The 59,866-nt window shown below is 53.5% G+C and overlaps 1 protein-coding gene across 2 annotated transcripts; it reads right to left on the minus strand.

Moving 5' to 3' along the window:
- Positions 1-279: 279 nt before the first annotated feature.
- On the minus strand, positions 280-34,591 carry ATOH8 (atonal bHLH transcription factor 8). 2 transcript variants are annotated; one of them, XM_059942924.1, is made up of 3 exons: positions 33,702-34,591; positions 24,208-24,399; positions 280-1,325 (listed from the first exon to the last, which is right to left on the minus strand). In XM_059942924.1, the coding sequence occupies exons 1-3, from the start codon at positions 34,455-34,457 to the stop codon at positions 1,320-1,322; spliced, it is 954 nt and encodes a 317-aa protein (XP_059798907.1). In that variant the 5' UTR covers positions 34,458-34,591; the 3' UTR covers positions 280-1,319. The 2 variants fall into 2 exon arrangements, with proteins under 2 accessions (XP_059798907.1, XP_059798908.1); XM_059942925.1 differs by lacking the exon at positions 280-1,325 and having other exon boundaries at positions 24,238-24,399; positions 33,665-34,591.
- Positions 34,592-59,866: the final 25,275 nt, after the last annotated feature.

The following is a 59,866-nucleotide window of genomic DNA, read 5'->3' on the forward strand; positions in this document are numbered from 1 at the left end:
GGATTAAAAATTCAGTCCCCACCTTATAAACTCACAGTATGGAGTAAATGAGGCACGAAGCCGAGAACGCTCCTCACATGTTCCTGACCTGGCCTCCTGGTCACTAGTCCAGGCCGAGGCCATGGCGAGGGCCCCACCCCCTTACACACACACACACACACACACACACACACTGCTCACTTCCTGAAGGGTTCTCAACCTCTCCCTCCCCCCACAACCCTCTCCAGCTGACCGGCCAAAGGCCTGGTCACCCACAGAGTCCATCAACACAAGCAAGTGTTTTCTTTACATGTTGGGGCTTTTACTTCAATTTGAAGCAGATGGTTGAGCACAGATGTGAACAGCTTTGGCCCTGTGAGCACAAGGAAGGAACAGGCCTTGACTTTGAACATGCCCGCCTCCCCACATACTGGCCCATTCCCCTGGTCCCTTCCTCCCCTCTGCCCCCCTGCACAACCATCACAGACCGCCGGCCCCCAGCCAGGGCGCCATCTTGTGTGCCCAGTCAGGAGGGCGGGCCCCCGGCAAGGAGTGGCTGGCTGGACCGGCTGGGGGTCACCCTGGGGCAGGTCCCTGGGGTGAGGCATGGGTGGTCGGTACTGCCCCCCACCCCCGCCACTCACTTCTCATGATGCTTAGGGCCCAAGAAGGAGCCTGGGCCCAGGGAACATGGGAAAATCGGGGTCAGAGGCCTGGGCAGCCAGCGGGAAGGAGAGGGGGGCCGGGATCTCAGATCTCACTCCCCCACAGGCGCCCCCAGCCTCCCTATCACAGCCCCCAGAAGGCTTATCTGCGTCCAGCCAGCTCGGGGCCCAGCTGTAGAAAGGGAGTTCCGGGTCAGAGGGTCAAGCGCTTCCAACAGTCACCAAACGTCCATCCTTTCCACGAGTTCCTAGTGGAACTGCTGACTCGTTCTTTGGCGTGAGATGGGACCCGGGCAACAGGAGGAGCAAACATCACAGAGCAACAGTGTGGCTTTTCACTATGGGGTCTTCTCACCCCATTTTGTTCAGTGTCTCTGTCGAATCTTTGGCAATGAATTTCTGCAGCCAGACGGTGGGCCTCAGGCCCGGGCAAGGGGAAGGCTTTGCTCTCCCCGTCCCACCAGGCAGAGAGCAAAGTGCAAAGTCACTATGGAGTGGTTGGCGGGGGGAGGGCGAGAGGGGGGCAGGCAAGCTCCTGTCCTGAGAGGTGGTGGTCTGAGCATCCGGTGGCAACTTAGAGAGGACGACAAGGCTGGACTTGGCGAGCTCACCTTCTCCTCAAGCTTGACTGGAAAGAGGGCCCACAGCAGCGTCCTTGGACGAGCCCATGGCCGGTCACTCCTGAAAGAAACAACCAATGGGAGGAGAGGGATAAATTAGGAGGTTGGGATTAACATATACACACTACTATATCTAAAACAGATAATCAACAAGGACCTACTGTAGAGCACCGGGAACTCTACTCAATACTCTGTCATAACCTATATGGGAAAAGAATCTGAAAAAGAATAGATATCTCTATATATCTATATATAAAACTGAATCACGTTGCTGTACACCTGAAACTAACACAACATTGTAAACCAAATATACTCCAATATAAAAAAATAAACTAAAAAAATAAAGAAACAGCAGCTAAGACCCGGCACAGCCAAATAAATAAATAAATAAATGTTTTTAAAAAATAAAAATAAAGAAACAAACAAAAAATAAAATAAAATAGATAAGCTAAAAGGATATATTGTATAGCACAGGGATTATAGCCAATATTTGATAATAACTTTAAATGGAATATAATCTATAAAAATTTTGAATACCTATATTATATACCTGAAACTAATATAATATTGTAAATCAACGATACCTCAATAAACTAGCAAACAAGCAAAAAGAAGGGCTTCCCCGGTGGCGCAGTGGTTACGGATCCACCTGCCAATGCAGAGGACACGGGTTCGAGCCCTGGTCCCGGAAGATCCCACATGCCGCGGAGCAGCTAAGCCCGTGTGCCACAACTACTGAAGCCCACGAGCCTAGAGCCCGTGCCCCGCAACAAGAGAAGCCACCGCAATGAGAAGCCCGCGCACTGCAACGAAGAGTAGCCCCTGCTCGCCACAACTAAAGCCCATGCGCAGCAACAAAGACCCAACGCAGCCAAAAATAAAAATTAAATAAATAAAAAATTTTTTTAAAAGCCAAAAAACAAACAAACAAAAAACAGCCAATGGTCAGAAGTAGCCCCTACTGGTCCTGACTCCAGAAGGCCGACCTGTACCAGGTGCCGGCACCCATGGCACCTCCGCTTACTCAATCCTCACAGCTGCCCGGGGAGGGACTCGGGAGGGCCTCGTAGGGCCCAGGCAGGGACTGAATCTTGAAAGGTTCAGTAAGGGATGGAGCCAGCATCTGGACCCAGGACTGGCTGCTGCCAGAGCCCACACTGTCCCCTTACTCCCCACCCCTACCTTGCTGCATTTCAGAGCCACTGCTGATTTTGTTGGTTTGGGGGATGGGCGGGGTTGTAGAGGAAACTCAGGGACCCCTGGTCCTGATACCACAATCCCCCAGGTCACACCTCTGTGGGATATCAGAGTCAGCCCTGTCCCCCACGGGAATGGCATCCTTACCTCCTTCTCCCTACACCAGGGGTCCCCAACCCCCGGGACCCCTGTACCGGTCCGGGCCGCACAGCAGGAGGTGAGCGGCAAGCGAGGGAAGCTTCATCTGCCGCTCCCCATCGCTCCCCATCGCTCACAGCACCTCCTGAACCATCCCCTCTCCCATGGTCCGTGGAAAAACTGTCTTCCACGAAACCGGGCCCTGGTGCCCAAAAGGTTGGGGACCGCTGCCCTACACCCTTCAGACAAGACACTACACCAGCAGCCAAGAGACTGACTCTAGGTGCAGCCCATCCCCCCGCCAGCTGGGCCTCAGTGTTCCCATCTATAACACGACAGTGTCTTCATCTATAAGAGGTCAGTGTCCTCAGCTGTAGTAGAAATGAAGCCTGACCTGGGAATTCTAACACAGAAAACAGGTGAACATGGTTCTACTCTATTTGGATCGGGAGAGTACAGGGGACACAGAGAGAGGGGAGCCCAGAGTCTACAGTATTCCTTCCAACGTGGAGCCTGGGATGGCGGTGAGAACCCAGGTGCTATGGGGCAAACTGGAAAACCCCTAGGTTAGACCGTCTTTCAGTTCCTTGAAGTCCTGACCTTCGGAAACTTCACTCTGGCAGCCGAACTTGGTGTTGCTCGTGAGCAAACTGACCAGAGGGCGTGATTTGCTACAGGAAGGGACAGGAGATGCGAAAAGGTCCTGGGGCTGCCGGGGCTTTAGCTTTGGGGGAGGTCAGAGCTGGTGGGGAGGCTCTTCAGGGGTTCCCAGTGCACCCAGAACACGCAGGAGAAAAACAGCCGTCCGTTACCTGGGCACAGCACACCCCTAATAACGCAGTTCCAAATCCCTCTCTCCTGTTTCCTGCAACAACCCTGAACAAACAGCTAAGCACTTATTTTTGAAGCAAAACATCTGTCAGGCACCTCTGACATGCCAGGGAGCTCCTCACATCCCCAGCTCAGAGGTAAGTGCTACGAGCTGGCAGCAGCACGACTTGAATCCAGATCGGCAGTGTTTATTCTACCACACAGAGCCCGCTCCTGCTGAAAGGGAGGCTCGGGGAGCCGGCTGGAGCCAAACCACGGGGCTGGAGGGGCTGCGAACCACAGGCCCTGGTGAGCCTCAGGCCTGGGCGGTGCTGGGCAGGCAGCCAAGGTGCGAGGCAGGGGCAAGGCTGGAAGTGGGGTCCAGGGAGGGTGAGGGAGCCCAGCCAGGAGGAGGGAGTGTCCTCCAGCTAATAGAGGCTAAGAAGGGGAAAAGGAAAAGTGAGAGGAGGGAGCATCTTGATGTGGTGAATCCAGGCTCACATTCTCCGAGCCCATGGTGCGTGGCTGGCCCCAGCAGGAATCTGCTTTTTGTTACCGAGTCTGAGGAGGAGGATTAAGAAGCGGAAAGGAAACCCGTGGGGATGGCACTGGGTCTGTGGTCCACGGGGTGATTTACAGCCGCGTCATCCCGGCGCTGGCTGCCTGGGCGGGCCCTGCCGAGGACTGGCCCGGAGTTCCTCCCTTGTTCAGTCTGCCTGCGGTCGGGGAAGGCACGGAAGGCTGGGGCAGCTGAAGCCATCCCACTGGCTGCCCTGTAAAGGCGGCCGCCTGGCCGGGCCCAGCCCCAAGCCCTCAGTCGGCTCTCAGACTCCACTGAAGCCATGGCTACCGCCCAAGAGCAAGGGAGACAGGGGTTTCTCTCGCCAAGGCCTGACCTTCAATTCTCAACCCCACCCTTTCCCTAACGTCTACACGGGACCTGCATTCCCACCACCCACCTTGGTTCAGGAATCCCAGCACATGCATCATCCGTCCAAGGAAGCCTTATGTCAACTGGAGCGTGGTGGGAGGAACACTGGGAGGCCTTAGGTGCCACGACCCTTTTTGCAATTAACCAACTGTGTGACCTTGGGGAACTGACTCTCCCTCTCTGTGCTTTAATTCCTTCACCTGTACGGCAAGTACACGTACATGGATTAGCACCCCCCAAAGGGTGCTCTTCAGAATACTAGCCAGGTGAGGTATATCCCATGAGTTTGGGAAACATCACAGACCTTGGCCCTACCTTGGAAAGTCACTGTGCATATGAACATATTAAAGTCTCTGAAAAGTCCTACAGTAAAGAAATTCGTGTGGCTTTACTTACCCAGTGTTTTCCCAACCCATTTGACTGTGTGACTGCAACTGCATTGTGAGGAGTAGAAACTCACTCTACTCTTCCCGTTACTTAAGGCTACACAAGGGCACTTCAGAGCGGCCGGGGGAAAGTCTCAGGAAAGCTTGTGAACCTCAGTAAGGGCAATCTATGGCCCTTCCCTCCAGGTGCCTGCCAACAACATCACTCAGCCACTTCCAGGCTCTGCTTCTTTCATGCCTGTCTGCCCATTGGCCCAATCTCTCAGCATCCCAACCCCAAACGCCCAGTGAAGGCAGTCAGTTGGTCCAGCCTCAGTCAGATTTCTTCCCCTAGACCAATCTGGTGTGGCTGAGAGACAGGAGACAAGCCTACCTATGCCACCCCTTCAGAAGAGGTGGGGTATGTGTGTGTGTGTGCACGCGTGCGTGTATGTAGGTGTAGGTGTGGACGTGTGTGTGTGCACGCACACATGCAAGCACAACTGCAAATACATGGAAGAGGGCTGGACATACTCCCCGCTGTGACAACCACACCACAGACCCCTTTCTCATGTAACTCCTGGCAACATCCTGCTTGGGTCCATGTGAGAAGCACAGCTTGAAAGGGCCTCTTGCGTCCCCTCTGGCTCTGGCCTTTTGTGGGTGGTGTTCCCACTGCGGCCAAGGCTCTGATTATGGCTGGGTAAGGCTCTCACCGTCCTGAGGAGCCCCCTGCAGCATGGCCCCTCCACACATCTGTGTTAAAAGATGCCCTTTAAACACAGGTCGTGCTGCTCACTAATATAAACTTTGAAAATGACTAGACAAGATGCCTCCCAGGTCCCTTTCAGCAGGTCTGACGTGCTGGGTCCGATTGAAGTGATTTGGTCAGGGTGACAAAGTGTCTGGGTTTATCACATTCAGAAATCATCTTTTTTTTTTTTTTTGGCCACAGCATGGCATTCAGGATCTTAGTTCCCCAACCAGGGATCAAACCGCACCCTCTGCAGTGAAAGTGCAGAGTCCTAACCACTGGACCGCCAAGGAATTCCCAGAAATCATCTTTTTATCTGCTCACTCATTTGTGGTCAGAATGTCAGGTCCACAATGGCAGGGACATGGTCGTTTTGTTCGCTGCTGTAGCCCCAGAGCCTAGAACAGTCTGGACACACAGTAGCATCTCAATAAATATTTGTTATTTATTGGACATGTGAATAAATATTTCCAGTTACCAGGCATTTTATTTACTGTAGCATTTAAGTGCCACCAGATATGCTTCCTATTTCAAATGTAACACTGAGCATTTTTGTAACTGTGCCTATGCTTTAGGGGAACTTTTGGTAATTGTTGTGAACCCAGGAACAATGTTGTATCTTTCTGCTTTTGTTCACTTCCAGTTTTTAAATTTCTAATTATACCTCCTCTGCTTACTAAGTTTGTCCCTGGCTTTAAGTGGATTGGTTTCCTCTCCTCATCACTTCTGTGTGCTGCAGGGTAATTTTATCACTTCGGGGGCATTTAAAAAAACGATTATTTCTGCCTATAAGTTATTTTACCTTTAAAGTTCATTTTCAGTCACTTCACCTATTTAACCATTTTTGACTGTTTTCAAATCATACATCTTTCTGTATTTAAGCAATTTGTATACAGCCTTCTAGGTGCAGAAAAAGATGTCAAATGGGATTGAAATCCTGAGTTTTTTGTTTTTTATGGTTTGTCCTAAAAGGAGCAGTCAGATTGCAATGTTACTTTAAAACTAAAATATGAAAGACAAGCAGGGAGGGCATGGGAGAAGTATTTTTCAAGACCCACACTATCAGGCATTATTTTACCTTTCACTTTTATGTACACCAATATATGGGCTAGAAAGGGTTTGGTTCTAAATGCTGACCACTAGGGTTCATCTTGGCCCCAAAGTCAGTGGGACTCTGGGGCCCTGGGCAGGCTGGTTGATCTATCAAAGCCTCAGTTTACTCATCTTTAAAATGAGCACAGGGGAGGGATAAACTGTGAGATCGGGATTGACATGTACACCTATTATATGTAAAATAGGTAACTAATAAGGACCTACTGTACAGCACAGGGAACTCTACTCAATCCTCTGTAATGACCTATATGGGAAAAGAATCTGAAAAAAAGTGGATATATGTATATGTATAACTGATTCACTTTTCTGTACACCTGAAACTAACACAACATTGCAAATCAACTATACTCCAATAAAAATTTAAAAAATAAAATTAAAAAAAATAAAATGAGCACAGAAATAGTATCCACTTTCTAGCTCAGTTCAAAAGAATCAATGGGACAAGAGAGCCACACTCCCAGCAGGGCCTGGTACACAGTGTAAGCACCAGCTCCCATTCCTGCAAAGAGCTGGGTCCTTGGTGTGATTCACTGGTGTTTGAAAACATAAAATGGCATCATAGGCTGAAAAGTTTCAAAAGAAGTAACCAGAAATCGTCATATGGAACCAACTGTCATCTTGACCAATCTGCTTTAGATGAATTTTTTTTAAAAAATAAGCACAACTTTTAAATTACTTAAGTCACATCCATGACGAATGAATAACCAAAGTGTGGTATATTCATACAATGGAATACTATTCAGCCATAAAAAGGAATGAAGTACTGACACATGACAGAACTTGGATGAACCTTGAAAACAGTATGCTAGGTGAAAGGAGCCAGACACAAAAGCCCACGTATTACATGATTCCATTCACATGAAATGTCCAGAACAGGGAAATCCATAGATTAGTGGTTGCCTAGGGCTGGGAGGGAGAAGGAGACTGCTAAAGCATATGGGGTTTCTTTGGGGGCTGATGAAAATGCTCTAAAATTGGCTGTGGTGATGGCCACATTTTAGTGAAAAAACTAAAAAATCATTGAATTGTACACTTTAAATGGGTAAACTATAATCTCAATAAAAATGTTAAAGTTTTGGGGACTTCCCTGGTGGCGCAGTGGTTAAGAATCCGCCTGCCAACGCAGGGGACAGGGGTTCAAGCCCTGGTCTGGGAAGATCCCACATGCGGCGGAGCAACTAAGCTCGTGCGCCACAACTACTGAGCCTGTGTGCCACAACTACTGAAGCCCGCGTACCTAGAGCCCGTGCTCTGCAACAAGAGAAGCCACCACAATGAGAAGCCCGCGCTCCGCAACGAAGAGTCGTCCCCACTCGCCGCAACTAGAGAAAGCCCGCGCACAGCAACAAAGACCCAACACAGCCAAAAATAAATAAATAAATATTTATAATAAAAAAAACTGTTAAAATTTTTGTAAATGCGTAAGTAGTATATGTTAATTATAGAAAAGTTTGAAAACACAGAAGAGTGAAGAGAAGAAAACCATTTAAATCACCTCCATCTCCCCACCGAGAGAAACCATGATAGTGCTAGGTGATTGCTGTTCCACATACTTTTTCTTTTTTTTTTTTTTCCTAGTTGATATACAATGCTGTGTTGGTTTCAAGTGTACAGCAGAGTGACTCCGTTATATATATACATATATATATGTACATATATATATATTCTTTTTAGATTCTTTTCGATTATAGGTTATTACAAGACATTGAATATAGTTCCCTGTGCTATACAGTAGGTCCTCGCTGTTTATCTCTTTTATATATAGTAGTGAGTATCTGTTAATTCCAAACTCCTAATTTATCCCTTCCCACCCTTTTCCCCTTCGGTAACCATAAGTTTGTTTTCTACGCCTTTGAGTCTGTTTTTGTTGTGTAAATAAATTCGTTTGTATCATTTTTAAGATTCTACCGATAAGTGACAGCATATGGTATTTGTCTTTCTCTGTCTGACTTGCTTCACTTAGTATGATCATGTCTAGGTCCATCCATCCACATGCTTTTCCTATGCGTAGGCAGACCTATGTTGGATTTCATGGGAGTGAAATCAGCTTGTGCAAACTGCACGGCAAGCTGGTGTTTGTGTTTTCTCCAACACTCCAGCCCATACATCTTTGCATCTGGCAGATCTGCTTCCACATCTCCAAGGGCCAGGCTCTGCTGAGGTTATTCTGGGCACAAGCATAGGCCTGGGCTTCTGGCCTCCAAACTTCCCAGGCAACTGGAAGCAGGTATGGACCAGCCCACCCCAGCACCTCCCGCCTCGCCTGGCCTGGGCGCCACGGGTGACAGGCAGGAAATTTATGAGCAGTTGGAGCTGGCTGCTCTTTGCTGAGGGCGGGAACATGGTGTGAATCAACGACCACACTGTGTCCAGGCTGGGAGGGCTCTCAAGGTGCCAGGACCTAAGAGTTGCGAAGTTATAGCCAGAGCCCCTTGTGAGCCAGGGGAATCCGCCTGGGGACCATGAACTGGGGGAAAAATTCATTTAGTCATCAAAGATTTATTGAGTTCCTCCTGTCAGCTCCGTGACAGGCATCGGGATTGGAGGCCCTGCCCTGCAGCAGCTTACAGTCTAACCCCAGGGCAAAGCAGAAACCACCAAAATGCTATCCTGGTAAACGCTGTCGAGTCACCTCTTCCCCCTGCCCCCCCCCCACCCCGTTGTGTCCCTCCAGGCCACTCATCAGAGAAGCGAATATGATTGCCAGGGGGCTCCCGGCTACAGGGTGCAGATAGCTGCCTGTGATGCTAGGACGACGTCCTGCCCTGCCGGCCCAGGTCAGGAGCAACGGTGGGTCCAGCAGTCTAAACCGCTCGCTGACTGAGGCCAACATTTATGTTCAAACCTCAGGGTCAGTCAAGGACATACAGAAGGACTTTCCTAGCGGTAGGAAACAACCACTGAGTAACCCTGGGGACCCCTCCTGTGCTAAGATGCTGGAGCTGGGACCCAGGCACCCGGGCCAGCACTGAGAGAGCCCCGTCCAGCCCCGGGCGCCCCCTCTGTTCCAGTACAGCCTTGCTCGGAGTTACTTCCGCCCACGGGAACGGAGGCTCCAGGAGGGCAGGGTTCTGCTGGCTGTGTCCCCAGTCCAGGACAACGGGGGCTCCGGTCCAGCTGCCTGCCCCGAGACCCACCTCACTGCAGTCTGGGGAAATGTGTTTCCCCTCCGAAGCCTCCAAGCTCTTCATACCGACTCCTCCTGTATCCCTCTGTGCTCGAGTCATGGTTGGTGCAACTGCCATCACCCACTTGCTCAGCCCACACAGCTCCACCATGAGCTCCCGAGAGAGAGGGCGCCAGGTCGTCCTCGGCTCCCTGTCCTCCCAGGCCTGGGGACAGAAGTCGGTGAATGGGCTGAGGGCGGCCTCGTCCGGAGCCCAACACACTCCTTTGCATGTGCGGTTGTACAGTCCTTGGGAGGTGTTGTCACTGCTTCCATTTTGCAGATGGGGAAATGGAGGCCCCAGGTCACACGCTGGGATGCAGCAGAGCAAGGCAGACTCCTCAGCCCCTAGAGGATTCAGCTTCTTCACGGGCACTCGGGACTAGAAAGTCCTCAAGCCACCCCCCAGCTGCCACCTCTCTCGGTTCTAAGAAAATCTCAGCCTTCATCCCCTGGGGCCTAAGGGAAGGTGGGAGGCCCGGCGGCTCGCAGAGCCGGGCCAGAGCTCAGAGGGAGAACCCGCGCCTGCAGGGGACAGGCAGGGAGACCCCAGGCGCCGCCCCGCCGACCCTTCTTGGGCTGCAGGCTGACAATCTCTGCTTCTCTCTCCGTGCTCCCGCCGCGTCTCTCTGTGCCAGCTGTCTCTTGGTCTCCCCTCTGCTTCCCTCTCCACGTCTGTCAGCCTATCTGCCTTTCTGGGTCCCCACCTCACCCCGCCCACAGTACAGGGCACAACAAGGGCCGAGCTGGCCTGGGTGAGGTCTGAGGCCCAGCTGCTGCAGCTTCCCATCTGCTCCCCATCCTGTGAGGTTGTCCAGCCAATTCCACTTCGCTGCACGCTACCCTTCCAGACCCCAGAAGCTCAAGGAGCTCCTGCCCTTGCGCCATAGCCAGAGAAGGCACCCGGGCTGGAGGGCAGCAGACAGCTGGGCAGACAGGTGGCCCAGCCAGGTGAGGAAGGCCCTGCTCCCTGGAAGCGTCCCTCGGGCCCCGACTCATGACCCTCACACACGCTCCGCCCCCCCCCCCCGCCAACACTACACATATACACACACCCCCAACCACAGTGTCGGGGGTCCCCGGGGCCCCCATCATGCTTCTGCATATCTCCGTGCCTCCCCTCTCCCCAATCCTTTTTTTTAATTTAATTTATTTTGGCTGCATCGGGTCTTAGTTGTGGCATGCAGGATCTTCGCTGCGGCATTCGGGATCTTTAGTGCAGCATGCGGGAACTTCAGCTGCAGCATGCGAACTCTTAGTTGTGGCACGTGGCATCTAGTTCCCTGACCAGGGATCGAACCTAGGCCCCCTGCATTGGGAGCGCGGAGCCTTAGCCACTGGACCACCAGGGAAGTCCCTCCCCTCCCCTCCCAATCCTTACAGCAAAGTGACAGCAGGAGTGATGGGGCACCAACCAGACAAGCCAATTCATGCTAAAGTGCTGGCCCACAAGCCTTTGCAAAGCCCGCAGCATGTCTTCAGGAGACCCCCAGTAAGAGTCTAGCTGTGGATATTTCAGGATCAGTGGGGGCAATAATGGGGTGGCTGGGAGAGGCCACGAGGCCCCTGGACAGCCCAAATAACCAAATGATTTCTGAAAAAACAGTGTGCAAACCCCTCCTCTGGCCCCTCCCATTGTCCCTAAGCCCCTCATAGCTAGATTCTGGAGCTCCCGTGGGATTCAGGAAAGGGTAGGACATCTCTGATCAGGGCTCTTTACTCATCACCACCCTGACCGTCAGTGACACCACAAAAGTACTGGGAAGAGAAACGGATCTTTCACCCACACACACACTTAAGTGCACGTACATACACTCCCTGATGCACAAGCACCCTCACTGACGCAGTGCAGCGCAGTGGTTAAATGTGCCGGCTATGGCATCAGACAGCCTCTGTTTGAATCCTGACTTCCCCGTTCCACCAGCCGTGTGACTTTGAGCAGTTACTTAACCTCTCTCTGCCTCGGTTTCTCCACCTATAAAACGGTAATAATAGTAGTCTACTGTCTGAGGTTGAAGAGAGGATTAACGATCACAAAGGCTGCGAAGCCAAGCACTCAGGGTTAGGCAGCCACGTGTCAGTACACACATGTGTGTATGTGTGTATGTGTGTGTGTGTGTGTGTGTGTGTGTGTGTGCCTCCCTCCATTTGCATGTCAGCTCGTCAAGGCAGGAACTGTGTCTCCCCATCAGGTGGCCAGGGCCCCACTGGGGACACGGCAGAGAGGCGCTAGCTGCCCATGAGATAGATAGTGTGGAAGACAGCTAGAAACACCTCACTTGCTCGGGCTTTCACGCTTCCATGCATTCGGCAAACATGTACTGAGTGTTCAGACCGTGCCGGGCTCCATTCGGAGCATGGGGGGCCCCCCGCAGTGAGCAAAACAGACAAGGACCCCGACCCGCCCAGTGCTGCCCCCGCAGGAGAACAAGCCCCTGAGCAGGAGCGAGTTTCCCTAGAGAAAGGAAGCCGTGTGTTTTCTGTGCCCAAACAGCTTGGACAGGTCCCAGTTCCCAATAATTGATGCACTTCCCTGCATTCTCCGTCAGACGCTACTGGATGTACTTCAGCTTCCTCTTGACAACTCAAGGTCAAGCCCGGGAACGTCAGTCTACAGAAGACTCCCCAGGTCCTTGAGGCTTCTGGGGCCCTTTAGCCCGACACTAAATGGCTCCAAGCCTCTTGGCTCCTCTGAGCCCCTGGTGTTGCTCTTTTTGTTCTCTGCTCCTTCCCACGCCATCAGGCCACTGGCTGCGATTCTGGGGGCTGTCACTGCACCTGCTCCAGGAGCTGGCCTCCTGGTTGCTTCTGCTCAGCTGCTCCGACCTGAGCCTCCCGGGAGTCAGGCTTGTAAGAACTGTGCGCAGAGCTAAGCACAGTGGGCTCCGAGGAAGGTCCTGCAGGGCTCTCCCGTGAGCTTTCCTGCCTGGCCTTTGTGTCGTTTAGCCTGAGTTCCAAAGGGTGGGGCCTTTGTTTTGTTCTCCAAAGTGACCCAGCACCTAAAACAATGCCTGGCACATAGTAAACACTCAAAACTGTTTATTCTTAAATAAATGTACTGCGTCCTTCAAGCTTAATTCATCTTTTTCTGCTTCTGTTGAATAAATGAAGCACCACTGCGTGGTTACGTGGAGGGGGTGGGTGGCCAAAGTGGGTCCTGACCCCTGGGGGAGAGGGGAAGTTCTGAAACCCTTGAAGGCCTCCGGGCACCTCCCCAGTGCCAGACACTCAGTCCACCATGTGGGAGGCCCTCCATCTGATCCTGGCAGACAGTGCCTACAGATGCCCCAACAAACCCATGCACATACACACACACACACACACACACAAACACACACACACACACACACACACACACACACACAGGGCAGAAGGGCAGACTCGGTGTCTGCTGCCTGGCAACAGAGTCAAGCCCACCCAGTCTAAGCCCCTGGGTGGGGAAGGGACACTCAAGGTCCCTCTGCCCACCTTCCAGATGGATAGCATTGCCCTCCAGGAGCCCCAGTGACTGCGTAGTGCACCCAGTTGACGTGGCCCTTTCATGGCCATCATTTCCTTGAACCCTCCTCACCCATGGACATTTCTATCCATGTCTCATGAGGAAAGCGAAGCTTGGAGAAGGCAAGCGCCCGAGCTGACAGAGCTCATGAGTGGCTGGGCTGAGACAGACCCGCGTCACTGCTAGACCCCCTCACCTTGGGAGAACAGAGGGCAGTGATGGTCTAGATTCAGGAGCGCTTGTTTCACGGGGCTGGATGAGCCTAGGTCCTGCCCGGCCCCACCCAGCTGTGTGGCACTGAGTGACTTCACCCCCCTGGGTCCCAGCCTCCTCATCCAGCTCCCATGGTTAGTGATGTGGATCTCAGGAGGTCACTGCAAAACTCAAGAGGACAAGAGGCATGAGAAGGCTCTGCAAACTGAAAAGCACTGTGCAGAGGGACCAGGTCACCAGTGGCCTGGCCTAGTCACCTAGGTTCTCTGAACCTCAGTGCTGTCAACTGAAAACAGGGCTGCTGGCCCTCACTTTGCGGGGCTGGGGGGAGGAGTAGGCAAGCTCGCAGAGATCGGGTTCTGACACTGTGGTTGAGGTTATGACATTGGTCAGCCCCATTGGGAAGAAAACCACTCTGTCAAAAATCAGGGTCGGGGCTTCCCTGGTGGCGCAGTGGTTGAGAATCTGCCTGCTAATGCAGGGGACACGGGTTCGAGTCCTGGTCTGGGAAGATCCCACATGCCGCGGAGCAACTAGGCCCGTGAGCCACAACTACTGAGCCTGTGCGTCTGGAGCCTGTGCTCTGCAACAAGAGAGGCCACAATAGTGAGAGGCCCGCGCACTGAGATGAAGAGTGGCCCCCGCTTGCCGCAGCTAGAGGAAGCCCTCGCACAGAAACGAAGACCCAATACAGCCAAATAAATAAATAAATAAATAAAAATTAAAAAAAAAAAAAATCAGGGTCAACTTTCCAGGGATGAGCCACGTGGCTGTTTACCCTGCTGTCCTCCCAGATGAGAGGCCCCAATGTCCTCCTCAGTTTCAGGGACAGCACCCCTTCTTTCAGGGCAGGTAGGGGATGTCTGGACAGGACTGACTGAACTGGTGAGGAGAAACGCTCTTCCCGGCGAGGCCCTGCCCTGCCTTGGATGTAGCGTGTGGATGAAGTGCTCGGTGCTGTGGCAGCCACTGTGCAGTCATGAGGTAAAGACCAAGAAAGAAGCCCGAAGCCTTAGCATCACCAGAGCCTTGGAGCCAGGCAACAGTCCCCTCACTTCACCTTTCCTAACTGTAAGAAACAGGAGCCCTGTTAGTTTAAGCTGCTGCTAGAGGGGTTTCTGTGATCTGAAATGCAACGCTTTCTGCGCTGATTCAAGGCAACAAGAGCCCAAACTCCCCAAACAGGAGCCTGGGGGAGCCCAGGGGCGCTTCTCTGTCTGTGTCCTAAAGCCCCTAGTTCACTCTTCCCTAGAGTCTTTGCCTTCAGCTCAGGAATATTCAGCCCCAGTGTGTGTGGATTTTCGTGGAAGGAATGCTGTGCATTATTTGGCAGCTTCCTCTGTGCCAGGAGCTGCGACACAAAGATGAAAGGGCTGACAGTCTAGCTAGAGAGGTGTACTAAACACACATTGTGTGACATAATGTAATGTAGTATAGAGTTTTAATATCACATAATTTATCAGGTAACATATCACCTAAAAATATAATATAATGACATAAAATGAGCTCTAAAATATCACATAATAGAGTATCACATACTATGTCTTTACTTCATACTGTATCATAGGATGCTCTCCTGAATTAGACTCTACACACCCCTATGGTAAGGGCAGGGAAGTGGCCATGCTATGGGGCCCTGAGGTGGAGGCTGGGGTAGGGGTCAGGGAGGGCTTCCAGGAGGAGCTAAGCCTTCCAGAATGAGCAGGACTTAGCCAGACAGACAGGGTAGAAGGGCATTCCAGGCAGAAGGGACGGCATGAGCACAGAGGCCAAAAATAGCCCCTCTGGGCGAGGAGTTCCGCGTTGCTGGAGTGTAAATTGGGACACCGGGAGTGACCGGCGGGAGCCAGGTCACTTAGAGGGAGGCGCAGGTGTCCTGTAGGGGAGTCTGGCCTCTACCCTTGGCCTGTGGAGAGCCCCTGAGGGGTCCTGAGCCGGGGAGTGAGGCAGTCAGAGCTGGCTTTCAGCAGAGCTGCTGGGAGCGGCTCAGGTGGGTATGAACTGAGCCAGGGAGCAGCTGGGCAGCAGGGCCAGGCCCCAGGTGGCCGTGAAGTCTGGGCAGAGAACGAAGCACCTTGAAGGCAGGTGCCTTCGCCCTCTAGAAACATTTATACTAGGAGGTCAAGAAGGCAGGGATTTATACTTTCCCCTAGAACCAGCCTCCGGTCTGCAGGGGCAGGTAGAAAAAGGACGACCAGGGCCTGCTGGCGCCCCCTGTGCCAGGCGATCCACTGTGCCAGGGGCAGGGGCTCCAGGCTGGGCCGTGGGCAGGACAGGCCTGGTCACTCCAGTGGGAGGGCAGCCCCGCCCTCCCTCCTCCTCCCACTGCTCCTCTGGAAGCCCCAGGGCTGGAAAGCAAGTTCTGGTCACTGGTCGGACCCCACATCATCACCAGGGGCCTGGGGCCAGCGGCCACTCCTCCTTCCCTAGGCCCTCCTCACCTTTGGCTCCACGGGGACCAACTTCCCAGGCAGGAGACACAGGAGGGAGGACAGAGTTCACAAAACAGTTTCACATCCTTTGTGCCACTGACCCCTGGATAGGTGGGCAGTCAGGCTGGCACCTCCCGGATACGACACTTGAGCAAGGCCACCCAGCTACGCAGCCCCCTGGGCAGAGCCTAGACCAGCCTCAGAGTCCAGACTAGGTAGCTGCCCACCAAGGCCTTAGCAGGGAGGGGGGGATCTCAGCCCATGCCCACCCCTTCAGACGGGGAGATTAATAGCCCTGAAATTGTGATAAACTTATATATATTTTGTCCTGCCAGAGCTGCCACCTCTCCAACCGAAACTGGGAAGAGAGGAGAAAGGAGTGAAGTACGGGGCCTGAGTGGAGCGCAGATGAAACGCCCTCCAAAGCCCGAGCCTCAGCTTGTGAGGACCGGCCACCCGTCGCGATGTGGACGACAGGCTTTTTCCACTGCTGGGGTGAGGGGCAGCCGAGCTTCTGGGTCTCATGGGACAGTGTTGGGGCAGGCAGTGAAAAAGGGGTGCCGGAACTGAGATAGGAAAGGGGAAGCCCCCAGTCCCCTGCCCCTGCCCCGTGACCCACCCCCCATGAGGTCGCGCCCATCTGACACTTGGGAGGTGTCCCTCTCCCCACCTCCACCTGGCAGCCCTGGGCCTGACTCTCAGCTCCCCCTCAGGGGTCCAGGGGGGTGGCCTGGACCTTGCCCTCCCCTCCCCACCCCTGCCAACGCTGGCCTCCCAGCTGCCAGCCCTGCCCCAGCACACCCCAAGGGCCCCACTCAGGCCACCCGGTGACTTCTCCCAGGAGGTGCCCAGATTCCAGGCAGACATCTCCCAGAAGTTTCTGGCGGTGGCGGCGGTTCTTAAAAAAGGCTTCCTGTCATACTGCAATCAGCTGAGGCGCCAAGCGCTGAGCGTTTCATTAATGCCACTGCTCTTCCAGAGCGGCTCCGTGCTGCCTTCTGATGAGTTGATGGCGGTCTCTGCACTCTCTCTGCCCCCGACCCTTCCCCGGGTTGACGACTTTCTGCTACCCTGCCCACACTGTGCCCTCCCGGGCACCTTCTTTCTGCCCTGTCTCCTCCAGCCCGGGGTTTTATGAAAACAGTCACTTCTAACCATCTCCCATTTTAAGAGCTTTGCGAAGAAAAAAACAGTTCGGCAGCGTCCAGGATACCTAATTAGGTGGCCTTCAGGCACCTTAGAGGAGGAAGAAAAGTCACAACTGGTGCAAGAAGGGGAAGAAACAGCATTAAAAGAAAACAAGGGGAAACCAAATAAAGAGCAGAGATAAAGAGTCGAGAGAAAACAGCGGCGCCTGAGAAACACGGATTCCAGCCGCCAACTTTTACGGCGTCCAGCCCTGTTATTCATAAGCGAGTTTCCTCTCTCACAAAGGACCTTTTGCACGGTTTTCCCTGCTGCCTCCAAACCAGCTGCTTGTGCTGTTGTATCCTGAGTGATGATGAGGCTCTGAAAGGGCTTTTTGGGAACAGATGGCCAGGGGAGAGCTGGGGAATGTGCCAGCGGAGCGCTGGGCGGGCTGCCAGGGCCTGCGGGGACTGAGTGCTCGGGCTTCCAGCTCGCGTGCTTTTCCTGCCCTCTGCCCTCCGTGGCGCCAGCAGGCCTTCCCAGCGAGCGCTCGGAACATCTGGAGTCTGGGGCTGCCAGGAGGGGGGGGGCCGCGGCGGCCGGGCGGGGGACCCTCTGTTCCAGCGGAGCTCCCAGGGCCTCGCCACCAGGCCCGCCTTGTGGAACAGCTAATCAAAACCACAGCGCCCGAATGGGAACCAGGCGCGCTCCCAGCTGCAGCCAGAGGCCGCCAGGGCGACTTAACCCGGTGTCAGGCCTCGCTGGCGGCGGCACTGGGGGCGGGGGGCTGCTGACACCCCCCCACACACACACACCGGCCCGGCCCACCCCTTGCCACCCCCAGCGGGCTGTTGGCTCCCCGCGGCTACATGGAGCCTGCAAGCGCCGCAGCCCGCCTGCTTACATAAGAGCTCCTGCTCCTGACAAGGCCCTGCACCCGCATTTGCTGGGGGTCCCCGGGCGCAGGCCACCCTGCTGGGCGGTATGTGAGCTTCAGGGCCCGGGCGCAGCTGAAGAGCTCGGAGTTTAGAACCAAAGAGACACGTGCTCAAAGCAGCTCCACCACTTCCTCGCTGCATGGCCTTGGGCAAGTTACTGCCCTTCTCTTGGCCTCAGTTTCCCCTCCGTGCAATGGGGAAGTGGTGCTAACTTGTGGGGTTAGCATAAAGGGTAGAGATAAAGTATGGGAGGTGCTCGGCACGCAATGGGCACTCCCCACTCGGTCAGCGCGATTGTTGGTGAGAGTCTGTTTATTAGCATTACTACCACGTACAACCACACGTTATGCATGTTCTTTGGTATGGATCCGTGAACTTTGAAAGCCCAGGGATTTCTGGGCTGGCTAGGTGCTCGCCCCCCTTTAAGGATGCAGGGCCAGGGGGTTTGCCCTGAATGCTGGACCAACGGGAGTCCCCCAGTCAGAACTATCTGCCCTTATCTGCCTTTTGTCTGGTCATTCACCCATTCCAGGCACTGCCCTTTCCTGAGATGATCCTTCCTGGGATTCCATATGAAGTTGTTACCTCGTGGCTGTAAATTCATGAGATTTCCCTTCTGGCACTGAGAAAAGGCCAGCCCTTTCTCATACTGGATCTCCTTTAATCCTTCCAGCAAGGTGGCAAGGAAGGTTTACAAGCTCACACTTTACACACGAGAGAATGGGGGATCAGAGAAGTTAGGTAACACACCCAAGGTCATATGGGTAGGAAGTACCAGTGCCATGATTCAAACCCAGGTCTCCAGCGCCAAAGCCTACACTTCCCCTACCTCGTGGTCTTGCCAAGGGTCTCCCTGTTGTATGTGCCTTAAAGTTAAATGACAGCACCAGAGAGAATTGAAAGGAATTGTAGGGTTCTCTCAACTCAACACCCACCTATAGCATCCTGGACCACCGAGCCTCTGAAGGGGTTTCCAGCGGGACACCCTGGCTCAAAGAGGTGCCCTGGAGGTTAGAGCATCAGAGGGGACTTTTCACGTCTCTGACTTTCTGAGCATGAGAGGTTGGTTCTTTCTCACTGTCCGAGACCCCAAGTTTTCATTCATACACAGCGTGGTGGGGAGAAGGGTGGGGTCTGGGAGTGCGTGTCAGGAGGGGAGAGGAGGAGGAGGTGAAGACAGTGTGAAAGGAGAGGGGAAAGCAGCGCCCCAGTCTCTCCCCCACCTCGGGACCACCCGGGGAACAGCAGAGGGCCAAGTTCTGCGTTCCAAGGAAGCCAGCTCCAAGCTAACCTGGGGGGCTCCCCAGCCCACGACCCCTCCATCCCAGTCCCTGCCAGCCGTGTGGACTAACGGTGTCAACTGTGAGAGGAGAAACCACAGCTGAGAGAACACTCCGTGTTAGAACAAACAGCTGGCGACAAACGTCTATGTAATTGGAATGCCAGAAAAAATAAATTGCATCCATTTTTATGACGAGAAGGGAATTTGATGGTGGTTTCCCACCCACCCCCCCTTCTTTCCCAGCATAGACGGACTCCATGGGCTTTGAAAGCACATGGTATTTAACTCAGTAACATGGCTTGGAGGATGTGGAAACAGGACCTCCTCTCACCACCCTATTTCCATGCGGGGGGCGGGACAGGGAAGTGGTAGGAGCCCCGGGCACCTCTCCTACTGGCCAGTTCCTCGGGCCTCTGAGCCTCAGAGTCATGGTTCCTGGGACAACGTCAGGATCCACCTTGAAGGGGTGGCGGGAGGAGTCAACAGGGTGATATGTCAGAAGTACTAAGCACCCAGCACCACGCCAGGCGTGGGATCCGGGCTCTAAGAACGTCAGGTAGTATCAGTATTCTCCGGGTGCACTGCACTGGGGTCCCAACAGTCTCTGTGAGCAACTTTCAGATCTGTGTGAATTGCCCGCGATGGGCAGAGGGGAAGGGAGAGTAAACGCCTTTTGTCATTTAGACAGAAAAAGGAGCTGAGGTGACCTCAGTTCGGAAAGTCTGACCAGAAGGGGCCTTAGAAGTCACTTCTGGGGTCAACTCACCTTACAGAAGTGGGAGACCAAAGCCCCAATGGGGGTGACTGTGTACGTGGCAGGTGGGGACAGAGACAGGACAGTGTCCCTCAATGGGGACTCTGGGGATGCAGGAGACCCTGCCCACGAGGGGCTGGATCCAGCCAGAGCAGGTGCTGGAGACTCTGCCTCACATACTCTGGGGCTCCGGAACAGACCACAGAAAGAGCAGGTGCCACCAGGTCCTGTCCGAGGCCTGGTTTCAGCCACCCAGACAGAACCCTCTCGGCTCCCACTGACCCCCCCAACCCAAAACCAATGTGCCACCTCAGCTGGCCCCCAGCACCAAAAATACAGAAGTCTGCACCCAAGATGTTCTTCCCAACAGGAGTCCGGCTACCCTCGAACCTGCCATCACCACGAAAAGCCTCCCCTATCCAGAAAGCAGCAGGAAGTGAGAAGACGCGGTCGAGCTACGCCAGCCTCAGTGCCTCCTCTGGCACTGGACCACCCACAGGGTGAGGAACAGCCTCTGGCCTTGCAGAGCCAGCCTTCCCTGCCCAGCTGGCACACACGGCTACAGTCACAGCTCCGGGGTCACCAATCGGTGCCCAGGCGTCTGGTAGGGCCCTTAGCTCAGCGCACCATAATGGACTTATCTCTCCCCCCTCCCCCCCGGGCAACCCGCGGCCTGTGAGAAACCTGGGGGCAGGAACTTACTGGCCATTTATCACCAGGGCTTAAGCTATGCCATCAGTGTTAGTAGCTGCTGCTGCCGTTATTATTATTATTATTATTATTATTATTCACTGGAAGGCAGTGCCCTAGATTGTGGGAAATCGGTCCTCTCCTATCCCACAGGTCTGACAATGCCCACCCTGCCCAGGTGTGGAACAGTTCTGCTGCTTTTCCTTCTCCTCCTCAGAAGCTCCCAGGAGTTGCTGCTTTAAAAACAGGAGCTGCGGAAACATGGCCCAGAGCCAGGTGCTTAATGTGCATTATCTCCGGCTGCAGCCTGAGCTCGAGCTGAGATCTGCAGAGCCCTTCCACTCCTCCCACCTGTCTCTCTGCTTGGCAGCCTCCTACGGGCCTCTCTGCACGACCAGGGCTTCCAAACGGACCCTGGACCCTCAAAGTCACTTCCTGTGAGGCCCAGATATAGAGCACTCACCCGTCAAGGGACATGGGTCCCCACCCCCAGCAAGGAAGGGCTGAGATGGGCAAAAGGATGTGCCTGGGGCCTAGAGGGTAAGTAAAGATCACTTTAAATCGCATTCTTAACACAGGTCTGGAGGGACAAGGCAGCTCATCAGGGGACACTGAGTACAATCTGTCAAGGAGGCGTTCTGGAAAAGGGTCGCCCAGCCTCTGGGGCACATGAACTGTGAGAGAGCCACGCCCTCTGGGACAGCTCAGATCGCCCTCAGTGGCATTGGTGGTGATCATTTATGGAGGACTTCCTTTCAGCTGGTCACTTACATCAGCATATTTTCTAGTTTCTTCCTTTCTTTATCCTTCATGAGAATGTAAGCCTGACTCACTCCCATCCCCAAACCCTCAGGCTGCCCTGAATGGCTGCAGGGGAGGGGCAAGAGGGGCTTGATTTGAGCCTCACATCCACCTGCCCTGTCTACAGGGACTAGGGAGGGTCAAGCCCGCCCCACCGCAAATACCCATCACAGTGCCCCTGTGCTCAGGATGGGATTGCCCAACACGGAACTCACTGCCAGTGCTCGATAAACACTGAATGAATGAATGTACGAACAAATGAAGGAATGCGTCTCCAGGGACACCAGCTCCCTTGGTTCTGGTTAACAAAATGGTGGCCTATCCCAGGCACTCAGGGCCACTGGGCGGGCCGCTGAAGACCATCCCTGAGGGCACCCTGAAACTCACCTACCTGCATGGGGACAGATGCAGGAAGGCACACACACACCAGGAGTGGGGTGGTGCTGTGATCTGCCAATCATCTACCAGGGCAGTTACAGGGCCCAAAAGGCCTCAGATGTCCCAGCAGCTCCAAGACCCTGTCCCATCCCTCCCTCTAAGTCCTCTGGGCAATGGTGGTTGTCCAGGCATGGTCCTCGGGAGATGGCAGCCTCAGGACAGCCCGCTCAGCAGGAGGGGCTACAGGATACAAGTGGCCCCTTGCCCTTCGGAGGTGGGGCAGGACCTCTGCTTGTAGAGTCAGACTAGAAAGGGCCTTGGAAATCTCTGATGTTTCCACCATCCCCGTTTATTGAGGAGAAAACTGAGGCAAGAAGAGGTTAAGAAATGGGTCCAAAATGATACAGCTAGTAGGTGGTGAGCCAGGCCTTGAACTCAGGGCTGTTTGATGCTCTTACCCACAATCTAACACCTCAGTCTCCCAATCTGGACAATGGGGAGGCTGGACCAGATGGTCTCTAAGGTGTCTTAGATTTGATGTGATTTCAGGGGAAGCCAAAAGCTCGTCTCTTCTGGGCTTCGTCACCCCACCACCCCCCTTCTTCCCTCACCTCCCAAGCATCTAGTTTCCTCCCCAGCCCAGGGCACTTGCTCCAATCAAAGAACAGGGAAGGAGGGGGGGCCCAGCACTCTGGCCTTTGGTGGCTGACGGGAGGACTTGGGGAGGGGGGGATGAGGGGCAGAGATGGGGGAAATGGTGCCTGCCCACCCTGCCCATCCACACCTCCGACCGACCACCACCGAATGCCAGGGGAAGTTCACCGAGAGTTTACAACCCTCCTTTGTCACAGAGCGCTGCATGGAGCTATCAATCACGCCCTTAATTTACCCGTGTCACTTTCCAGAGGAAAGCCGCCCTGCGAGCAGCCAGTGGCGCTTCCTCTCTCACCCACTTGATGAAGATTTCATCTAATTGGTCCACATTAAATCACTCCCAGGATCCCAACGTGCCATCACCGCAGCAGCGGCAGTGGCTGGCGGTGGGGACATGCCGGGGCCCTCCCTGCTGTGGGCAGGAGAGACCACAGAGGGCCTCCTTGGCTGGAAGCCTCTTGAAGGGGCCCCTGGGAAACCTGGAGAACCCAGAGAGGGGCCTCCTTGAAAAGGGGGGCTGGGGGAGGAATGTCAGGGACGCGGGGAGGGGCCGGCCAGGAAGGAAGGAGGAGGTGGTAGGAAGGAATGAATGGAGGATGCCAGAGTCACTTGGCTCCCCCCCCCCCGCTCCCCATCCCCGGATGCCCAAGGGAGTCAGGCATCTCTAACCACCTCTACCCTCTTCATGGATGCAGACTTGGTCCCACCCTCTGTCTCTCTCCCTCTAGCCTCGTGGGCACAGAGATCCAGAGGGTTGCCATAAGCCTTGCTCTGCACTGCCTGGCAATGACCCTCAACTGGAAATGCTGGAAGCCTAGGCCATCTGGGAAGCGTAGCTGTGCCCGACACCTCTCCTCCTGCCCGTATTTCTCCAGACACATCATGCTTTGTACAGGCTATTCCCTCTGCCTCAGATATTGTTCCTGCTTCATCTGCCCGGTGACCTCCTGGTTGTCCTGCTGATGCCAGCTCAAACACCACTTACACAAAGATGACCCTTCAGACTCCCTTGGGCAGGAGAGGTAACCTGTCCCTTCTCCGCCTGGCCTTCCCCTGCCCCAGCACAGGCCTCCGGGGCCTCCTTTCCTACACTCTTCTGCCCTTATCCACAGGCAAGAGGGTCTCTGAGCATCCTGTGAGCTGCAGGGGTGCTGCGACCACATGTTTATCATTTTTATACCCCTGCCCGGCCAGCGTGGCACATGGCTGGGGCTCAGTAAATCTCTTCAGAATGAATGAATGAATGAATGAATATCACGTGCCTTAATGCGTGGCCTCAGGTAACCCACAGGCCAAGTCACATTACCAAAACACACCGAAGGGCTCTCTTGGGCTGTTACCAGTTCAGGAGATCTCACCCTGATATGACATCAATCAGGGGTCGGGTGGGGGATTCATCCTAAGAGCATGTAAGGCCAGAAAGAGCTTCAGAGATAAGGTGTCCTCCTCATTTAAGTGATGAACAAACACAGGCCCAGGGTGACTGTCCCAGGTACCCAGCAGCCCCATTACCAGGAGTAGAGTCACACACAATCCCAGGGGCCTGAGGAGCCCTGAAGCTGGCACGAACCCCAGCAAAGCTCCTAAAGGCCAAGCTCACCGGTCCCTTTGGAAGCCTGGGGGAGTGAGGGGCTCCCCAGGTTCCTGTCCCCACCTCTCTGTCTTCCCAGGAGGCTGCTGCCTGCGTGGCTGGCACGTACCTTGCGTTTCTTGGCACGGCCCTCGGCCTGCAGGGTGCGGGTGCAGCGTTGCACACACTCGGAGAAGCTGAGGTTGCTATGGTCGGCACTGTAGTCGAGGTCGGCCAGCCGCGCCAGGGACAGGATGTAGTTACAGGCGATCCTCAGGATGGCCAGCTTGGACAGCTTCTGCCCATATGAGTAACATGGCACCTGGAGGGTGAGAAGGCGTCAGGAGGGGCTGCCAGGGTCTCTGCCGAGAACGGCCCGGGAGCACCTCAGCCAGGCAGGTGTAGGGCCCCTCACACTGACATCTGCACCGCCGGACAGGGGACTGCAGGGCGGCAGAGGTGGCCCATCTAATCCCTCAACCCGGATTTTATTCCCTGTTCTAAGCACCCGCTGTTTCCACACTCACAACCTTGGGAGGCATCCATATTCCCGCGTCACAGGCGAAGAAATCGAGACTCAGCTCTTGCCCGAATGTCAGTGAGCACGAAGCACACCGAGTTCCCCCAGGAGAGAGCTCCACCCCCCTCCCTCCGTGAGAAGGAATCTCTCAGAGAGAACAGATGTTTTTTAGCTCTGAGGGTCTATTTACTCATTCAGTGGCACTTGTCTTGCTGGGCACTTGGGGTCCGACAGCAAATAATAACTCGGGTCTGCCATCAGAGAATTTACACTCAAGAGTGACATTATAACGTCAGAGCAGAGTTAGGTGCCCGGGACTCTGGGAACAGACCAGAAGCAAAGTGCCAGTGCTCAGCTGGGGGGCGCACACCTGATTGGCTTTCTCTTGCTTTTCTCTTTTTCTTTCTGCCCTCTGGACCTGGGGTGTTGCTGGGCATTGCAACAGGACAGCCCCAACCAGACTTGACAGCCTTGACATTCATCACCAACTAGGCACTCACTAATGGCACAGGGATTTGTATGGGTGAAGCGATGGAGTCTCTAACATTGTCCACCAATGCTCCTGCTGCTTGAGCAAAAAGCTACAAAGACTGCAGCAGAGTTCTGTGTCGTAACACGGAGACATCACCACAAAGTCCACCTGACAGGTGCTAGCCAACAGAGCTGCTCTGATGCGTCGTTCACCTAAATGGCCCAAACGTGCACTGCAACTCAGGCTGCGGCATCCTCCTCTCTATGGCTCTCCAGGATCTACACGCAGCATCCGTCCCCACCACGGATACCTGGTACTAACCCTCAGCCCACAGAGAGTGGGGCGCCTTGCAGGGACCACTCAACAAGTATGCCGGGCACTGTTCTGGACCAGTGGTTCTCAACCCGGGACGATGTTGTCCCTAAGGGGCAGCTGGCAATGTCTGCAGACATTCTTGATCGTCACCACCGGGGAGCAGGCGGGGAGGGGCTACCGGCCTATAGTGGGCAGAGGCCAGAAATGCTGCCAAACATCCTACAATGCTCAGGATCCTACGATGCCTCCACAACAAAGAATGACCCAGCCCAAAACGTCAGCAGCGCTGTGCTCGAGAAAGCATAATCAAGAGAGCCGCTTCAGATGAGGACCCTAAACGCGTCAACATCTTGATCTCACGTTAAAGCTCACTTCGTCCAGGAGCTTTCCCTGACCTCCTACCCAACCCTACCCCGGGGACTAGGGCTGCCTCCCATTGACGGTGCTCTAATAGCCCGCCATCTGTCCTTAACTCCTGATTACTGTGACTCATTTAATGGTCAGTCTCTGTGTGAGCTGTCAGGGGAAGGCCTCTGTATGCAGAGCCTAGCCCAGGTCCTGCCCATCACCGGCCTCCAAAGGGTTTGTTGACTGAGGGAATGAATGAGCAAATGAATGCTCTCCCTCCATATCTATCAGGTGACTCCAGAAGGTTTAGAACTGGGTTCAAAAACTGTTCTCTCTCTCTCTCTTTTTTTTTTTGTTTTTTTGGCCATGCCGCTCAGCTTGTAGGATCTTAGTTCCTGGACCTGAGATTGAACGCGCGCCCCCTACAGTGGAAGCATGGAATCCTAACCACTGGACCGCCAGGGAATTCCCAAAATTCTCTGAGGATAAAGATTTAGTTATTTGGTGCAGAGGTGAAGCTCATACACCTTCTGGTCACCTGGGCTAACTCCTGGCTCTAGCTACAAACCCTGGGCAGGAGACATAACCGTTCTGAGCCTTGGTGTCCTTGTCATATTGCTAACAGGACTGACCGACCACACAGCGTGGTAAGGACTAAAGGAGATGGCATATGCGCTGCACAGAGTAAGGCCTGATACAAGTCAGTGACATTATTACGGTGGGTGTTGCAGAGGGTCTCCAAAGAGGGGCTCCAGAGAGGGTGAGAAGCAGGAGATCTGGAGCCAGGACATATTGCCTGCTCATTCTCCCACCCCCTGGGGGTCCTGAGACCACAGGCCCGAGGTGAGGTTTGCTGCCACCTTTCAAAATCCTCTAGCAGCCAAGGAGTTGCCCTTCACCAGGCCAGGAAACGCAGGGAGGGGCAGGGAGGTGACACAGGGACCACCAACTCCTGTGCATCCCCCTTCCCCCTCCCAGCCCTGGCCACAGCTCCAAACCCATCTGAGAAAAGCCTGCAGAACAATGCACTTTGCCTGTTCTCATCCAGAGTCCAGAGAATCCTGCTTTATCAGCCTGAACAAATAAACAAGGTCTGTGGGACAGAAAGGTTCCCTGGGGCAGGGGCAGGGGTCTCAGGGACCAGCCTAGCACCTCTGCCTCCCCTGAACCCAGGGAGGGAGTGCCCTCCTGGTGGAGGCTCTGGACACCGGGCGCGGCTCTGTGACACAGGCTCTAGTGTGCTGTTACCCAGAGGCCATGCTGGGAGTTACCCAGCTCTTTGAGCCCTGGGCCCTGAGCAGCTGGGCTTCCCTGCCAGCAGGGAGCAGGGATCTTGGAAGGGATCTGCACATGGGGATCCAGGGCCATTGTGGGACCACAGAGCAACAGATGAGGTCAAGGCCGACCTAGGGGTTCCCGTGCCAAGTTCTGAGCCAGTTTTGCCCCAGATTTGTCACTCTGTCCCACTGCTTGTGTCAAAGTCCAGGTCTAACAAGAAAACCATCTATTGAGGGGGCTTCCCTGGTGGCGCAGTGGTTAAGAATCCGCCTGCCAATGCAGGAGACATGGGTTCGAGCCCTGGTCCGGGAAGATCCCACATGCCGCAGAGCAACTAAGCCCGTGCGCCACAACTACTGAAGCCCGCGCGCCTGGAGCCCGTGCTCCGCAGCGGGAGAAGCCGCCGCAATGAGAGGCCCGTGCACCGCAGCGAAGAGTGGCCCCCGCTCGCCGCAACTAGAGAAAGCCCTACGTCACGCTGCAACGAAGACCCAGCGCAGCCAAAATTAAATAAATAAAGTAAATAAATTAAGAAGCAACTGTGGAGTTTAAAAACAAAAATACCCATCTATTGAGCTCTGGTTGTTTACCTGGCACCGTGGTCACTATTTACAGGTAGTTTTAGCCCATTGAAACTTTCCCCCAAATAAAGATTGTTACCCCATCTGCACATGAGGAAACAGAGAGGTGACATATTGGGCCCCAGGTCACTCAGCTAAGACCCGGTTGGAGTCAGAAGCTCGTGTGTTTATCGCCCAAGGAAGGCGGGCTCTCCAAGCTCCCACCAGGAGCTTGGCCACGGGGCTCTCCAAACTCCCACCACCAGCGGTGGCCTTATATGGGACACCAAGGGCGTCTTCTGCCAGCTCACTCTACCTCCTCCCGCTCCCCAGGGTGTGCTCCTCAGCTCACCTGGCTAATTCCAGATGATCCTGGTGCCCACGGCCCAGGATGCAGCAGCTGGGCCCCCGAAAGCCCAGCCCAGAGGCAACCTGGTCTATGAGGATCTGATTCTAGGAGGTCAAGGTAAGGCAGAAAGAGCTGGTCTGAATCCCAAACAGCAGGGTGACTTTGGACAGGTAGCTTCACCTCTCTGAGCCTCAGTTTTCTTATCTGGAGAGTGGGAATAATGCCTGGGTACCCTGGATGACTGCTGGAACCAGGCCATCCCCTTGCTGTTTCTTGTGATCTACTAAGGCCAGGCAGAGGGCTGGGTGTTGTGAATATAATTCATCTTTAAACAGCGCCATGAGGTAGAAATGATGACTTCCACTTTACAGAGAAGCATTTGATGCCCAGGGAGTGTAAGAACTTCCTGTATCTCTCAGCTGATGAAAGATGAGCTGGGTTTTGAACTCACACCTTAGCTGGGCTCTTTCCAATCAGCCAGAAGCAACGGCTTCGGGGGATGGATGAGCATCTATAGCCTATGGTGGGGAGGTGGGCAGCCCAAGCTTCTGAGCAGGGGATGGAGAGTTCTGGACTCCATGGGACCCCAGCCTTGGTGCATTACCTCTCTGAGCATCCACAGCGAGGCCCAGAGCCCAGCCATCCCACCACCTGCCGGGGACCACACAGCAGTCATCTGCTCAGCCTGGGCAGAGGACAGAAGCCAAAGGAGGCAGCAGGGCCACTCAGCTCCAGCTACTGACAGGCAGCAAAACTTCCTGTAAAGTAAAAGGACCTGCCTCATGCTCACCCCACAAGAATTGTTACGCTTCAGAGAAGCAGGTGCAGTATGGGGATTTTTCACCAGGTCCCACGTGCCCCTAAAAGATTCCATCCCACCTACCCCAAGCTGGACCCTCTCCTGGCTCCAGCAAGCGGGAAAAAGCAGGAAGGACACTGGCCCGGGATTCTGAGGACCTAACTCTACTCCGGGCCATCCACGTGATCTTAGGTCCACAACCTTAGGGGACCTCAGTTTCCTCACCAATAAAATGGGCATCAGAATACCTGCTACCTCAGAATGGAATCGCCATGGGCAGATGTAGGGAGGCGCTACAGAGAAGCAAAGCCAGGAGCCAACCAGCCAATGTAGAGGAGGCCTGGAAGCCCTCCACCCACTTGCCTCTGTGCCAACTCCTACCCACCCTTCAGACCCAGCCCAAGATGCCCACTGAGACTCCTGGACCCGCAGAGCTCCAACATCACTGCATCCCTGGCACACAGCCGAGCACTTGATTCCATTTGAAATTTTTCTCTAATCGGCTCCTGTCAGTGAGTGCTGGCTCCCTGGGGTGAAGCCGCTCCACACAGAGCTGTTCAAGGTCCTTGTCAAGTTCTATTTAAACAAAATCCCAACCTGCTACACAGCAACGAGGCTGGACCCTGAGAACCTGGGTCTGAGTAGTTAAGAGCCATGGCCCAGGGCCAGACGGGACAAATCCTGGTCACTCACTCCACCTCTGTAAGCATCCCCATCTGTGAAATGGGAAGGCAGCATGACAACAGGGCCAGGTAAGGCACTTCACCCCGTGCAATGAGGCTCAACAAGCTGCTGTCCTGGTGACTGTGGATGCGAGGGGGCAGGAGAGAGGCTTCTGTCACCCCTCTTCCATCTGGATGCAAGCAGGCCCGTCCCCCATTCCCTGAGGAGGGGGGTACAGGTTGCAGTGGGGCCATGGGCCCCTGGCATCCTATGGGGTCTGAGATTGAGGGAGGTGCCGGGCTGGGGGTGCCATCCTCATGCCCCCTCCTGGGCCATCCTGAGTTCACTTGCTGAGGATTCCCTGGGACACTCCAGGGGCAGCAGAGGAGGGCGCCACTGGTTTGGCACTTCAGCAGGTCCTGAGGGCTCCTCCTTGCTGCCCCAGGCCTCTGCCTGGCTAGGCTGCCATTCCTCCATCAATGCTGAGGGGCTTCATGCTTCTTGGGGAGAGAGGAAATCTGCACAAATCGGCACACACACCAGATGCCCCGAGGGTGAGCACAGCCTGTGAACCAGAAGGTTCTGCGGGGGAGGCCGAGGCCCACAGTTCTGGCCCCTCCCCTCACCCGCCCAGCAAGGCCAGGCTTTCCCTTGGACCCTCTCCCACCCGGCCCGGAGCAGCCCTGCACATGGGCCAGGCCCAGCTATGCACACATGGCCTTCACGTGAGACGGCGGGGAGGGCCCCGAGCAGCTGGGCTGGTGGCATGTGCTGCGGCCTGACCATCTGCCCCGCATACGCACCCCCTGGCCCCGCTGCCCGGGGGCCTCCCTCTCCCCCACCTGCACTTCTCATGGCCAAGCAGCCCCCCACCCCATTCCCTTCCTGCTTGAGAGCATGATGGGTTGGACAACACAGAAGACTGTCTGGCTTCCCCCATGCTGGGGGTGGACAGCTCCGGGGTGGTCACCAGGCTGAAGAGCGGGGCCGTTAGGAGCCTGGGCCCTGGAGCGACTCGCTGACTCCGATTCAATCCAGGCTCTGCAATGACAGCGGCACACAGCCACGCAGGCTGTGACTGCACCACGCCCGGGAGGGCGCCGGCACCCTGAAGCCTGGTGAATGGCAGGCCGGGGAGGCATGCAGTGCAAAACCCAGGAGGCCTCATACGGCGGCCAAAGGCTGCGAGACCTCCACCAACTTACATAAGTTCCCTGAACCTCGGCCTCACCATCCGTGAAACAGGGGTGGGAATGAGGGCGGGGGGATGGGGGGGTGGGAACAATACCTACTTCATTAAATGAACTAACACGCATAACACGCTTAGCACACGACCCAGTACAAAGGAAGCATCTGATAAATGGCAGTTTCTATGATTATTATTAAAATGATTACAGAATTCTTATTTCTACATCGGTCAAGGCCTTTGCCCAGCACTGAGGACGTTGCAGACGTTCGAGAAATGTTCATTCCCCCTACGGCCCCCATTCCTTTCTTCATTCGCTCTCTGCAGAGAAGCGGTGTATGAGGTAAGCATTATCACCATTTTCCAACTTTAGCAACTGAGGCTCAGAGAGGGAAAGTGACTTGTCCACAGTCACACAGAAAGCATACAGCAGAGGTATAACTCAAACTCCGGCCTCCGGACTCCCCGCCCAGTGCTCTTTTCACCGTACCAGGAAGCTGCTCAGAGAAATGAAGCCCCAGGCCAGAGCCACAGTCCCAGAACTGACCTCGGTGCTGCAACGGCCATGGCCTCGTTTCAGGAAAAACCGTCCTTCTTCCTCACCCTCCTTTCCCAGGGTCCATTTCAGACAGTCAAGCCTAAGCCTAGATCCAGAGTCACAGCCTGCCTGGATAGGGGCACACACACACATACGCACACGAGTGTGTGTGTGTATTCACGTGCGCACTTTCTACAGGTGGGATACTGAGGTCCAGAGGAGGAAGGAGCGCCTCTGAGACGCAGGACTTTCCCCATCGGATGGGGGCTGTGATGTGGACGTGGTGAGTGTGCCCTAGCGACATTTCTTTCCCTCCCAGACAACAGACCGGTGCCCACCAGCAGCCTTTTTGGGGAAGGGACAGATGGACCGGACAAGGGGGGGAACAAACCGGGGCAGGAGCTTCTGATCACACGTTTGTGTGTTCTCTTGGGCACGTGTACTGATCGTGTGTATAGGTACAGCTGTGTGTACCTGTGTGTGTGTGTGCACACTTTCTCCCTGAATTTGTCCCTCTTATATAGAACTTCCGCACAAGAAGGACAGAAGTGAAAGGAAACCACGATTAACAATCTCATCTCAGAGAGTCAGCCATGTGTACACCCACCTTCCGACTTAACAACACTGCGAGTGCAGGGCCCACAGCGCTGATACAGCTGACATTGTGAGAAGCATTTGGCCAGGCGGGCATTCCAGAAACTTCTGTCATCTTCCCTAACCCACTAGGTGATCTTGGAAGCGTTTCCTTCCTTCTTTCTCCAGGCTCCAGTTTTCCATTCCATTAAATGGAAAGCTAAGTCAACCGACGGGGATGTTAAGATCAAATAAGATGGAATTTATTACTGAAAGAAGTTCAAGCCACTGGACAAATGAGATGTAGTTGAACACACAGAGACCGTGAATACTTTCTCGGAACTGAAAGAGGCAGCTGGAGGAGTAAAAAGGACCCTGAACTGTCAGTTAAAGGACCTAGGTGCCAGCCCTGCCCTTCCTCTCACCAGCTGTGATGCTCTGGGCACGTGGCCTCCCCAATCTGAGACGGGTTGCCCTAGCTGCAAGGTGAGCAGGTGGACAGTCATCTCTCTGCCATCTCATCCTTCCATCCTGGGCGGTAGGTAGCAGGATGCCCTCCAGGCTGCCACCCTCTGACACAGAGCCACTGCCTGAGGGTGAAACTGAATTCTCCACTGGGCCCACTGCCCAAGGTCCCAACTGTCTATGACAGTTATCTGACTCCTCCACTCCACTCTACCTCACTGACCAATCATCTTACTCAAGCCCAAATGTGACACTTTGGCTCAAAAGTCATAGAAACTCTTTTCCCCAGGAGTTTAATTCCCTTCCCATGGATGGACGCAGGCACCTTCCCTGCCCCACCCACAGGAGGAAGAGGAGAGAGTGTGATCCAAAAAGAAGATCATGTTTTCTGAAATCCTTTGTTGTTGGCTAAAGCCCAGAGAGGGTGAGTAACTTTCCTGAAGTCACACAGGAAGTCAGCTGCAGAACAAGCAAAAATCCTGACCATTCAAACCAGTCACATCCACACACCCCCAACCCTTCCCCATGCCCTGTGCGGGGTGGGGGCAGGGGGCACTTACCACACTCTTCTTAGATCTCCGCTCTGTGAAAATGAGCAGCCTAGAATCCCAGGGCAGTCTCAATCTTGTCTAAGTGGAATTGTAAAACTGCCACTCCCCACTATGGGTAATTCTTGGACAAATATTCTTTCCCATCGGCCCCAGAAGACAGTGTCTGGTGAGGACAGCCCCCACCTTCCCCAAACTAAGAAGCCCCTAACCCACCCCAGAACTAGTTTCTGAAGATTCCCCGACCAATCAGTCCCCTCAGCAGACCTGCCTGCTTCAGCATGCGGCGGGCGGCGAAGGGCAGCAGTGGAGGGGATCTCCTGGGAAGGCTCTCCCCAGCCAATTCCTGAGGCCGCCCCTGCGGAGGGGGCTCAGGCTTGTACCCCGGGTCCTTAAGGACACCAGGAGCGAGGGGTGCAGAGCGCAGAAGCAACCTGAGTTCAGGGGCATCCCTGCTGGGAGGTGGGGGCTGAGGAGGGACTGACAGGTTCCCGTGGAATGAGGGACCCTTATGTTCTGGCAAAACCAGGACCACCCCTCCGCAGCATTCCGGGCCTCCAAGACCACGCCAAATTGCCGGAAGGGTAAGGGTCTTCCCCCTTTCCCCGCCGGAGACTGATTCCCACATTGCCCCTCTCCACTCCCCACCGCGCCCGAGGGACTCCGGGAGACAAATATTCGCTGCCATAAAAGTGAACTATGAGGGGTGAAGTCAGACGCGCAGACAGGGTCACCCCAGGGGGGATGGGGGTGGCTGTAACCAGGGCGTGCCCGAGCCAGAGATCTCGAACCTTCACCCCCACTTTGCAAACTAAGAGCCGTACCAACGCTGTGGCAAAGGTCACTGCCCCAGGAGGACCCAAACCTGTCTGGTCCCTGGGGCCGACCGGGCGGGGACAACTTGCCGCTTACCCACGCCCTCATCCTCCCTAAAGTCCCCCCGCCACTTACCCACCCACTCCCGCAGTCATACCCGGGCGCAGTGAGGGTGTGTGGCTGGGAGCCGGTACCTGCTTCCTGAGCGCCTCGAAGGCTGCGCTGATGGTGTGCACCCTCGTCCGCTCCCTGGCGTTCGCCAGGAGCCTCCGGGTCTGCTGCAGGGCTTTGATCTCGGAGGAGGCGGCTGTAGCTTCGCCCGGCCGTTTCCTAGGCGACGCGGAGGAATCCGGGTGGTTATTGTAAATTACGTGTGAAATTGACGAGTAAGAACTTTCCCCAGGGCGCGTGGGGGGGGCCGGGCGCACTGAGGGCTCCGGGGGAGCAGGGGCCGCCGACGGCGTGGGGCGTGCTGGCGGTGCGCACAGCAAGATGCGGGGACGTAGGCCGGGCTCCCGGAAAGGCTGTGCCTCGGGACCCCCAGGTACCTGGCCCTGGGGCGCTGGAGGCGGCGGCGGTGGCGGCGGCGTGGGGAGTCCCGGCCCCACTGCGCCCAGGGCGAAGCCGCGTTTCCGCGCGTCCAAGACCTCCGGAGCCCGGGCGCCCCCGCGCTCCCCGGCCGTGTCCGCGCCCCCACCTGAGGGAACGGCCGGCGCCACCCGGGCTGGCACCGGGGCCGGGACCGGCTGCAGCCGCTGGGTCCTGTCCCGCAGCCCGTTGGTGGCGGCGGCGCCGTGCTCGGGCGCTTCCAAGTCCAATCGGAAAGTTTTATAGCCGTTCGCGCGCCGCGCCGGCTCCTTGCCTTTCCTCTTGAGCTTCTTGAGGCCGTTCAGCTCCTTCACGCACACGGTCTTCCACGGCCCGTCCTCGAGAACCGGGATGTGCTTCATGGCGCGGGCAGCGCGCAAGGCAGGGGCGTGGGGCTGCCCGGGAAGCGCGCCCGCCGCGCTCGCTCTACACGCTGCGCGCCGGCTCTGCCCGGGCGGCCGCGGCGCTCAGCGCCTCGGAGTCTCCTGCTCTCCCCCTGCTCGCTCCCTCCCTCCCTCCCTCCCTTTCTCCCCCTCGTCCGGGGCAGCTGCGCCGCCGGCTCCGCGAAGCCGCCGGGCTGTCCGTTCCCGGAGCGCTCAGAGTGTCATCTGAAGTCGCTGCCGCCGTGCCAGCATTTCTGGAGAACGCCCGCTGCGCTCCATCTGTGTTTGTTTAGCCTCAGTTTACACAGAAGCCCAATTCGCTAGATCAGTCAGCGCCGCCGCCCGGAGAGGAGGCAGCTCCCGCCGCCGCCTCCCCAGCCCCGGCCGCCCGATCAGCGAGCGCCTTTAAAGAAACAGGAAGCATTTTTCAAAACAGCTGGGCTGCCGGCCGCCTCCTTTGTCCGCGTCCTCTCCACCTCCCCCCACCCCCATCCCTTCTGCCCAGAACCTGCGTCCTCTGACTCTCCCTCCCCGCCCCCTCCTCAAGTCCGGGGCGCTTCTCTTTCCCCAGAGGACAGTCCGCTCCCGAGCACGTGCCTTCTGGGCCCTTCGGCCCTTCCCCAGATCAGAGCCGGGCCTTGTCTCCCTGGCCTTGCTGACCTCTTGGTGACGCAGCGTCGCCTTCCGCACCCAGCACCTCCACGTCCAGCCCTCCACCCCAGCTTGCCAATCGAGAAAGAAACAGAATGGCGACTTCTCCTGGGGGGCGGGGGTGGGGGTAGGTCGACGAGGGAAGGGAAAGGCTCTGGGGTTGCCCGAGACCCTCACTCCCCCTGCACCGCAGCCCCATCCGCTCGGGTCACTTGCTGGAGCAGAGAGAAGGCCTAAGCGCCAGTCAAACTGAGGCTCTGAAAAGGAGTGGGCTTTCCCACGGTCACGCAGCGAGTTAAAGAGGCCGAGCAGCGTGGAAGCTTTGGGTTTAGACGCAGCATCTGGGAGAATCTCAAGTCACCTCACCCCAGGTTGCCCGCTACGTTCCTGTGGGGAATTCAGCCCCAGGCACATAGGGGGTACCAGTCAAATGGAAGCTTTGGTTATTATTATTATTAATAACAGAAGCAGAATAGCTTCTAGAGGCAGATTTCCTGGGTTCAAATGCCAGCTCTGCCACTTACAAACTGAGTGTTGTTGGGCAAGTCACTGAACCTCTCTGTGCCTCCCTTTCCTCGTCTGTAGAATGGAAGTAACAATTGTACCTTCTTCCCGAGGTGTTGTGAAGATTAATTGAGCATATGTGTGCACAGCGTTCAGAGCTGCCTGGCACAAAGTGAGAGCTTTGCAGGTGCCCACTGTTATTGGCAGGGGACAGAGGTCGACTGCCCAGACCCTCGGTCCTCAGTGCCATCCCACTGGAGATTCTGGGGGGGAAAAAAAGGGCAAACTAGTGGGCCCTCACCGGAGCCCACCTCCTGGAGGCTGCCCTGAGGACCAGCACACGGTCCTTCCCTCCTCGCAGGTCCTTCCTCTGTGGTAGTAAGTTCCTCCTTGGTGGTGGTTGCTTTAAGCAGTTTGAGAGAAGATAGACCCTTGACCCTGGCCTTGGGCTCTGACCTCTGCAGCCACTGGAATCTTTGTCTTTCTGATTTCAGTCATTCACTCCCATCCCCAGACCCACCAAACCCGGTGGGGTTTTTCTTGTGAAAATACAGGGTTCATCAGAGTGCCTTCTCTCCTCTAGGGGAGAATGCCCTGGGGGTGGGAGGGGGCAGATGACATGGTGACCTGTGCCATACAGTGTCCTGTGAGGTAGGATGGGGGTCCAGGCAGAAGGTTCAGGGGCAAGAGCGTAGATTGTACTTGGCTTTTCAACTATCAAGCTCCATGACCCTGAGCAAGACAGTTCATCCCACTGGGGTTCTGTATCTGTCCTTGAGGATGATATTTCTGTCCAGCCAACCTCTCAAGGTAGTTGGGGAAGTAAAAAGAGATCACAGATGTAAAAGGACTTTGACATAAGACTTCAAACATCCCTTCACACGTCCACATTCACACAGGGACACACGCAGAGGCATGCAGTTTTCTGACTATGGTAAATGCAAAACCTCATTTTTTCCACCGGGATGGGTCCCGGCATCATAAAATGTGTGCTTCCTGAGGCACCTCCTTCCCTGGGCACCCAGCATCTTCCCATACCTTATCTCTCTCCTGAAGACCCAGGGTAAGCCCCAGAGAGAAGTCCCCATTCTCCTTCTGTTTCACCCACCAGCCTGGGACCCTCTGAAGAGAATAGTATTCTCACTCTTTGATGACTGGCCCCAGTCTCCCCTCCTCCTGTAAGCCTTGGCTGGTCAGCACAGCCCCCTGTCACTCTTGCTGGCCTCTGCATGTGGTCACTCACAAGAATTGCTGCAACTCGTCCTCCACTGAGGTCCTGCCTGAACCCCTGGGTTTGTGAGCTCCTGAAAAGCCACTGTTTCCTCCCTGTCTTCCAGGAAACTTTTGCTGAAGGCTTCATGCCCTTTACATTCTCCAGATCCCAAGCAGAAGCTGACACCCCAGCCTACCCACTCCTCATGCACCCAGCCAATCGGTGGCAGAGTTGGGGGGAAAGCCAAGACCACCTCTCCAGAGCTGCTGAGGTCCTCTCTGAGCCTCAGTTTCCCCCTCTGTAAAATGGAGATCGTAATATTGTCTCATAGGGCTGGCATGAGGATTAAGTGAGGCTGCAAGTACAGCACTGAGCCTGGTACGTAAGTGGAATGACGGTGGCTTTACGCATCCTGGGTTAGCACACCTGCCCAGGCTCCTTGCATCCCAGCTTTTCCCCCCAGGCTCGGGGTGCACTTGCAGGCTGGGGTGTCCATGGCTAGTTAGGGCGTGCAGAAGTCTCATGGCAGGACTGAAAATTGTCCCAAAAGAGGCCAGGCGGTGCTCCAGGAAAATCACGTGTCTTGGTTGAATAGCGAAGTCTCCACTCATGCTGATCCTGAGCCTGTCACCAACTCTTCCAAAACAGAGGAGAAGGTCACTGAGATCCCAAGGGGTGGGAGGAAGAGAAGGGAGTGGATAGGAGTGGTCATCTGCGCTGGGTGGAGGTAGAACGGGACTCAGACCCAGCCGGTCTCCCAGGACATGCTCCTTCCCCCTCGCCATGCTGCCTCTCCCGCTGGTCAAATCGAGGGGCCCAGGGGTTGGCATCAGGCTAGCCTAGTGCTTTGCCACTCACCAGCTGTGTGGCCTCGAGCAGCCCCTTCACCTCTCTGAGCCACAGTTTTTTATCTGGGCGTTATCTCCTTAGTCATAAGATGGAATGCCATGTACCGGAACAGGAGGGCCCAAGTGATGTGAAGGGTCCCTGTTATTGTGATTCTCAGCCCACCAGGTGGCAGACCTTCGAAGTCCAGGCTAACTGCCCAAGGTCCCCCAGCCTAAGGGCAAACCGGCCACCCAGGGCTCCCTTCCCTCAGCCTCCCGGAGAAGTGGAGGGAGACCAGCCTGCCAGCACCCCCTGGTGGTATGACACTGTCCGGACTGTACACAACATAGCCGTTTCCCCACAAGGATTTAGAGCCAGGAGTGGTAGCCCTGCAATGACAGCAATTTGGATTTTGTGAATTCATAGAATTTCCAGGATAAAAAGGCTCTCCAGGCTCCAGGTGGTCTCACCCCCTGTTTGGAATGGGACAACACGGACATCCAAAGAAAACCTATGCCCTACATTAAAAACATCCCCCAATGAATCAAGTGTTTGAGGTTACTCTGGGCTAGCATGACCGTGCCACTGGGAGGTTCCACATCTCCTGTATGACTGGTCCAGGGAATAGGAATGAAACTAGAAAGGGAAGTGAAGGCAAGAGCTTAGGGCTTAGACCACTGGGAACAGATGTTAGAAAGCCAGGCAGCAAAACTCACCACCACACAGGGAGTGACTACAGGCTCTATTTCACTAAATCCTTATAACAACCCAGGGAAGTAAACCCATTCTACAGATAAGGAAACTGAGGCTCCTAGACCAAAAAACAAAACAAAACAAAAACTTGCCAATGGAAAGGAAATAACAGAAGTGGGATTTGAACCCAGGCCAACGGACCCAAAAACTTAAGCTTTGAACCATTGTGTTTTGCTGCCTCCCGAGACCTCAGTGAGTAGCATCTGGGGAGGTGAGCCACTGGGCCACCTACAGGGCTGGCCTCTCTGGAAGCCTGGCTGTCCCTGCATGTGCCACCAGCCTGGGCGAGCTTCTTGCTGTCCTCTTCTCAAGGGAAGCCACTGTCCTCCCTTGGACCAGCTCAATGACCCTCCAGCTCCTTCCAGGTCAGGGTCAGATGGCAGGGGCACTGCCTCTGGACATTTGATGTTCTCGGGCATATGGATCCCAGGTCTTATCCAGGTACTGGTGCCCTCCTAGCATTGCTGGTTGGAACCCGCCCAGCAATTCCTTAGTGCATATGCACCACCCGTGGGTGAGGACAGGACAGCTCTGCAGGGTGACATCCCAAGATTGCCATCTTCTTGGCCAAATGGGATGGAACCTTGGATACTTGCTACATGGAACACTACATTCCTGAATCCGGAGTCCCTATTTCCGGCTGTCTAGATTGTTCCAAAGTGGGTGTGTCATCCATTCGAGAAAGGGAGGAAGAACAGAAATTAGACTGCCAGAAGGCAACAGAACGCATGTGATCAGTGCCTTCCAGAGTTGTGCTCATAGCCACCCTGGATAGGACCACCCAAGGCAGTGAGCAGAAAGTAGAATATAGTCAGCCTGGTGGCCTCCAAGGGTCCTCCCTACCTTTCAGTCGCAGTGTCTGCTCTGCCACCATTAACCAGCAGGACCCTGGATCCAGAGGACAGAAATGAGACATCCAGGCGGAAAGCTGTTCCAGACTCACTCTTCGGTCTTCCTCCTACCTCTCTCTATCCAAGTGACCATCCCCGCTGTGGAAAATTCAGAGAGTCTCTGGGGCTGGGAAAGGGGCTGGATAAGGGCACGGCAGGAGGGAGCGAGGAAGGCCTTCAGCAGCCTCTCTCTGGGGCTCGCTCTCTGGGATGGGCTAGGGTGCACCTTCTCAGCCCTGAGCACATGCTCTGTGGTTAATGGAGCAGTTTCCCCCGCAACAGGCAGAGCCTGTGGGGTGCACTTAGTCCTGAACTTGGCTCAGGAGAGAAGGGGTTCAACAAGCACCAGGAGGAGCCTGGCACAACAGGCTGGCAGGTGCCAGGTTCCCACACAGTTGGCCAGATGTCCTTTGAAACCTAGGACAAATCATGTCATTCCTCTGCTCAAAACCTCTCTGTGACTTCCTATTTTTCTCAGATGTGTTAGGAGCTGCCAGCAATCCTCTCCCCCTGCAAGCTTGGAGACAGGGGTCTGTTCCTCCACCCCGGGAACCCGGACTGCCGTGGCTAACGGAGACCCAAGGGAGTGGAAGTGACACCGTGCTTTTAAGGGCACTGGCTGTTTCAGCTTCCTGCCAGTGGGAGCCCTGAGTCACCGTGTGAGCAGTCCAGGTTACTCTGCTGGAGAGAGAGGCCTCGTGGGGAGCACCGTGGTGCCTGACCTGTGAGTGAGGAAGGCACCCGGACACCTGGCCCAGGGGAGCCTTCAGACGCCTCCAGCCCCAACCTCTATCTGGCTACAGTCACATGGGAAAACCTAAGCGAGAACTGCCCAGCTGAGCCCGGTCAACCCCCAGAACCATGGGAATGAATCCTGAATTGTTGTGTTAAGCCACTACATTTTGGGGTGGTTTGTTATGCAAGCAATAGAGAACTGGAACATTCGAGCAGGAGCCAAGGTTGGCATCTGGTCCTCCCTTTCCTCACTGACTTCATGCCCTCAGTCCTCCCCCACCACCCGCCCCATCCCTCTGCTCCCACCGCACTGGGCTTCTTGCTCCTCCTTGAACTTACCCAGCAAGCTCCCTCCCGCCTCAGGGCCTTTGCACTGGCTGTTCTTCTGGCCTGGAATGCCAGGTAGCCCAGGCAGACTCGCGGCTTACTCCCTCACCCCCCTCTGGTGTTTCTGTGTCACCTTCTCAGTGAGGTTGTCCCTGGGCACCCCATATATCCTCTTCGTCAATATCTCTACCTCTTCCCTGCTTTAATTTTTCAAGTACTTACCATTATCTGACATATTATGTCTGTAGGTGTATAACTGGGTTTTTTGTTTATTTGTCTCCCCCACTAGAATGTCAGCTCCATGAGGGCAGGGATTTTTACCTGCCTTGTTCACTGCTATATCCCAGGATCTAGAACAATCCTGGTATACAGTAGGCACTCAGTAAATATTTACTGAATGAACGAAGGCTCACTGCTCAGTTTGGACCAGGTCTTACTCAGCTAGTCAACCAGCTGCTTTAACAGAAGAAACCAGTGGATCCAGAGTTGATCGTGTCCCAGGGACAGCTGCTCTGACCACCGGGAACTGGTGGTTGGTCGAATTCACTTTCTTTTCTCTGGTTTCATGTCTCCTGGCCTGATAAACAAAGTGGGGGACAATGGGTGCAAATCAACAGTCATTCATTCACTTGACAAACCTTGGGCCGAGCCAGGCCTCACGATGGGACTGGGTCAGAGAGATGAGGTGTGTGCCATCAGGAGCTCAAGTGATTCCCATCTCCAACTTGGTCCACTTGTGACAATTCAACACACATTTGTAGACACCTACTGAGGCTATCTACACCTACAGCACAAAGACAGCTACTGAGGGATACAGCAGTGAACAGAGCAAAAACCCCTGCCTCACGGAGCTAACATCTGGTGAGAGGGCACGAGGTATCCACCTCAAGGCATTCCAGGTCCAGGAGAGAAATAATACAAATCTGTTAAGAGCCGTAAACACAGCACGAAGTGATACACTCTGTAGGGAAAGCTGTGGGAATTCCGAGCGCGGCACAACTGCTCTGGGAGACTTCCCGAAAGAAGAAGCATTTGAACCAGGCTGGAAGGTCAATGAGATCTGGCCAGGCAGACCACTTCCCTGACAAATGCCCATGGCTCACTCCCTTACCTCCACCCAGCCTCCTGTTATGTCACCTCCTCGTTAAGGCCTCCCCTCACTACCCACTTACAACTGGAACGACCACCAGCCCTTTTCTCCTTGTCACACACTTATGCATCACGTTTATGGGCTGCGTTGCCACCCAAAGGAGATAGAAAGTGGCGCCTGCTCCCTTATGAAGCCTAGAGAAGGTTCGTCCCAGTGGCTGGTAAGATGGCAGAGGAGAGAGGGGATGGTCACGTGGCACCGCCCTGACTGTCGGGGATTCGCTAAGAAGTGAGGGGATATCTGAGCCTCAAGGCTCAAGACTTCCTCAAGAAAGCAACACAGCGAGCCAGGCTGTGCCGGACGAGCACACCCCCAAGAGGACACGAGGGCTGCCCGAAGCAGCTGAGTCTCCAGGCTCTCTGCTTCCTCTGACCAGCATCTGACCTGGCCCTGCCCTCTCTGGTCCTCTTCCCTCCCCCTGACACCTCGCTGTCCCCCAGATTCCTTCATTCCCATGGCCTCTGGTGGGGAAAGTCCAGAGTCTTCTGTGGCTTCTCCTCTGCTCCTCCTCTGTGCTCTATGGGCTCTGTTTCAGCAAAACGACATTATCCATCATAACTCCATGTTGTTAATGTGAATTTTATCACCTTTGTAGTTTTGTTTATTAATTTATTAACTTATTTCCATTTATAGTTACGTAAGAATTAAAAGCATAAAGCATAAGTGTATAATTATGTCTTAGGGCTCTGTGACAGTGTGTCACCTTTCGAGACAGGAGCACACATTACCCAGGTTCGAGAAATTCTGGGCAGGACATTATCAGAGTTGTCCTGCAGCTTTGACTTTCTGGTCTGGGAGTCGGAAGATACATTCTCTTCCCAGGACCAGCTACGTACCCTTCCCTTGGGCACCTGCTTCCCCTGTCCCCTGCCCCCTGCAAGCCTCACTTTCTTTTCTTTTCTTTTCTTTTTTGGCCACGCCACATGGCATGTGGGATCCTAGTTCCTGACCAGGGATCGAAACTGCGCCCCCTGCATTGGAAGCGCGGAGTCTTAACCACTGGACCACCAGGGAAGTCCCAAGCCTCAGTTTCTTCATCTATAAAATGGGAAGAGTGAGAAGGCGATGGCACCTACCTACCCCCAGATCTTCCCATCCCCAGCATCTTAGCATTTGTCTTAAGCCTCTTCAAAACCCAGAGCACAATGGGGGAAAATGAAACAGTCACTCGCTAGAGAGAAAACTCTCCTGCAGGCCTAACCCCTATTGCAGGCAAGAGAAGCTCTGTCACGAAGCCATCAATCCCACTGGAACACCGAAGCTGGATCAGCCAGGGGGCGGGCGGGGAGCGAGCCAGAGGCCCATTAGTGCTTTCCTCATCAGGACCTAGTTGTCAACAGCCTAACAAGACCTGGCTTAAGCCAGTGATCTCCCGGGAGCTGTTACCAATCCTCATAGGCGTGCTCTGTGGCTAGATGTGAAACCAGTGTGTGATAAGTTCTTCTTCTTCTTCTTCTTTTTTTTTTAGGAAAACAACATTAAATTCCCCAAGGAGCACATTCCTTCATTGTGAAGTATTCCCTACCCATCTCCCCCATTCCCTCAGAAAAGAAAGGAAACAAAAAAGGCTTGGCTACTTCTTCTGTACAGGCTCCTTAAAAACTATTTTTACAGCTCTCTAGAAAAGTCCCCTCTGATGGCGGCAGCCGGAACACATGAGGGGGCAGGACGGAGCTGACGCAATGCACATTTATTAGCAATGTGGAAAATTAAAAAGGTACTGGCTCTTCCACGGCCCAGCTCAAGGGCAGCCCCGCAGACCTGGGAAGCCCCAGTGACAGCTGTTGATCTGATGGTCTCCAGGCTGAGTCCTCAGACGCCTAATCAGTTGCAATCCTAGATTGGCACAGCTGGAGGGAGGCTTGGAGACCATCTAGTGCCCGGAGGACAAATACTTTTTTCTCTCTCTCTTTTTTTTTTTTTGAATTTTATTTTCTTTTTATACAGCAGGTTCTTATTAGTTATCTATTTTATACATATTAGTATATATATGTCAATCCCAATCTCCCAAAGGACAAATGCTTTTTATCACGCATGCCAAATCTAATTGATTGGTAGGGGCTGCTTGAAACCCCGTGTTGAAAAGGATTCTGAGGCTGGATCTGGGTCCCATGGGAATGAGTGCTGTAATTGATTAGCAATGTCTGCCATGGATGAAAGAGGAAGAGGGCAGTATTCATGCCATGTGTTGGCCACTCCTGGTCTAGTCCAGCCTTCCCATTTTATTGATGGGGGAGACTGAGTCCCAAAGCCCATTGTTTGTAGGGTCTTCCCCAGCCTTCTTGGGGGCTGGCTGTTGTTAGTAAGTGGCAGGGAGCCTAAATATCTCTGAGGTCCAAAGATGTCAGATCCAAAGACTGTCTCTGAAAAACCAAAACAATGATTGTGTTTGGTTAATACAGTCAATTGCCTGTTCCCTGGAAATAACTGGTAAAATCAGTCATCTCACGGGATTAAGTCAGTTCAACCAATGAAGATGACCTGGCAGCCCCAGGTGACCCCCACGCCAGTGTTTACCTAACACTAGTGGTTACATGGGCAAAAAGAATCAATGGGTGAGACTCACCAACTATTTGGCCTCAGGACAATAAAATCCCCAAATGGCCAATGGAGTCGCTCTAATCAAATGGACAACTATCCGTCTGGTCTCTACCCGACGAGCTTGGGTCTAACTATCCTGTCCATTACTCCACTCCCTCGCCCCCATCTTCTTCTCCTCCCTGCCAAGCCTGGCTTATTTCCTTCTCCTCTCCCAAGTCTGGGAGAGACCCTGCAATAGACTCTGCTTTCTCTGACCAAGAATCCTTCTGAGGTGGGTCAGACACCCGCCCTCCCACCAAATACCTGTATATCAACTCTGCGTCTTAGATTCTCTCCTCCCGTCTATGACAGCTCGGGGAACATACAGACCATTCCTCAGGGGACAGACTCGCTTGACATCACTGAGAAGTACTGGTACCACTGGGTCCCCCGACTCCAGCTCTTGGGTCATGCTCGTTGCCCTGGATAAAACCATTCTGTCTGGTCCACCTGGGTTTCATGCACTACTCAGAGTAGCAGATAACTTCTGAAGACCCCTGAAGGGGGCAGTCCCACGGTGAACATTTGGGGTGGGAAAGAACTTGGCATGTGACGGGGGTATGCTGAGGAGTGCGGGAGGGAACACGGGTCATTGATAAGGTGAGCCAGGCTGTTGGAAAGACCTGGCTTGCTAGGAACCCTGGCAGGACTGCCAGCCGTCACCTCCTGGGAATGGTGAGGCAAAGCAAGTTCCTCTCGGATCTCCCAGCGCTTGTCACACTGCCCTCTGGGAAGTCTACCTTGGCATCTTAGATCCCCAACTCAAATTGAACAGTTCTTTTTCCAGGGACAAAAAAATAAAGAAACAAAAACAGGCCCTTACTCAGACAACTTGGCTAGGTGGGAAAAGACCCTCAGCGGTGGGGAGAAGCCATGCTTTCATGTGGGACAGCTGTGAGCTGAACCCGGCTGACCACGTACAAGCTGGGGGCTTGGCCAAGTTCCCTAATCTCTCTGGGCCTCAGTTTCCTCCTTTGCAATGTCGGATAGAAAGATCCATGACACTCATGGGTTGTTGGGAGGATAAGCGATCGTCATTGTAAAGGGCTCGGCACAGGCTTGGCCCGTGGTAGCTACTAACAGTCTCCTGAACACCTCTCCTTTCCTTTCAACGCAACACATACGGTCCCTGACTTTCAATGGTTCAACTTAAGATTTTTCGATTTTATGACGGTGCGAAAGTGGCACACATTCAGTAGAAACTGTTTTTGGAATTTTGAATTTTGTTCTTTTCCTGTACATGCGGTACATACTCTCTTGAGATGCTGGGCAGCGGCAGCCGCAGCTCCCAGCCAGCCCCGTGATCACACCAACGCACAACCATTCTGTACCCAGACAACTTCTGTTTTTCACTTTCAGTCCAGTATTCCACACATTACATAAGATAGTCAATACTCTTATTATAAAATAGGTTTGGTGTTTGCCAAAATAGGTTTGTGTAGGCTAATGAAGTGTTCTCAGCACGTTTAAGGTAGGCTAAGCTAGGCTGTGATGTTTAGTAGGTTGGCTGTATTAAATGCATTTTCGACTTAACAGCACTTTCAACTTCTGATGGGTTTATTAGGACGTAACCCCATTGTAAGCAGAGGAAGAGCTGTACTTCGTGCTTCAGGGCTGAGACCCTACCACACCTCCTCCAGGAAGCCTACCCTGAACACCCTCAGCCATTCATGCAGCCTGCTCGGGGGAACTTCCAGGCTGGCCTGACTGTGTCCTGTACTGGGAGCCTTGTTTCTCCAAAAGCCTATGGGTCACCGGGGGCCAGGGTGGTCTGCACCTCCCCTTGCTCCCGAGAGCCCCCAGCTTTAGGCAGAGAACACAATGGGTGCTGGATAAAGTAGCTACACAGATCCTGGCATCCTCTTCCCACCCCCACCCACCTAATCTCGCTGGTTCCCCTGACTTTCCAAACCCCTGTCTAGTTTCTTCCTAATGCTTCTGTCTCCACGTCTCCAGGGTTCTGTTTGCATGAGGGAAAGAAGTCTACACACACACACAGAGCTCAGAAAGCATTCAGTTGCTCCCGGGCAGGCTGCCAGCGATTGAGTGACCTGCAGCTTCCCCCCCAAATCACATTCCACTGGCACGGATCTTGCCCCGCCTGACGCCAGCCTCCGAACTCGCCCCCAGAGCAAACATTTCCAGTTGGCAGCCCGGCCTTGTTTTTCTGAGGCCCTGATTCAGGCTCCCTTGTAGAAAACAGAAAACAAAATGCAAGGGACCAAAAAGGAATTCAAATCAAATGTGAACGGAGGGGGGGTGAGGTGGGGAGGCATTTGCTCCAAGGCACAGGGAAAAATAGGAGCTTGGGGATGTGCAAAGATTTTCTAAGAAGCAAATACACATGCTCACAAGCCCTCCTTCCCTGCTGGCTTGGAGGCTGGGATCAATTCATTCAGGCCACTGCCTCCTGCTAAAAGACTTACTCTGTTCTCATTCACAGCTGCGCGGGGAGGACAGGGGGTGGGGGGCGGGAGGCTGCGGATCTGAAAGGAGAGGGTGGTCTGTGTTACAGGACTGGTGTTTGTTCTAAAGGGGAAATTAAAGGAAGAAAAATAAACACGGCCAGCCGGATTTTCACGCCAGCGCGTGTGGCGTCAGGGCGAGGAGGGGTGCGTGTGTGCATGTGCTGGCGTGTTTGCCTTCTCCAAATAAGAGCCGCTCAGTGGAAAGATGTCATAACCCAGGCTCGGGTGCTGGGGGACAGGCCAGCCAGGGAGGGCTGAGGCTGGCGCCCAAGTTTACCCATGGGGTCAGGCAAAGGCCAGGTGTCAGGACAGGGGCGCTCAGCCAGGACCCATTAGCCAGGGCTGGGCGTGTGGGGACCAGACTTGGAAGGTCAGCCCCAAACTGGGCGCTCGGTCCCTGGGGAGGAGGTGGGCTGAGGAGCGTTACTAGGGAAGGATGGACTCGGGCCTGGAATCCGGGTGCTCATCTCAGTGGGAGAGGGCCACGAAGCAGGGAGGGAGGGATGGGAGAGGCCCAAGGGACAGGAAGGGGCTAGGTGGGGTGGTAGGGTAGGAAAGGGGATGGCGAGGAGGCTTAGCGGACTCCAGAGTGAGCGTAGACTGGCCACAGTCTGGCTCAGGCACACAGCCGGTCAGCAGGGCTGCAAACAACCCCCTGCCCAGGGACAAGGGTCCCGTGAGGGCACCACGGAGGAAAGAGGAATCCCGGGCCTGAGGGCACCTCAGGGCCTGGGCTGGGATATAGGGCCCCGGGTCCGGCAGAGCCCGAGAAGCGTTGTCAAGAGTGAGGGGCCCTGAGTGAGCGGGCTGTCACATGGGAAGCTGTGAGAGGGGGTGAGGGCTGGCAGCTCAGAGCTCACACTGGGACCCATGTGGCTGTGTACCTTCTCCATAGTGCCAGCTTTCCCACACAGGGAAGGGCCTGGCATCTTAAAGGCTTCACCTGGCAGTAACGAAGAGGTCCCAGGGTGAGGGGACCGGTGAAGTTTGCAGAGGCTGTAAGTGCTCAGCTGTGACAGTCCAGTGCTGCCAGAGCAGGAAGTCACACAGCCAGTAGGAGAGATTCAGGAACTGTGGTCCAGTGTCCCCCAGAAAATGTAGCAGGACAACCATGTTTGAATCACCTGGGGTGTATAATAAAATGTGCATCTCTGGCATTCTCTCCACCTGCTGGACCAGACCTCATCTGATTGGGCTACCGAGGAGCTGCACTTTGGAAGGCCAGCCCAGGGGGTTCTCCTGCCCTCCACGATGGTTCCAAGATCTTTCCCCTCCAGCCCTTCTTCTCTGGCTGTACCCCTACCTGTTCAGACTCCAGGAACCATAGGACTCACCACTTTTCCTCTATCACGATCTGTGAGGAAAGTAGTTAACAAACCTTTCCCAAGGTTACTCTGACTCCGATTCAGGACATTTCTAACCTCAAAGAAATGAGTCTCTAATGGTGGAAATTCAGGCCTGGAAAAAGCCAGAGGCAGGTTTGGGGAGTACATGGGAAGCCTTCCAACTAACCCTTAACTTCACTATATCATTGGGATGCCCCACAGGTAGCTTTTTGAAAACTTTTTTCCCTTTATTTATCACTTCTCGGAATAGTGAGTTAGTTTTCTCTAAGCAGTCTCCAAATGTCTTTTTATTATTATCATATTTTAATTCATGGACTTTAAAAAATATTTGACGTGTTTCAATTCATTGCAGGGTTTTTGTTTGTTCAGTTTTGTATTTGATGCTCAAATGATCCCATTTTATCCAGGAGGAGCTCCTTCAGTCTGGCATCTGAGTCCTTTTGACACGACCTCAGTGGTGTTTGACAACTTTCTTACCTTCTAATAAAAGATGCTCTGGGTTTATCTTATATAATTGTTGCTCTGGACCTGGAAACAGCCAGTTCTCCAAGAAGCCTTGGTTCCTTTCAGTGAGAAAAGATGCTTAGAGACCACAATTTGGTCACTATATGTGCTCAATCAAAAACAGCTTATTTTCTTTCAATCTCTCAATCTTCTCCAAGTAGGACTTGAGGCTGGGCCCAAGGGCATCTGAAGGATACCACACCCTGCCCCATTAAGTATGTCTTTCCTCCTTGGAGGTAAGCTCTCTACCCACCTGAGGCAGCTTCCCCCTCCCCTTATCTTCTCCTCAAAGATTAACCTTGGTCCCCCAGGCTGGCCCATCAGCCCCAAAGCCCTCCTCACCATCTTTCTTGGATGTATACTATAATGTGAGGAGCACAGATACGAAAATCAGACCTCAAGGGAGTTGCCATAGTTTCTATGCCATAGTTTCTTCATCTGCAAAGTGAGGTCAAAAAGTATTTTAAATGAGATAATTCAGGCAAAGTTCTTAGCACAGTGCTTGGCAAATAATAAGAACTAGAAAACTTCATAGATATGGCATTCCCTGCCAGGGGAGCCTACGAAGTCTTCATGTGCAAATAAAGTTTCTCCGAAGCCACCTCTGACATTCCCGAGGCAGGAGGGCCTGTAGATCCCCATCTTGCTATAAAACAGAGACACAAAGACGGTTTGTACTGGTTTTAGGCTTTCTTTCTTTGGCTGCACCTCGCTGCTTGTAGGATTTTAGTTCCCTGACCAGGGATCGAACCCGGGCCCTCGGCAATGAGAGTGTGGAGTCCTAACCACTGGACCGCCAGGGAGTTCCCAACTTTTTGCTTTTGAGGAAGGGAGTCCCCAAGTGCGAGAGGTGCATTCAAAGGAAATAAGAAGTCCCAGGAGGGAGGTCTTAATTTGCAAGAAACAAACAAATGTATGTGTGGAAGATGATGGGCATTGCAAGGCACGTGTGGGACAAAAAGGGCGACGGGGATGTTGTGTGAATACAATCCCCAGTATGGCAGGGCCTCGTGAAATCTGGACCTGTGGGATCTGAGGCTGCTCTAGGGACCAGCTCCCCTCTCTGTGGACATCAATAAGGCTGGTCACAGATACTCAAGTTCTTCCTCTTTCCATGCATACAGTAGCCTCACACGACTCTTCCACCTTTAAAATTAAGCACAGCCATGAGATTTGCTTTAGCCAATGAATTGTAAGCAGAAGGGGCATGTGTCACCTCTGGACAGAAGCCTTAAGAGCTGACATGTAATTGGCTGAATTTCCTTCCCCCACCTCTGCAATCGTGGAAACCCAGGTCAAAGTGGAGCCTCTGTTGGCCTGAGTTCTCACACAACCACAGTGCACAGAGCCTTCCCTGCTCACCGGTGATGGACAAGTCGTGTATGGTCAGGAATAAACTCTTGCTGGGTTAAGCCACTGAGATTTGGGGGATGTTTGTTCCCACGGCAGAATCTAGCCTATCCTGACTAACTGTTCTCCATCTCTTTCTCCATAGCTCGCTCCCTCTCTCAAGGAGTCGGTTACTCTTTCCGTGGACTCTAGGATAGTTCTTCTCTCCTTGTAGTCTCACCTGCTCCTCATTTCTGCTCCCTGCATAACTTCTGCTATCTTAACATTCTCCCATGGCCCCGTCTCTGCTCCGTGGCCCTGCCTGGAACCGCTTCCTTCTTCAGGATATCTCAGTTCAGAGAGACAAAGAAAGACTCTGATTGCCCCAGCTCGCCTCTTCATGCCAGGCAACACATGGGTTGTTGCCCAGTGTCTAGACTGGCTCTGTGGGCTAGATACCAATTCCTGGTCCAAATAACTGTGGAGGAAGGAGACAAGTGGGGTAGGCGGTACCACGTGATACAAATCATAGCACCTACCTGAGGATTCGGGTGGGACATGGCTATCTGGAAGTGACTAGAAGTAGGCAGGCACCAGATGGGGGGCAGGGGAGGGAGAAGAAAGGAGGAGTATTTGCTTTTAAGCATTAAATCATGTTAACCCTCCATCTACAAGATATTCAACATCTGGCTGAAACAAGAACATTCGACGGAACATCTGGATACTTACTCTGCACAGTGTGAAACAGCTGGATCCTTGGCAGCATCTGTGTGAGTAACCGATGTGGGGTCTCCTCTGTGTGTTTAACATCACATTTGGGCTTTCCTTTGCCTGTAACAGAAAACCAGACTCAAACTGGTTTAAATGTTTTAAAGGGAAACTCTTAGCTCAGTGGGCTGAAAAGTTCTGAGAGGAGGCTGGCTTTAGGTAGGTGTTAATCTAGCAGCTGAACAATATTACCAAGGACCCAGTTTCTTGTATCCTGCTAACAGCTTTATCCCCAAACTGACTCCCCTCAGAGGTCCCAAAAAAGCTACCAGAAGTCCCATGGTTACATTTACCTTGTTCAGTCACAAGAGTGGAATCATATCTGACCCAGCATCCCTAGAAAAAGGCTTGACATCTACTCTGATTGGACAGGAGGGGGGTCACATGCTACAACCGATCCTGTCACTGTGACCTAAGGGTACTGGAATGTGCTGACAGGCTTAGTCACATGCTCCACCCTTGGACCCTGAGAAGGAACCAGCTTCTTCAGAGCCCCAAGGACACCCAAGTACAAGCTGGAGAATGTTGGGAAGGGGAAAGGGGCATGGAGGTTTACATACTGCTAGACACAAGGTTGGGACTAAGGTGAGGCCAGTGAGGAAGCCAGGGCACAAAGTCTAAGGAGGCACTCATTTTCAGGGTTGGGTTGCTCCCTTGCTTTGCCCTAGTCCCAGCTCTGGCTGCACGAAGAATTACCCCAAAACTTGGTGGCTTCAAACAATAAACATTTATTATCTCATGGTTTCTGTGAGAAAGTCAGGAGTTTGAGAGTGGCTTAGCTGGAGGGTTCTGGTTTGGGGTTTCTCAAACCCCAAAGTTTGAGAAGATGTTGGCCGGGACTGCAGTCATCTGAAGACTCGACTGGGACTGGAAGATCCACTTCCAGCATGGCTCCCTCACATGGCTGTTGGTAGAAGGTCTCAGTTCCTCCCCACATGGACTTCTTTGTAGGGCTGCTGGAGTGCTCTCATGGCCTGGTGGCTGGCCTCCCCAGGACAAGTGATCCAAGAGAGAACAAAGCAAAACCTCCACTGCCTTTTATATCTAGTCTCGCAATTCACACACCATCACTTTTGCAATTTTCTGTTCATTAGAAATGAGTCACCAGGTCCAGCCCCCGCTCAAGGGGAGGGGGATATGCTGCCACTTTTTGAAGGAAAGATTGTCAAAGAATTTGTAGACATATTTAAAGACACCATGTGAGGCAATAAGATGACTGGGTCACTAAAGATACCTTGAGTTATTGCTCCCTTACTTCGCATTATCTAAGGCCGAGATGACACGTGCTTTATCTCCTGTGCCAACTTTGATGGACAATGACTGTCAGAGAAAGAGAGCTATAAGTGATTAGTAATGTCTGCCCTCAGCCTAACTAAGAGCCATGGCTCCTTACAACATGGTGCCCTATTTCTTTGATAACAGAACTTGTCTGTTGAGAATCCAGATGCAGTGTACTCAGAGAAGGTGGGCCCCAGATGATGAATCATGATTGGCCTAAACCAACCATCTCATGGGAAGGGGTAATCCCATTCCCCCTTGCCAGTATTTGATGGGGGGATAGAGATGTAACCCAGTCTGGCCAAAAGAAGGGGAATTCTGATGGAGAGGTTCTGGGCAATGTTATCCTTTCAGATAAAATGACACTGGTGAGGAAAATACTTCCTTTGAAAGCAATTTTAGGAGGACATCATGCTTGGAAGTCCAGCTGCCATCTTACAACCAAACAGAAAAGCTATGAGAATTTCTGGGAAATGGAATCAGAGCCCAGACATCACAGAGCTATTGAATTAACCGATCCTGGAACTGCCCTCCTCTGGACTTCTTGTTTTGGGAGATAATAACTGCTCTTATTGAACATTTTGGCTGGGTTTACTGTTACTTGTGATCCAGAGCAACCTAGTTGATAATGTGAGATGGTCCCATGTTTTATGTACCTTCACGTACCTTGAGGAAAACTGGACAAGTTCCCTCCTTACATCCTGAAAGAGTTGGACTCAGTATGACTTATCACATCCTTCCTCACGACTGCGAGGTACACTCTAGAGCCTCTTCTTGGCTAAGTGGGAAAGCAAAACCCTGCACTTCATTTTCTTTCCTTTTATTAGATGCAGACCTTCCCCAGAGACCTCACTGAAGTAGCCACAGCCCACTTCAGGTCTGGGCCCCAAAAGCAGGTTAATCAGTCTTTGAGAAGGGGAAGGGCTCCTAGCCCCCAGGGAACTTGCCTATGACAAACCTCTAGACCTGGTCACCCTGGGGTGGAGCCAGGTGTGCTGGGAGGTCAGGTTTAGCCACGAGTACAAGCTGTTCCAAAGGGTTTTACCCTCCTTCCCTTCCTGTCCCCGCCCCTCCTCCTTCCAAGAGCTTCCCTTCCTCTTTATTTTCCTGCCCCTATATCCAGTTTCCTCCTTTCTCATTCCTTCTACTCTGGATACATGCATGCTCAGAACGAAGACTACGATTCCCGGCTTCTCTTTCAGCTAGATGTAGCTCTGGTGACTACATTCTGGCCAGTGAGCTGTCAGGGGAAGCGATGTGTGCAATGCCCAGTTGGGTCCCTAAAGCGAGGGGCGTGCCCTTCCCCCACCCCTTCCTCCACGCTGCAGCTTGGAATTGTTAGGAACGGTGGAAAAAGAACGCAAGCCTTGGTTTTCACTCTAGCCCTGGACTACCTACCTACAGCTGTATGTAAGAAAAACTGCCATCTCGTTTAAGCTTCTGTTACCTGTAGCCCTTCCTCGCCCCTCTCTCTCCTCTCTCACATCTTTCTCTTCCTTCTCCCTTTCCCTCCTGATCTTCAGATCCCCTCACCTTCCCTTCCTCTCTTCTCTCCGACCCACTGGCCCCTTCCAAACAGCAGGCGGCAGGAGCAGGTGGCCAAGGGCCCAGATGGCTCTCTTGTTCCCCAGTCCCTGCGAACCCGGTCCTGTCCTGAGGGTCCTGACCATCTGGGGGTTTGTTCCAACCCCGAGGTGTCTCCCACTGTGTCCGGCTCTGTGCTCAGCCTGGCCTGCTCCCGGGGGAGGGCAGAGCCAACCAGGGCACCAACCCCAGGCAGCCCATCCTGTGGCCCAATGCCCAGTGCCCAGTTCCAGTCTCATGATTCTGCGGTGACCGCTGTGATGCGTAGGACTGGACGCTTGCCTGGGCTGTAGACCATCTGGCTGTGCCCTCTGGCTTCCCCAGAAGGGAAGGCTCTTGATGTTGGGGAAGCCAAAGCCAGCCTGAGCTGGGGGCTGATCACTTCTAACTCTCTTCTTCTTCAGCCCCAGGTCCGAGCTCCGCACAAGTGGGTGATGGTGGCAGAAGAAGAGGGGGTAACAAAGGTGCTCTCTCCCCAAGGGCACCCCCAAACCACCATCACCTCCGCCTCCCAGCCCTGCCTTCTGAGCGCCAGTGCCAGCCTCCTGTCCCCGCTCAGCCCTCGCAGGCAACAGATGGTGCCTTGAAGACAAGCCCTGGGTCCGGGCCGGGCGCGGATGTCAGCTGTGGCAGGGCTCCCCTTTCACCCTCCGGCAGGCGGCTGGGGCAGCCCCCGCTCTTCACCTGGCTCAGCTCGGCTTAGCAGAGCTAGCAGGGCTGAGGCCAAAGAAGCCACATGCAGAGTGTTAGTGGCCCTTTGGGAGTGGAGGCCTGGCCTGCGGGAGGAGAGGTGGCCGAGGCCCCAGGTGGGTAGGAGAGCAGCCAAAACGAGCCTCGCCCACGGCCGGGGATGTGAGTGCGGGGCCTCCGCTGGGCTCAAGTCACAGGAAGCGGAGGAAGGGCATCCGTTTGCCTCTGGGCTGCTCCTGGCGATGGTCTGGACACCCAGAAGGCCCCTCCCTGTGCCACCCCTTGGTTCCAGATCCCCACCCGCCAAGCCAAGCTCCTTGATCTGAGCCAGCCCTGGACAAGGGGCAAGGTTGGCAGTGACTTCACCTGGCCACTCCCAGATCGGTTACCGTCAGCGCAATGTCCTGACAGTGTGATGTCATGTCAGAATTCTCGAAACACTTTCCATCTGGAGTCAACACCATCCTTGCAGCTGCTCTGAGGGCCGCACCCCACTGCCAGCCACGGGATGGGATCAAGTGTCCTGGTGGAAGCCAAGATTGGGGCAGGCTTAGGAAGAACAAAGTCAAGGCGGGAGCTGCTGAGGGAACAGGGAAGCCCTTGTGGGGCTCAAGTACAGAAGCTCTGAGCCCACAGGGGAGCAGGGAGAGGCCCATAGAGGTCACAGCTGGGGCCAGAGCCCTGAGGCAGGGGCTCAAGGGGGAAATCAGGGACCAAAGAAAGTCAAGTGAACATAAATGGAGCCTCTTTCTCTGTCTCTGTCTCTCTGTCTCTCACAGACACACACGCACTTTCACACCCATACCATCCTCTCTGTGCTTCACACGCCCAAGCCTCTGAGCTTTGTTCACGTTGTTCTCTTGCCAAGAGTGCCCTCCCTCCACCTGGCGAATTTCTTTCATCCTTCAGAGGGCAGCTCAAACGTCACCTCCTCAGTGACACATCTCCCCACACTGACCCCCTCTGCCCCTCACCCACTGGCAGGTTCGCGAGCCCCCCTCTGAGCTCCTCAGGCACACTGAGCTCACCCGGCAGGGCTGGCAGACGGGTTCACAGCCTACCTGCCCACTTCCTCCTCTGACGAGGGGCACCCCGAGGGCAGGTCGAGGCAGCCTGGTGGAGCTCAGGCGTGACTTGGTCCTCCATAGACAGGTGGCCACCAGGGCCTGCCCTTGGAGGGTTTATGGACAGGCATGAGGACACGCTGGTGGGTCACTCGATTGCCCCACGCTGAGCACACAGTTGGAGCTCAAACAAAGAGTTACTGACTGAATGCATTTACATAGGCCTTTGTCACACACCCACACACAGCTCACGTGTCTCTCCCTTTCCCTTCGGTGTCTTGGAGTTATTTGGGGATTGGCCTTCAGTGTGGGCAAAAGATGCCGCAAAGGCAGTCCAGTTTTGTTGGAACAAACAAACGAAGTCAAAGCTGCCCAGGTGTTTCCCACACCACAGAAGCCCCAGGAGGAAGAAGGAGGCCTGGGGGCCGAACGTCAGAGAACCTCGTGGAAGGCCTGTTCGCCACTCACTAGCCACATGGGGCTAAGCCTCAGTCAGAACCTCAGTTTCTTCCTTGGTCCAATGAGAATATCTATGGTAATAATATTCCCAATGTTGTTAAAAGAAACAAATGAGGGAACATGTGACCAAAAAATGTAACACATTAATGTCATAAATTTTCATTCAGCCCCAGCTCCCACTTTTTTATTTATTTATTTATTTTATTATTATTATTATTTTTTTTTTGGCTGCCTACAGGATCTTAGTTCCCTAACCAGGGATTGAACCCATGCCCCCTGCAGTGGAAGCGCAGAGTCTTAACCACTGGACCACCAGGGAAGTTCCCATCTCCCACTTCTTTAATTTCTAGTTCTAGAAAACTGGTGGAGTGGGAAACCATTAATGCCCCAGAGAAGACAACACAGGGAATTTCCTGGCAGTTTAGTGGTTAGGACTCGGTGCTTTCACTGCAGAGGGCCCGGGTTCAACCCCTAGTCAGGCAACTAAGATCCTACAAGCTGCACGGCCAAAAAAAAAAAAAAAGATAGAGAGAGACTATATAAATGTAGAAAGACTGATCCATATTAATTATTAAATATTACTAAATATTTATTGGCAAGATTATATTTTAGAATGATGTCTAACTCCAAAAGTTTAAAATTTTAAATGTATTAAGGGTGACCCTTATTTAACCAGAATGGGTTGGTCAACTGAACTCCAGCCCCTGGGCTGGTCCAAGCTCTTCTGCCATCCCTGGGGATGAAGGACTGTGGCTGCCATTGTAAACAAAGGGTGGTAGGAGAGGCTGGGTCTCTTCCCAGCTAGCTTTGCTGAGTCCTGGAGCCCACTGACCTTGACAACGGACCCTATAACCACCTCCCAACTACCCTCCTCCACCCTCCCTCACCAGCTTCCTGAGCCCCGGTTAGGTCTGCTTCAACTGTCCCAACTCACACCCTGATGCAGGACTTAAGAGATGCAAACTTCATGATTTCTAGAACACTTGACATTCTCATTGAATCTAATATTTTTCAACCTGGGACCCCTTACCCTTCTAGACCAGCATTCTCAGCCTCTTTCTCTGCTTCTACTCACGGGAAAGATGACTCCTACAGACGGACACACTCCCTTGGGTTACCTCTGAGCTAAATCCCTAAGGTATAATTCCACCCCTCTTTCTCCCACTTTGTGCTGACACCACATCTCACATGTATATGTATTATTGCAGTTTACACAGTGTACCTTGGTTATTTATTTCTGTGACAGTGTCCCCTGGGCGTAAGACCTGTTTGATGGGGTGTTTTTAAAATCCCAGCGCCCAGCCCAGCATCACACATGCTGTCTGCAGGAAGTGTGTGTGTCCCTGAAGCCTTCTCCTCACCGGCCAAGATAGAACCTGTTTGAGGAAGATGGAAAAAGTGCTCTGTGAGCAGGATTGTGAAATGATAGGGATGACGTGAGGGGCTTTCGAAACCCTGGGAAGGAGTACCCACGTGAACTACAGCCCCTGGCTATTCTTGGCCACTGGCAGTTCAGGTTTTGAGTCAGGACAGCTGCCCAGAGCCTGCAGTCAACCGGGGACATGGCCGTCCTGGCCAGTGCAGGCCTCTGCTGCCCCCTGGTGGCCCCCAGGGCCTCAGCTGAGCAGAGTCCCCAAGGCCTCCAGCTTCTGCTCTCTGGGAAACTTCTCCACTCCGATGGAGAAGACAGAGATTTTTCACGGGACCCCCCACTTCACAGCTGTCTGGGAAATGCCTCTTTGCAACATGGTGCCAGGCACAGCTAAGAATAGGGCCTTAGGTGTTTTTTTAACTCAGAGCTTTGTAGTTTAACTCATGGTGTGATCTTCAGTGGCCTCCTTCACCTATCGGAGGCTGTTTTCTCAGCTGTAAAATGGGAATGATAATACAGATCCTACCTTATGTGGGTTTTGTGCAGAGTAAAGAAAATAATCCATGAAAATCGTTTAGCACAGTACCTGGCACACCGTAAAGACCCAAGGCAGTAACTATTGCTATTATTATAACAGAGAATCTTGGTGACTCTCTTGTCTCATTCCTCTACTCTCTCTGTCATCCCCTTTCTCCATGAGACCCTCTCTCCAGTAGTCTGTCTCCCCCAGCCCACCTCCTGCCTGCTACCACCTCCCAGTGCTGGCAAAGAATCTGCACCCAAGGAAATAATTAGGATGCCCATGGTGGCCTAGACATCTGCAAGACCAAAATATGATGACAAGTGAAATGCACCAGGCCTGGCTCAGGGACTCCTGGCTTGGCTGGAGAAACTGAACAGAACTGCCACACTCCCCCCAGCCCACCCAGGTCCGCCTACTCAGGGAAATAGGGCCAGGTGCCAGTGTTTTGTGCCTTGGATGGTCTGGAAGCCCCAAACCTGGCCAAGCTGGGGCGGTGGGGGTGAGGTGTTCGGTGGAAGGAGAATGAAGTCAATTTAGGAAAAGATGAATTTTTCTGCACCACCTCCTCCACTGTTTTCCCTTTTCTTTATACTTTTCCTCATTAAAAAATTTTAACTTACTGGGCTTCCCTGGTGGCGCAGTGGTTAAGAATCCGCCTGCCAGTGCAGGGGACATGAGTTCGAGCCCTGGTCCAGGAAATCCCACATGCCGTGGAGCAACTAAGCCCGTGCGCCACAGCTACTGAGCCTGCGCTCTAGAGCCTGTGCACCACAACTACTGAGCCCGTGAGCCACAACTACTGAAGCCTGCACACCTAGAGCCCGTGCTCCTCAACAAGAAGCCACCGCAATGAGAAGCCCACGCACCGCAACGAAGAGTAGCCCCCGCTCACCACAACTAGAGAAAGCCAGTGTGCAGCAACAAAGACCCAACACAGCCAAAGATAAATAAATAAAATAAATAAATTTATTTTTAAAAATTTTAATATACTGCAATGATGCAATTAAACATGTTATTGTAGAAATTTTGGAATATACAGGAAAGTATTGAGAAGAAAATCAAAACCACCTATAATACCTTCACATATTCGGCAGATATTTGTGAGGAGCGACAAGATCCTGGGAATGGAAAGGTGAATAAGAGACGGCATCTCAACCCTCCCAGAAATCACGCTTAGGTAAGGCAATCCCATCATCCTGAGACAACCAACTACAGTAAGTCCCCTACATATGAACGAGTTCCGTTCCGAGAGCACATTCATAAGTCCAACAAAGTTAGCCTAGGTACCCAACTAACACAATCGGCTATATAGTACTGTACTTTAATAGGTTTATAATACTTTTCACACAAATAATACATTTTTTAAAACCCACAAAAAATAAAGAAAACATTTAAAATCTTACAGTACCTTGAAAAGTACAGTAGTACAGTACAACAGCTGGCATACCGGGGCTGGCATCGAGTGAACAGGCAAGAAGAGTTACTGACCGGAGGAGGGAGAGGAGGTGGGAGACGGTAGAGCTGAAGGATCATCAGCAATAGGAGACGGAGGGCAAGCTGCAATTTCACTCACGCCTAACGTGATTGGACAGGCGAACACACATTCGCATCTTTGAAAGTTCACAACTTGAAGGTTCGTGTGTAGGGAACTTACTGTACTGATAATAGTCTGATGTGCTTCCTCAAGTCTTTTTCCTAAATATATCTAAGTATATATCTAGTTATTTTAAACAACACAGAGATCATACTGTCTATATCTATACATGCTATCTATCAAAAAATTCTGGCATGAATTAATAGCTGAGTAGTCCAACGTATAAGTGTAATATAATCTAACCAATCTCAATTTGTCAGTTATTAGCTCCTTTCCAATTTTTTTTTGGCAATTCTAAATAACACTGTGAAAAATTGTTTTAGATAATTCTTCTGATCTGCTCTATTTCTCTAGGGTATTTTCGTAGGAAAGGAATCATTGGATCAAATGGAATAAACATTAGAAACAAAACAAAACAAAGAAACACGGAATTTTGGTTATAAAGTAATATGTGCATTTTGAAAAATAATTGACTAAATACAGAAAAATACAAAGAGGAAGATAACGCTCACCTGTAATTCCATACCTGCAGGTAATCTCTGCTAATATTCTTGAGATGTATTTTTCCAGATTTGTAACTGTATATAAAGGTTTTTAAATCCAGTCTGACAGAATTCATCTGGCAGCTAGAGTAGTACATTTTTCTGTGCACATATACATAATATTTTTTCCATAATAGAATTTTACTGTAAATATTTTGATTCTGTACTGTAATCTTTTGGTGATATATTATGAGTTACTTTCCATTTGCATAAATACATTTCTACCACATCATTTT

The sequence above is a fragment of the Balaenoptera ricei genome, chromosome 13 (genome assembly GCF_028023285.1).
Source record: "Balaenoptera ricei isolate mBalRic1 chromosome 13, mBalRic1.hap2, whole genome shotgun sequence".
In the NCBI taxonomy this organism is placed as follows: domain Eukaryota; kingdom Metazoa; phylum Chordata; class Mammalia; order Artiodactyla; family Balaenopteridae; genus Balaenoptera; species Balaenoptera ricei.

Coding starts and splice junctions, on each gene's coding strand:
- ATOH8 (XM_059942924.1), bottom strand. CDS start 34,457: ATGAAGCACATCCCGGTTCTCGAGGACGGGCCGTGGAAGACCGTGTGC. Junction 24,400..33,701: donor TCGAGGCGCTCAGGAAGCAG/GTACCGGCTCCC, acceptor CTCACCCTCCAG/GTGCCATGTTACTCATATGG.